This window comes from Amphiura filiformis, chromosome 15 (assembly GCF_039555335.1).
Source record: "Amphiura filiformis chromosome 15, Afil_fr2py, whole genome shotgun sequence".
In the NCBI taxonomy this organism is placed as follows: domain Eukaryota; kingdom Metazoa; phylum Echinodermata; class Ophiuroidea; order Amphilepidida; family Amphiuridae; genus Amphiura; species Amphiura filiformis.
In genome coordinates, this window is record NC_092642.1 from 32,305,330 (window position 1) to 32,377,418 (window position 72,089).

Genomic DNA, 72,089 nt, shown 5'->3' on the forward strand with positions numbered 1-72,089 from the left:
ACAAAAGAGAGCTGGTTTCAATCTTGCAAAGGCTAGAGAAAGAGGAAAAAATCAAGAAAGCGGACAAACAATTTCTATATCCCACCTCGGAAAATGTTCCTCGAATTTATGGGAGTCCCAAAATTCATAAGGACGGTACGCCGCTTCGCCCTATAGTGGACTTTACAGGTTCCATAGGTTATAACGTGGCCAAATCTCTTGCGGATATTTTAAGCCCTATCGTTGGCCAATCTGAACACCATGTTCTAAACTCTAAAAGTCTTGCGGAAGACCTGAAAGATGTCACCCTGGAGGATGATGAGATCCTTAATTCACATGATGTGGTGGCGCTTTTTACCAGTACCCCATTGATCTCACCCTTCACATACTCAAAGAAAGACTTAACGAGGACAAACATCTCAAAAATAGAACTCTCCCTACTACTGATGACATAATAGAACTTACTAAATTTTGTCTCGCTACGGTTGCGTACTTCAGCTATTCAGGTCAAATTTATCGACAATGTTTCGGCATGGCCATGGGTAGCCCCTCAGCCCCTTGCTTGCAATATCTTCATGGAGTGGCTTGAGCAGAAAGCTATCTCTACAGCCCCGGAAAGCTGTCGCCCACGTCTCTGGAAGAGATACGTCGATGACGTGTTAGAGATCATACGCAAAGGACAAGTTGACAATCTAACTGATCATTTAAACACCATTGATCCTACCGGCAGCGTCAAATTTACTTATGAGCAAGAGCAAGATGGTTCTATTCCCTTCCTTGACACTCTGATCACAAGAAAACCTGACGGGTCAGTGAAACTCAGTATATACAGGAAGAAAACGCACACTGATCAGTACCTTCAGTTCTCCTCCCACCACCCCCTCCATCAAAAAATAGGTGTCGTCAGAACCCTACTTGACAGGAGTGAGGCGTTAGTCACTGAGGAAGTGGACAGACAGAAAGAGGAGTCCAATATCCGCGAAGCGTTATCTGGCTGCGGTTATCCAGATTGGTCAATTAAAAAAGTCAAACAAAATAGAGCCACTCCAAAAACAAAGTCTAACTCAAAGAATAACGATGACAGTGAAAAGTCGAAAGGCATGGTGGTAGTTCCTATATAGAGGGACTATCTGAGCGAGTTTCTAGAGTTTTCAAAAACATGGTTTTTCTACTGCTATGAAACCCCACCGTACCATCCGCAGTATGCTTGTTCACCCGAAGGACAAACTCCTCCCGCAACAAAAAGCAGAGGCGATCTATGAAATCCCCTGCGGGGACTGTGGTGGCACTTACATCGGAGAAACCGGCCGTCCTTTCGGTGTTCGCCTCAAAGAACACCAAAAAGAGGTGGAGAAATTTGAAACTAAGCCCTACACACGAGCCAGCCGCAAGTCATCAATTACAGACATTCACAAGTCAGCTATCACCGATCACGTTGCCTCGACAAACCATACCATCAATTGGGAGGACTCAAAAGTCATCGATAGAGAAGCTGACAAGACCACCAGATGGCTGAAAGAAGCCATCTGGATTCGCCGAAAAGGAAAAGACACTCTAAACAAGGACGAGGACAGTGAAATCTAACAATCCAAATGAACTTGTTCAAAGACCTTATACTAATGTTGTAACCAAGAATAGCTCCGTAATTCCTGAATGAGAACAAGTTTTGAATGTATACCAAAAACTTTAAAAGACGACACGTACTGCTCATGTTTATTAAATATTCAAAAAGCAGATTCTCAATCAAGGCTAAATTAATAGGAACGAACCCTTTGCTTTTTTTCTCGGGTATTCAATTGAGTCTAGTTGCATAGTAAATTTCAGAACTCTCCCGAAAGTATAAGGTGATTCTTAGAGGTGTGGGATCATTACAACCGATGTTTATATTCCGTTGAGTTTGGTGATACATCTATTGAATTACTTCCCAGCACCGAAGAAAGTATCAGCACTGTCCATCACATCGACATCCTCTGAGTTCTTACAAGTCATCTGGACACAACCATCAGATTGTGTGGTCACTGACTACATCATCTCACATCGACTCACACTTCGTGATCAATGCCTTCCAGAGCAAGGTCAGCCGATAGATGAAAGGACAGTGGCTATGATCGTTGATATAGATGGACTAGAAGCATATTCTACATATGAAGTAGCTGCATCTGCTGTCATTAAATGGGATTTCAGGAGAACAAGAGATTGTCAATGGGATAACCTTGGAGACAGGTAGTAAAATACTTTCGAATCACTTTCACTTACTTCACTTAAAGCTTTCCTCCCATGACACAGGTAGGTCCTGGAGATAGCTGCCTAGCCACTATGCTTCGCTACTCAGCTCTGTTGTTTGCCATCCGACCGGCTTCTACTACGGATTGGATTCCCACTGCACTGCAGTTTGCTTTGATGTTGTCCATCCAGCGCATTGGGGTCTTCCTTTAGGTCGTTTCCTGGGATTCTTCCTTCTAATACGATTTTTGGATATCTGGATGGAGGCATTCTTTTCACATGGCCATAGTAGGACAGCTGTTTTGCACGGATCTTGTTCATTACAGTGCACTGGTAATCAAGGGTGTCTCTGATTGAGGTGTTCCTAATCCTGTCCCTTCTAGTAACACCCAGGATTTTTCTGAGACAAGCCATTTCAAATACCAGAAGTCGCTGCTCATCACGTTTTTTGATTGTCCAGGCTTCAGAGGCATAGGTTGCTATAGAAAGCACCAGTACTTTGTACAATTCCAATTTTGTTATGGTGGATATTTCTTTGGATTTCCAAATGGGGTTGAGTTTTTGCATGATGCCCATGGCCAAGCCAATTCTCCTTTTGATGTCTTTCTCGCTGCTTGCCTTTTCAGTGATCACTCCACCTAGATAGATGAATGATTCCACCTGCTCAAGGGTGGAATTTCCAATGGATATGGTGGCTTTTGCTGTTTCTCTACCAATCACCTGGACTTCGGTTTTAGCGATGTTTATTGTCAGACCAAACCTCATGCTTTCATTGTGTACTTTGTCGACTAGAGTTTGGAGGTTAATTTCAGAGTCGGCCAGTAAAACAATATCATCGGCAAATCCAAGGTTGTTGATGAGCTGTCCTTGAATTGTAATTCCAATGCCGACATCTTCAATAGCTAGGCGTAGGACCAGTTCCAGCAAGATGTTAAACAGCTGGGGGAGAGAATGCATCCCTGTCTGACTCCTGTTTGAGTGGTGAACCAGTTTGTCAGCTCTTCATTCACTCTTACTGCACTTTTAGAGGTGTTATATAAGGCTTGGAGAAGTCTAACCATTTTTCTAGAGTAGCCTAGGTGGTCCATAGCCTTCCAAAGACCTTCTTGCCAAACAGTATCAAAAGCTTTTTGATAGTCGATGTAGCAGCAGTATAGTGGTTTCCCTATCTCCGTGCATTTTTCAGCCAGTTGTCGTAGCGAAAACAATTGGTCCACTGTACTCCTGCCTGCTCTAAATCCTGCCTGAGATTCTGAGAGGATCTCTTCAGTTTTCTTCTGGATTCTAGATTGGATGATCGAGCAAAATACTTTCCCTGCCAAGCTCAGGAGGCTGATACCTCTGTAATTTCCACAGTCCATTTTATCCTTTTTCTTAAATATGGGGACAATGATTGCCTTCCCCCAGTCCTCAGGAATTACTTCAGACTCCCATATCTTGTTGCAGAGTTTTAGAAGAGCATTACATCCAGCTTCTCCTGCTGCCTTGATTTCTTCCGCTGATATATCATCTTCTCCTGCTGCTTTATTTCCCTTGAGGCGTTTGATGGCCAGTTCCACTTCAGATTTGAGAATGTGGGGCTCTATGTCTTCAGTTGAAGTACTTGGTAGAGACTGTAAGATACTTGTATCGGATGGGATGGGTTGATTATACAGCTCTTCATAGTTTTCTTTCCATCTGTCCTTTATTTTCTTGTCATCGGTGAGCACTTTCGAATATACTGCTTTAAACGTGTGAAATGATATTCTGCTTAGTTTTAAACAATGTCTTAATCAAATTTGTAATACTGTTATTATATGTTTAGCTCCTAAAGGACCGCCGAGCAACATCACCCATGACTTACCAGAGGAAATGACGCTGACATATATCTGGGAGCAACCTTTGTGTGGTTTACGTGGAGGAATGATAACCAAATATGAATACGCCTTTGGAAACGATATAGAAGGTGGGGAGGCAACATATGGATGGACAGAGCCAGACAGCAAGGTGGCTCTTTTTATGAATCTTGATTACTACACAGAATATCAATTTCAAATACGAGGAAATACGTCTGTGGGAGCTGGTCCTTATTCTGAAGTAACAAAAGTTACTACGCCTGAATCATGTAAGTGCGTTCCCTGACGCTGTATATTTGCGGCAAATTATCTGCCGTGCCAATATTTCAAAGAAGTTGAATTTGCCGTTGTTATACATTTTTCACTGTTTATACCCACTATGTTGAAGACGTTTTTAATTATTCTTGATACAAAGATCCTGATGCACCCCCAGAAAAGATTGAACCTGACCATGGAAATATCAAAGGACAGCTGAGCTTCAGCTGGCAGCCACCTCCTGAGGATGATCGCAATGGTGTCATTATCTTCTATGATTATCAATTTGATATTTACATAGCAGCTGAATCGAAACAGTGGGCTCGTAATGGTTCTACGTCCGATACATCAGTCATCTTCGGACACTTACCACACTATACAAAGTTTCAGAGCTCTTACATCCGTTGGACCTGGACCATTTAGTGAATTTGTAATTGCCAGAACACTCCCATCAGGTATTGTGGATACATCGTACTCTTATCATTAATTTGCCATGTTTGCTAATAAGACGTTTCGATATCATTTAGATCAGCCGGCTGGACTGTTGTATTTCAGCAATTTCGTTTTTCTTCTTATATAATTTGCTCTTGCTCCTTCATTATTTGACCGATTATGACTAAACTTGGGCAAAAGCTCCAATACCCCAGCTTTTACATTTTACATAATCCACTTAATGTCTACTTCACGCATGAATAATTATGGCTAAAAATTAAAGTAATGAGATTTGGACATTGACCTTGCTTATATCCGGGGTCTATTGGGTCCCCACAGATTTGGGGTCAAAAGTCATTAAGGGTGTATTTCTGGCACATAACCAAATACCATCAAAATGCTTCTTTTCCTTCAGATGACATGGTTAACTTCTGAAAATCACTTAAAAATTCACTACTCACTGAATATTAAGTGCTGTGATCATTAGAATAATATCAAAAAGGCTCTAGCATTACGCGCATTATAGGGTAATCGTAATAGGGTTATATCCGATTTGGATTTAACATGGAGAGGGGTCTGTTTTGGGGTAAAAAGAGATCAAATTCTAAAGTTTGCCCAATTTGAATGAAATTTAGTATATGCGATCCTGGCATTATTTTATTTTGCCCACCTTGATCACACACTATAGACAGCGTCAGGAAACCGATATATCAAAACCAAAGATAGACATAACACATATTGCAGGTTACTTTCAAGCAGGACATGTTACTTTTTGGAGCAGCCTGACCTGCTGACTAGTTGCATTTTTGATGAATTTTACTCACTGCCATAATATCCATTTTCCACATAGAATGTTTTGAAAACAGATGTTTCAAGTTCGCAGGTATAATTCACATTGAGGTTTTCCTTCTCAATGACGATATTTATCCACCAACATGATCTAATAATTGATTTCAGATGATGACGGCGTGATCATCGGTCTCGGCATAGCCATTGGTTTTCTGGTGATTATTTTCATCATGTTTGCTTTATTTTGTTGGAAAAGACAGTAAGTAAAATGGTGTGAATACAGTATTTTCTATTTCTGGCCAATACAGTTTGACATTTTTTTTGTTCTGTTTTTTTACAGAATGTCTACTTTTTATTTCTCTCGTTTTTTGCGTAGAACATATCTGTTTTTTGACAGCTTTCTTGCTGTTATAGAACAAAAAAGGCAAGAAATGTGAAAAACGGCCGTCCATAAATAAATAAATAAATAAATAAATAAATAAACAAATACATTGCTGGCACCTTACCTCCAGTAGTTAGGACCGTCACTTCCGGGTCAAAGTTCACTTTTTGAAAAAAAAAATGTTGTGGAAAAATTGTTTGTTTTTTTTAAATTTCCAAAAATTGTTTTGCATTTTTTTTTGTGTGTGTGAAATTTTTTTTGGATTGTTTTTTATTTAATTTTCTTTTGATTTTTTTTTAATTTGAATTTTACAACGTCCCTAAAGGCGTATCTCAAAATGTATTTTAGGTATGGACTTCAACTTTGAACTGAGTGATGCTGACTTTCAGGGCTATAAACTGAACTAAAGTCTTAATTTAATCTCAATCTTGAAAACTATGTTGGTGATATGGCAGCAACAAAACAGCATAAAACAATAATTATTAAATTTTGAATTTGACTTTTGACCTCCGGTGAGACCCCAAGACAAATGATTATCATAATTCTAGTTCAGGTTCGAGTCCTGTCGATAACGAATACATTCCCAAAATTTAATTGCTATTGATAAAATATTTTTTGATATATCATGTTCCAAAGGTCTCTACCTTTGAAATTCACCAAATTTGGATTTGAATAAAAATTTAAGGTATGCATATCACATAGTTATAGTTCATTCATTAAGTTTACCTATACAAGCTTTAGATTCAAGATTCCACCTTAAACATGAAACGATGAATTGACCACTGTCAATTTTAAATTTATGTAATATTTGTCATATTTTGCAGAAATAGTACTAAAACAATTGAGGAAAACGATTTTGAAACAGCCGTAAAGAATCCAAATACACCAGTTGCGTTATCTACCGACGGTTATGCCAAATACATCGCACCATCTCCCGCCATCGAGTCAGATGGTCAATACCAAGAATTGAGCAAGCCACCTGCTTCAGATGATCTTTATCCTCTAATGAGACACACTTATGTTAATGATGTTGTGATTAATGAGGTACGGGACGAAAACAATTACGAAGAGATGGCAATTGATGGCAAAAATAATGACAATGAGCCATATGCAACGGTCCACTAGTGGCTTTTTGTACCGCCGGTACTTATTAATTGGTTCAAGTGTGTTGTTGTTTCTAACTTTCTATTAGATAGTTTATGAATAAAACAGAAAATATTGTCAAAAAATTATCAAGTTGTCATAGCAAATAGAAATACCAAAATTGGTGTGTGAAGAAAGCAGAAGGTTTGTGTTGATTTTGCATGACTAAGGTAAAATCAGTATATATTTTAGGAACTTTCTTTCTAAATTGAAAATTGGGCAAATTCGCTGGTCCTCTTACCATGCACATTGACCTTATTAGAGTATAAAGCGCAGGGGACAATAAAAAACTCAGTGTCAGTGTGTGGTCATCATGGTCATAGTGCTTTTCAAGCAGGGTCAAGGTTATCTAGCAGCGATCTTGCTATAGGTTAATGAAAATGTGTTGATGTCATTACACATCTATTCCAGAAAACTTACACATGAAAATTAATTGGCAGTTGGTGGGAGATAGAGAATAATTGGCAGGACAATTGGTTCTACATTTAGGAGTTTGACATGATAATAATGTTAGGATTGAAGGGGGTGTATGTTATGCCCTTAATCAAAAGTCTGGTATCAAAAGCTATTTGCACACATGATAAACAATTTGGATAAGTTGATTAACTTCATATATTTTTGTCTATAATATTATGATGATATACAGAAAAATGGAGCTTTGGTGCAGATGTAACGAATTATGTTCCTACGTATATCACTAGTCTTTAACCATGCTATAAACAAAATTAATACAATAGCATTGGGTTTCAGTATGTGTAGGCCTATAATATAATTTGTTGTTTATATACGTATATCACTAGTCTTTAACCATGCTATAAACAAAATTAATACATAGCATTGGGTTTCGGTATGTGTATCATATACATTTGTTGTTTATATATTCCAAAAATAACTATTCTTGATATAGTGTTTAACATTCTGTGTGTTTAAATTTTCAAACCAGATTGTTATGAATTAATCTATACTAAAAGATGCGAATGTTGTTTGCTTTTACAAATTTCATTTGTGCAATCACAATTATACTAAATTTATATAGACAGTTTTGACGTAAGTATAGTGTGAGAGAGAATACAAAACAGGGTGTAACATAAACTATTGGGCAAAATCGCCAATGAATTAGCTTCCGAAATTCTTGAGGATGTAGAAGGGATCACATTTGGTACCAAATGTTTGGAATTTATTCTTATTTCAAATTTATATAACAACGTAAAGACTGATTTTGAAAGAATAGCAACAAATGGAACTTGGCTCAAAATGTTCAAACAACCATAATCTTTACACTTAAAAATTATTTTTACTGTATATTTATATTTTTAAAAAGAAAATGGTTGTTACTCAATGTAATTCATCCTTTTGCCGGTACATCCCTTTTAAAGGGATTTTCATTGTTATCTCTTTGAAGTTGATATTGCCTTTAGTTGCTTCTAAACTTCATCCTGCTAAAGGCGAATAATCGTGTTTTTTCTTGTTTAAACTATACTATAATATCAATATGCATTATGTTTATTGACACTTGCACAATGAATTTGTGAACAATCGCTGTGAACAATGGGTACATTGTTTATTTATAAACATTCATCCCTGGCGTAAATACAAACATTTGAATACATATATTGTAAGGCATCAGTAATGATACAAACATAATTAAGATAACCAGATCAAAACACTAATAAAATGGCTGTAATGAGCAGGCACAAAATCACCTTTACATGGCCATCACGCCACATTAGAATTATAAAAACAAATAATAATAAACGTTATTGAACTCCACGTGCATACGAAATTGCCTTACATCCTGGACACATACAGATATAAAGTAAGCGGAACTTTTTGCTTCTGAATCGGAAGCAAATTTGAATATTAAAAATCGACCACTAATAAACAAATAAAAATACTTAAAACAATGATTTAGCCTGCCTGACACCAGGAGACAGTTATATGCATACAATTTGTAGTATATCACGAATTAAAAAAAAAAAAAAATTGATATGAGAAGGACATTACCCGTATTCAGGTTGCAATTTGGTGTGTCTGATGTGCTCTCAGATCCGACAAAAAATACTGTTTAAACGTTGCCATCCGATTCAATAAATGAAGCTCTTGTTATTCCTTGCATTTTTTCTAATTTTCTTTATATGTAGTACTTATCGTATTGCTAAAGTACTTAATAAAATGTTGTTGTTTTAAGTTGTCTTTATTATTTGAATGTTGTTGATTAATCTTTATAAGATAACTGTATTGTGTGTATAAAATTAAGACTGAAATAAAAGCAGATTAACAACGTATTTGTAACATATCGCGTGTTTTTATGCTTGGAATGCTCATAATACAACCCCTGAAAAGTACAAATTGTTGTTTTCAAAATGTACGGGAGCCCTATTCTTTAGCCCCCAGATTGAAATCATACAAAGATATATTGAGAGTGAATAAAATACATAAAATGTCATCTGGTCATAGTTTGGGTTCTTAATTATCGCAAATCGAGGCAAAAAAAATGCAATAATTGTACGAAAACAAATGTAAATGGGAGTTCCCTTTATTATATTAAGTTGGGTACCTTGCGGTCGATACAAATTTCTACCAGATCACACACACATAAAAATCTAGGTGACTGTTAATAGCCATTTTTATTTCCGTATTAGAAGGACAGTGTTCTGAAACTAAACACGGCACTGTTATCAAAATGCACACATAGATTAGTTTTAGAAATGTAAATATAACGATACGAGCTTCCAGTTAAAATTAGAGTCACGCGGTAGCTTGACCAGCAAGTTTAAAAAAAAAAACGACTGATAAAGAAGAATAAACAGATGCACCGCGAGACTATATTTACACGGAACAAAACGCTATTGTTCTATGATATTTTTCGCTGGGTACAAAATATATCTAAAACCATGCTAAATCGTATTTACTGTCCAAAGTGTCATATTTTAATAACTCTTTATTTCAAAAAGTTACACGAATCTTACAGTCAATCCGATTGTTTGATAATAAACAAACATTCTTGCTTTATTTCACGCGGTATTTCATAGCCAAAATTAGTGGCAAATCATAGCTAATCATACTGATATCCACAATCTTTCGACACTGCTACAGCCATACATGGCTGTCACTGTCGCACTAATTTTTCAGATTCACTTTCAAATATACCCAGGCATTTTCCTGGATACCCTACATACAATTTCTGGACCCCATTCGCCAAAAAATCAAGTTTTCACAATTCTTTTATTCTTTCCGGACCACAGCATATATTCATATTAATAAATACTCCACTTTCACACATCGTAATAACGGACGTCCCCGTGGCGAAGTGGTTAAGGCCGTGGACTTCTAATCCATTTATGAATTTTTGCTCAAGTTCGAAACTTCCCACCACTTTTTTTTTTTTTTTTTTATTAATCAATTTATTGTCGTAAATCAAGAATAACACCATTTCGAACATCCATTGCTATTGTGATATTATTATTTTTTTTCATCAAACAAACATGTTTGATTTTTTATTCACATTTAGGCCTAGGCCTTGGGCCTACTTTCACCATCCAGATGCTATCACCATGCCTGACTATCATGGCATCTTCGTCATTTAAAACACCGAAATTTATTTATTATTTATTATTTATTTATCAGTGGCTCTGTTCACAGCTCAGACTGAAATTATATTTGATATAAATATTATAAATGAAAATCACAAACCGCGAAAGATCGCCAACAACTGCCGCTGAATATTGATATCCAACTAGATTTCCCCACAGGGCTAAAGGGCAGGACTTAATTAGGGGAATTAAAATCACAAACCGCGAAAGATCGCCGACAACCGCGGCTTAATAGGGGTATCCAACTAGATTGCCCCGCAGGGCTATAAAGAACTACAAACCGCGAAATTTGGATATCCAACCAGATTGCCCGCAGGCATATCGATTATATGGATATCCAACAAATTAAGACCACAAACCGCGAAAAATCGCCAACAACTGCCGCTCAATATTGATATCCAAGTAGATTGCCCCCCAGGGCTATAAAGAACCACAAACCGCGAAATTTGGATATGGAACTATTGCCCCACAGGGCTTCAAAGAACCACAAACCACGAAATATGGATATCCAACAAGCTTAAACTACAAATTAGCTCCCGATAGAGAGCAGGACTTGATGAGGGAAATTAAAACCACAAAACACGAAAGATTACAAAGAACCACAAACCGCGAAAGACTAGATTGCCCGCAGGCCTATCGATTATAAAGAATCACAAACCACGAAATGCGGATATCCAACAAGCTTAGACTATAAACTAGCTCCCGATAGAGGGCAGGGCTTGATAAGGGAAATTAAAACCACAAACCACGATATTCAACTATATTGCCCCGCTGGGCTACAAAGAGCCACAAACCCCGAAATTGGGATATCCAATTAGATTGCCCGCAGGCCTATCGATTATAAAGAACCACAAACCGCGAAAGATCAACAACAACTGCCGCTTATTATTGATACCAACTAGATTGCCCCGCAAATATAAAGAACCACAAACCGCGAAATTTGGATATGCAACTAGATTGCCCCACAGGGCTACAAAGATCCACAAACCACGAAATATGGATATTCAACAAGCTTAAACTATAAATTAGCTCCCGATAGAGTGCAGGGCTTGATGAAAACCACAAACCACGAAAGATCGCCGACAACCGCCGCTTAATAGGAATATTCAACTAGGTTGCCCCGAAGGGCTACAAAGAACCACAAACCGCGAAATTCGGATTGCCAAGTAGATTGCCCCGCAGGGCTACAAAGAACCACCAACATTAAAACACGATTATCTGGGGCATTTAGACGCTTCCGTAGTATAGGCTTAAATATATGCGCATTTACCAGTTCCGACATGAAGTAGGCCTAAATCGGATTTACTCTATGTGTGTCTCTCTGGCATTGTCAACATTGGGTGTGTGTTGTTCATATTTACATTTTATTTACATATTTACGTAGCCTTGAATAATTAAAGTATATTAAAATGTTTATTGATCATTGTGTACGCCTCTGAACATTACAGTCACGCGTGACGAGCAAGTTTTAAAATAAACGACTGATAAAGTTTTGTTTAATTATTTATTGTCATGAATCAAGAATGGCAACTTCAAACATCCATTTTTCGTTTTATTCGTTTTATGGTGCACTTCATAACCTGACTTTCCAATCTTGGAGCTGCTTGGCTACATTCATAAAAAGAAAAGAAATCTACCAAAAAATCGTTGACAACGTAAAGAAATCAGCAAGTTTAAAAAAACCCACCTCGGCTCACTTTTTGAAACTTGGTCCCATTTGAACACCAACAGCAAATCAGTGTTTTTATTTTATTTCAACAGAATACAGCGTTTCCAACAAGATTACAAACAAGCCTACTTGTTATTCGTTTAATTCAATCATTAATCATGATATTATAAAACAAAACACAAAAAGATATTGGTTTATCATGCAAGAACAAGATAATAACCGTTCAGGTCGTTCCAGAAAGCTTACAAATTAATATCGCATCTGCACATTAAAGATACATAACACTTCTGGAAATGTTTTAAATTGATGTAAATATGATAAAGTTTAAATCAGTACCTTTTACAAATGGGACCAAGTTTCAAAAAGTGAGCCGAGGTGGGTTTTTTAAACTTGCTGATTTCTTTACGTTGTCAACGTTTTTTGGTAGATTACATCCTACATCGATGAATCACTTTTAAGTGTACAATATGAACAGCACAACGGGTATAGGCACACGCGCTAAGGAATAACAGTTTCAAAAACAAAACAAAATTAATAACTTACAAAACCGATTTTATCAAGATATAATCAAAACCGAGCTTTAAAAATTCTTATATGATTCACCACATTAAAGCCATAATACACGATCTTATTATATGAAATTGCTTTTTTTTCAAACCTGTTAGAAATGTAAATAGAACGATACGAGCTTCCCGTTAAAATTACATCCTACATCGAAGAATCACTTTTAAGTGTACAATTTGTACAGCACAACGGGTATAGGAATAACACGCGCTAAGGAATAACAGTTTCATACAAATAATAATTAATAACTTACAAAACCGATTTTATCAAGATATGATCAAAACCGAGCTTTAAAAATTCTTATATGATTCACCACATTAAGGGATCTAAAATGAGCGTTTATTGCGTTTCGACAGTATTTTTTGTGGGACATGAGAGCACCTCAGACCTATCGAATTGCATTCTGAATACGAAGCATGTCTTTCTGATATCAAATAATTTTCATTTTTTGAAAATCACAATATAATACAAATTTTATGACAAATTATAAAAAATTGATATTTGTCAAATTTTTGATATATAACAGTCCTCCAAGTACGAGTAAATTATATAAATCTAATGACATATTCTTAAAGTGTATGTAGCAGGGAGGAAAAGCCGACGGTCAATTGAAAATTTTGACCTTTCATATTGAAGATATGGATTTTTTCCAAAAGACCTAATTTTTTTTGGTGTTTTGGGAAAAAAAATCCATATCTTCAATACGAAAGGTCAAAATTTTCAATTGATCGTCGGCTTTTCATCCCACCTACATACACTTTAAGTATAAATCATCAGATTTATAGATAGATAGATAGATTTATTTGGAATCTTCACTTTTACAACAGTGGCACTCATCTACCCGATGGTGCGTCCACATCAATATTACAGTACATAAAAAGTTTAAACATATAAAAGATAATAACCATCACAAAATAAGTGGAAGTACGAGGTCTCCATCAAAAACATAATTATTTACAGATATTAAATTAAACATGTCATATTTATGTACATTTAGGCCATGAATAAGTGTCAACTTCATAATGATTACTTGCTTGAGTTGATTATTTCTGTTCTTAATCTCCAAGCGCGCTTGATATAACTTTTACTGAATTTATCAAAATGTAACCTAACGTTCTATCAACAATATATATGTTTTCCATCATTAGAAAATATTTAACATCGTAATTATCATTACTTTGAAAGTAGAACCATTGCCAGAAAGAAGAAAAGTTGTGCGTGCTCAATTCATTTTTAAGTTTATCATATTCTTTGTTTCTTATGTGATTTAATTTCTGACATGTGAAGAGGAAATGATTGGTACTTTCAAGATCGATATTACATAATTTACATATACCCGTGTTATGTTCATGCCAAGACTTAATGTTATATTCAAGTGGAAGCGTATTAGTACGAGCTTTAAACTTAAGCGAACTTCCATAAAAATCTGTGGAATCAAGAAGATAATCTTCTAAGCTTGGTTTTTCCCTTTACAGTAATTTACCAGAGTTTTCTTCGTTGAAGCCATCTCTAACCATAATTTATCATCTAGTTCTTTTTAATATAATTAAACGAGTTCACCCAGTTACTGTTAAAAGGTTCTCTGTTTGAGAACATATGATCTAGACCACAGTAAGTAAGTGCCTCTTGGATATGTGTAAACCATTTCCATTGAGTAGTTTTACCTGTAGTATCATACATCGAGAAGAGAGTGTTAAACATTACTTTTGGAAATCTATCGTTACTCATGTTCAGAAGTCGATCAAAATACTTAATTCTATAATTAGTCTGTATTGATGAAATTGAGTCCCAGCCTAATTCACCATATAACGCCTCTTTTGCGGTATTTCTGCTTGCGCGTAGTATCGATCTTGCCATCTGTAGTTGGAGGCTTTCAATCTTTTTAAGATCAGAGGCACTAGCACAGGTCCAGACTGAGCATGCGTAATTGATGGTTGGTAGCGCAATAGTTTTCCATAAGAGATCGCCATAATACACCCGATTAAAGTCGTCTTGGTTATTGATTATTGATTTTATGTAACCTATAAGTCTATTTCCTTTACGAATAACATCATCAATGTGTACATGATCTGATAGATTTCTACTTAAGTACATTCCAAGATATTTATATTCATTTGTTTCTTTAATATAACTATCACCCAGCTTCCAATTTTTGTTGTGATCGATTCTCTTACCAGTTATTAAAACATTTGATTTCTCATAATTAAACCTTAGTTTGTACTTCTCAGAAAAGTCACTAGCCACCTCCAGTAACTTGTTTAGGTCTTTTTCATTATCACCCATTAATACAACATCATCAGCCCAAAATAAGCATCCAATTTGGAGGTCCTTTATCTTAATACCAATATTCTTTTCCCTTATCATTCGTGCGAGTTCATTAATATAGATGCAGAAGAGGACCGGAGATAGCCCACAACCCTGTTTTAAGCCTTCATCGATATCGAACATATCAGTTTCAATATTTGCGAATCTTACTTTACTTTGTACATTCTCATAGATATTTTTAATTACATTAAATACATTTCCTCTTATTCCAATTTCCCATGCAGTGATTAATAACTTATCGCGCCATACACTGTCAAAAGCTTTTTTGAAATCTAAAAACGCCAAGTATGTCTGCTTACCTTCCATTTTTCTAATTGAAGTAATACTTTTATTGTGAAAATATGATCATCGCAGCGCCTATCTGATCGAAAGCCACCTTGAATTTCAGATAGAATATCATTGCATTCAGAAAATTTGAGATGTTTTAGTAATCAATTTTGTGTACATTTTTGAGATGCATGAGTTAAGAGTGATACCCCTATAATTATTTAGGTCTGTCTTGTCACCTTTTTTATAAAGTTTACTTCAAGTACTGTTAAATATCAAAAATATCACTTTTTAATGATTTGCCATAAAATGTGTATTAAATTGCGAATTTCAAAAATCAAAATTATTTGATATCAGAATGACATTCTTCGTATTCAGAATGCAATTCGATATGTCTGATGTGCTCTAATGTCCCACAATAAATACTGTCCAAACGTTCATACCCCAGCCTTTAAAGCCATAATACACGATCTTATTATATGAAATTGCTTCTTGTTTTTTCAAACCTGTTTTCTTTTTTTTTTTCTTTTTTTTTTTTTTTTTTGGGGGGGCTATGTAATGTTTACACATGCCCCAACTTACACCTAAAATGAATCAGCACATTTAGTATACAAATCTCAACTTTTTGGGGATGAGGTTATGGATAAAGAAGTGCCCTTTAATACGAAGCCCACATTGCCTTGTAGTTCCGTGTTCCAAAGTCCAAATTGATTTTAAGTTGCTATAAACCATGGAGTTATACTTGTACCATATGTTCCTATTTCTTTTTGCTGGGATCTTCTTTTTATTTTCAGCTGAGTCAGCAGGTAGTGAGACTATACATAGTTTGCAACATTTTAGAATGGCTTTACAATTAATATATTTTGAAGCAGTTTAAGTCATCAAAGTATGAATACTTTCAATAAGCATCGCAGGCACCGTACAAACTTGTCTGTGAGTACATGTATAATATGTACTGTATAATACTGTATACATGCATATTCATGTTTATATCTCATTTATACTTATAATTATATGCTGATACCTACATTTAACGTATAAAATGTAAAATTTATTGTAGGCCTCCACCTATATCCTCATATAATTACGGTATTATGTTATATTGACTTAATCTATTGATGATACTAGTTGTATGATCTTATTTATAATGTGTTTTAATCTTCACCCATTATGTTTGTATTACATCCTTATGGTGATGCATACCACGAATTTACTTCGCTTGATCTGCGTACACATGCGTAGATCATGTCATAAATTCATATTGTACTTTCCAGCAATACTGGATATTGAGATATTATTATATAGTACATTGCTTCTTCTATACAACTTGTATTAAATTTTGCATTAATAATTGCTATTATACATTTAAAATAGACTTGGTGATTTATTAAAGCATTATTTACAATATTGTTTCATGCAGGCCAGCCGAAGCCGACCTACACTCATCAGAATTATGCTTATAATTGCTATTCTAAATAGTCTTGCTATTTACTGTTACTACAATTGTTTTGTAATATATATATTTATGTTTATGTTTTATAATGTATTTGATGATATTTGTACATTTTGATGATATTGTTTGATGAATAAAATATGAATGAATGAATGAATGAATATGTCAAAAATGTAATACTTAATGAATATTTTTCTTCTTATTTCAGTGCACAAAATAGATATCACAGTAGTCTTGCAAACATCTCAGTTGCTGGTAGATTTAGATTCTAATACAACTGCAGTTTACAAGGGGTTCCGATCACATGCAGACAGGAGTGGAACCTTCAACATATGCCTGTTTTAAAGGGCTATTTCGTGATTTTAACATCCTTTTTTATGGTATGCAAAATATATCCCCGAAAAAAAAAAATTGAATTTGCAAGTTACACATAATTACATGTATATATTACAGCGCCACATAAGCCGCTGCAAAATACAAATTGGACGATATCTTTGTCAAACTACCGAATCTACAAGAAAGTGAATGCACAATGTCCATTGCCATTATACATTTTGTAGTCCTAAGTTTCTGACGGTATAAAAAATATTGATGTTGTGGATCACGAAGTGCCCCTTTAATACGAAGTCCACATTGCCTTGTATTTCCGTGTTGCAAAGTTCAAATCATTCGAAGTTTTTATAAATCATGGAGCTCTACGTGTATCGAGTGTTCCCGTTTATTTTTGCTGGGATTTTCTCCCCATTGTCAGTTGAACCAGCAGGTAGGAAGACTTTATATAATTTGAAGTATTTTAGAATAGTTACGATGTAAAAGTATAATATTTTCAATAAGCATCGTAGACACCGTATGTAGAAACTCGACAACAATAAATGTAAAACATGTAATATTTTCCTTCTTATTTTAGTGCACAAAATAGATATCACAGTCTTGCAAACATCTCCGTTGCTGGTAGATTTGGATTCTAATACAACTGCAGTGTACAAGGGGTTCCTATCAGATGCAGACAGGAGTGGAACCTTCAACATTGGAAGGACTAGTGATACAGGACCTGGTGAACGTGGTACGGAAGTGTCCGATCCCTATGGTACTATACGCAACGTAGGATTTCCATTAGGGAGTAGAGTCACATACGACAACCCAACTGAATTCAAACGAATCAGCGTGATACTTGAAGGCGCTTATGAAGGGAATGAACGAACAGGAGCCTTTTATGTAAAAGCAGTGCTATCTGGTGGTGGTGATACTGTCAAAATTACAACTATAAAACGACCCACTCAAGGTAAATATATATTAATTGAAATGTGGTTGGCAATTTGAGGCTAACATACTGCAGTTACTGTCCGTTTTCCTATACACAATACACAGTGCTCTCACCATTGACGCGCGACCTTTACAAATAGTCTATGTTAGAAGTATATTGCATTTGCCTAGTTAACATCACTGTGTGAAAAATAACCGGCCAATATTTAAACTATTCTCCAAACTTCTAACAAATATATTTCTCTAACACGACCTAAAATTACAGCTAGGTTAGATGTTCAGAAGGGGTCGCACTTTCGTAGAATATGAGTGAGGGCAAAGCATAGCTAGCTCATAGCTAGCCAACTCCCCGTGTTAATTGAATGGAGATTTGACCGAAAATATTGAGCTATATTGGTAACGGACCGCTCCGTTCTGAAGGATGCCACAAAAAAACGGTACAAGCTACATTTAAACTATTCTATGAAATTCTAGAAAATATAGCTTTGTAACATGTCCTAAATTTTTAGCTAATTTAGGTGTTTGGAGAGGGTCGCACTTTTGTGTTTTAGGAAGGGTATGTAAACGACAGGTAACACCAAAAATATGAAGAAATTATTTCCAAACCGTGTTAAGTCAACAGTCATTATGTTGCTCATTTTCAAGAATGCTGGTTAACAAAAAGCAGCCCATTGTCTCATTTCGTGAACAAAGGTCCACATACCATTGTTTCCTTTCGTTCCCTTTATAATCGGTTACCCAACTGAAGCTATAATACCAGCTTTATTGCGATATCGCACATGAAAACAGACACATGTGCACAACCAGAGAAGATCCGATTTAATCAGTTGAGCTGTTTCAATGAGTGTTATCTTGGTTTAATAGCTTTTAATGGGGTTTAAGTCCTGCAAAGGTCGAGATGAATTCTACTGTAGACATGACTGCATCATGACTGTAGTGAATCATTTCATGCTTACATGAACGTGTGAAAAATGTTGTTAGTTGCAATATAATACAAAAGAAAATCGGAAAGATCCAAACATTTACATGATTTATGACTGAATTAAATTGGGGTGATCTGAAAACACTTTTGTGAACACTTTAGCAAAACCCCTATAAACGTGTCATAGTGTTGTAGTGTTAAGGTGGTAATACACCCCTTCATAAATTTGTGACTATTTTTGCATTTTTCTCAAAGAAAAAACACACTGGCAACAAAAGTTATGTATATTATAGGGGCAAGGAATTTCAGTGACTCAAGACAAGCGGTACGTTATTTATGATAAGAAAAGAGGTATCGGAAAATTGTACCTCATTTCTTGACATATATAATGAACCACTTGTCTTGAATCACTGAAATTTCAGTGAAATAATTGGATTCCATGCCACCATAATATAAATAACTTTTGTTACCAAGGGTGTGTTATTATTTTTTGAGAAAAATGTCACAAATTTATCAAGGGATGTAGTACCACCTTAATCGTATGCAACCCCTCCCGTAATTGTACTCCATTGTACATCAAACATAACGTGGTGCTATATTCTTATTAGGGATCTCCATTCAATAGCAAGGGCTCAAAGGACTAACATGATGCACTTATGGTCCATGGCAAGCCCGATTCGACCTTTGTGGCATTAAACCCAGTTAACAGGAAATTAATCCAGTAAATCGATTCAGTAAAGCAAATGCATTCGATCACTAACGGCAACCAGCTTCGATCGATTACCCCAGCTAGCTGCAGCGTGTGTAAACTCTAATTTGCATAGAGGCTGTACGTGAAATTACTGATTGGCTCCAATCAAATGTTGTCATCAACCTATTTGATCGCAGTACATTGTTATGTGTGTGAGGCGAACTGTCGCGGTTGATTGCAATCAAACAAACGATGTCTTATGTATTACTTTGTTCCGTGATGAAAATCGTGATGTTTTATTTAATCACTCTCGAAAAATGTATTTCTTTTGTAGGCCTATTACTTTGTTTTGTGATGAAAATCGTGATGTTTTATTTCATCACGCTCTAAAACAAACGATTTCTTATGTATTACTTTGTTTCGTGATGAAAATCGTGATGTTTTATTTCATCACTCACGAAAAATTGATTTCTTATGTATTACTTTGTTTCGTGATGAAAACCGTGATGTTTTATTTCATCATCACGCTCTAAAACAAACGATTTCTTATGCATTATATTTGTTTTGTGATGAAAATCGTGATGTTTTATTTCATCACGCTCTAAACAATAATTATGATGATGATGATGATGATGATGATGATGATGATGATGATGATGATGATGATGATGATGTCTCCAAAAGTGTCCCGGCTTTTTTTCTTGCCCTAAATCGTGCGTATCTATTAATAAGGCACTTCAATAATCAATAATCAGTCCCACGACGGCCTCCACTAACTAGCTACTAACTTGGGTTATGGGCGCTGATTTTCATGTTCACTGTCACTTACTCACCATTGAAGTACCACCCTTTGTCAATTACCTACAGTACTCAATTTCGTCACACTATATAAGAAACACATCATGATGATCGAACAGAGAATACTTTAATTGTAGCTTGTACCGTTTTCGTGTGGCATTCTTCAGAAGTGAGCGGCCCGTTTACCAAAATTTTCGGTCAAATCTCCATTCAATTAACACGGGAGTTGGCTAGCTAGTGCCTTTGCCCTCACTCACTATTTTACCAAAGTACCAAATTTCTGAACATCTAACCTAGCTGTAATTTTAGGTCATGTTAGAGAAATATATTTGCTAGCAGTTTTTGAGAGTACTTTTAATATTAGCCGGTTATTTTTCACACATTGACGTTAACTAGGCAAATGCCTATACTTCTAACATGGCACGATTTGTACAGGTCACCATGAGCTCAATGGTGAGAGCACTGTGTATTGTGTATAGGAAAACGGACAGTAACTGCAGTATGAAGAGCCCAAAATAGTACCAACATTTCTATAATCAGTGAAATTTTCAGCACCTATTGTTTTTCTTGCTGTATAATTATATTTATGCAGCAACTATCAAATCATCAACCGACACGAAAACTGCCAGCATAGGGGACTCCGTTGATCTTGAAGTATCTACAAATATCCCTATCGATGAGTTGAGATGGATACACAACGAGCAGCCTATAATAGCATGGAACGCACAGAAAATAGTGACTATAACTAATGTGAGAAAAGCAGATGCGGGAATCTACGAGTGTCATCAAAATGGTAGACATGAGGATGGTGTGCATGCTATTATGAGGCTAATAGTGAGAGGTAGGTTTGACAGCCGAGATTTGGCACTGGACGGGGTAGATGTTTGGTCTTTTTTTTTTTTTTTTTTTTTAATATGACTGTTGCTGTAACAAAAGGTACAGGATAATCCGTATACAGAAATATCATATTGCCATATCACAGAATAACGAAAACGTAAACGACTGGCATGTTAGTCTGATGACATTTCACCGACAAATGCATGACGGAATTTAGACTATACTGTATGACCTAACCTAGATGTCTTTCGAAGACAGGTTACATTAAAACGAACGTAAATTAAACATGTTTGAATTAACGCATACAGAATATATTTTAGTAAACAAATAATTTAACATTTTCCCTTTTATAAGGAGATGTATCATGTACCTGAAATGGAACATAGAATATTACGCTGATAAGACAAGTGTATAATTATGAGGAGAGTGCTACAAATTTGCGTTTAAAACCAAAGAAAAAATCTTATTTATCCAATTGAGATTTGTGTCCAGCCGTAAGAAATCTTTCACAAGACAGATCTTTGCAAGATTCGGAAGGTATCAGATGAGCGCTTAACTTTTGCTGTAATTCTGCATAAAATGAAACTATGTGCACACATTCCTTCTTGTTGCATGCCATGTTGATGTTATATGCCTATTATTATGGAATGGTCACTTCTTTTATAAGTTGATGAAGTGGGTTGCTGATTCTAAGAATTACGTTGAATTGCATCCAATATCATAACGCAACTTTTGGACGTGTAAATACAACACTTTTACTTTTAAGTTTACTTTTAACTGTCTGTGTATAAAAAACAAAATACCAATACATATTTTTTTATTCAACAACAGCTTGCCCAAATGGAAAATATGGTACAGATTGCCTCAGCGACTGCAGAACATGTTACAACGGCGGAATATGCGAAGAGTATAGTGGTGTTTGTGTCTGTCGTCCTGGCTTCCAAGGAGAACAATGTGAAGCACGTAAGTTTATTAATACTGTCCACCGATATCAGAGATGCAAATGATATAACGAATCATTCTATTATCAACTCTCTCTTACCCGGGGTTAGGGTATATGTTATCAAACTGAGAGGGTAAGGAGTGGTTGCCTCCCAGAGATTTTACAAAGTGGGCTAATGAAAAGTATATTGTTGGTGTGGGCTTTCAACTCCCGGTCTATGTTAACATAGTCATATCCTTCTATTGTAACCAACACCCATTAAATCTATTGTTAAAAAATTTGGGGCGAGTGCGATAACAAACTGATGTACGATTGAAGCTGCAAGCCGGCTCCTGTCCAGCATTCCATATCGTGTAGCTAGACAGGGTGGTCATTTTAATGTGTTCCTTTATTTTATATATGTTGACAAAAGATAATATCTTGTCAATGTGTCCAACAATGAGCCCACGAGATCTGACTTCAAAACAAGTCAAATCACAAGTAAGCCCATTATCTGAAATGTCGGACACAATGTCAAGGTACTTCCTTTATTTTAGCTCATGGGTAGTAGCAGTGGTAGTGGTAACATGCAGTTAGTAGTACTACCTAGTAGTAGGCATGTCCACTAAAAATTAAAGTACTTTTAAATTGATTCATTGAACGTTATTCGGACGTTTCATTCCAGAGATATGACCTTTTGAGTGTCACGTTTTATTTAGGGCTGCTAGAACATGTTAAAAAGTTTAAGTCCAAAAAGGAATACTAACAGAAAGTGCAATTTTAAGGTGCTTTTTCTTAATGTATTTATTAACTAGCGTTATCTGGAACATTATTCGACGTATTTGCTTATAACAACATGAAATAAGATCATCCTGAAAATGTAAGCAATTTTGTTGACATATAACAAAAAATATAAGACCTCAAAACCCATGGTTTGTTTGGTGGAACCTCAAGTATGATCAGAGATGGCTGCCATGGAAAATATCTCCATAGAGGAGCTGAACAATAAGTGCATTATTTCAAATGAATAGCGGTAGTCTTAAACATTGTTCAATCTTTTAAGGTCAGCACATTTTATTTTCAAAAATGAATATATTTCATCATGACATAAGTTTAGTAACATTAATCACTACCAATTTCGAGAAATTTGCTCCAACTCAAAGGTTATCTTTACTACATTGAGCCATATACTGTGTGTGCATGGAAGCCTAGACTATGCCATAGTCGATTTTTGTTAAATACACATATGTTATTAATCATAGACCAGTGAACGCATTCAGTTGAACTAGAAATTATACTGATATTTATTACATCAAAATACTAGTATAAAATGGTTATGAAAAAATTTATATAATTATATTTGTGACAGTAAAAGTAAAGTATACGTAGGCTTATATTATTGAATGCAACATATCATAATGGCATAACTATTATAACGGCACTTCAATACTGAACAATTCTAATTTTAGAATCTGCCAGTTTATTATCCGAGTTAAAAATCGACTATGGACTTTCACTTTTACCCCGGGACATCGTTCTCTAAAACACACTGTCAATCATACTTGTTTATCAATCAAATCTAACCCGGGATCTAACCACAAGACTAAGCATGGTGGTACAATACGCGCTAGATGCGTATGTTCATCCACTAACTTTCGCGCCAGCACAAAAGCGCCGCATTTCATAGATAATTGTGTACCATGTATAGTTAATGGTAATGGTACGTGTCGGGAGGATTTAAACAATAACGAGATCTGGACGACCAATCACAAGCCATATCCATTTAAAGATGCATTACACCATGGCCAATTTTAGTAGGCCAGGAATCCGACCATCTCATCCATAGAAGCTCATAGACAGCCGTGTTAAGCATATAAACCGCAAGGCAAAGTCAATAGTCCACTTGGGAAGCTAACAAACAGAGGGAGTAGGGTGACTAAAAAGATTAGATGTGAAAATCTATCAATTGTGTACAAATACTTGAATCAGAGTTTTAAGCTTAAATGCAGAGGATGATTTAAGCACTTCCCAGCAAGTCTTGCGGTTAGCACAGCTGTGTGAGTGAACATGACACCACTGCCCGCCCACTGCATACACACGTGCATGGTTAAATTTGAATTTGGACAGATATATTTACCATAAAAACACCTTCAAAAAGCTGGTCGATTTCACATTTTATGTTATCTACAGAAGGTGTGAATTATCCTTCATGCATACATCACTTTAGATCTGAAATCGACCAAGTAATAATGACACACGGGCAATTCTAAAACAAAATCTTTTGCACAGAGTTCAATGGGATTTGAAAAGTAATGTGGCAGTTGAAACTCTAGCGATAACACTTTTACAGTGCATGATGGGGCTTCCTTAAATCATCCTCTGGCTTAAATGTAATAGCCAGAGTATGCACAATTGGCAAGTGGACTACGGAGTAGTCTAATGGAAGCCATGATGGGTAGCATATCTAAAATGGACATGGTGGTCAGAAGTGCATAATTTGAGATGGGTTTTGGAAGGCTTAAACATTCTTTAATGTCTTAACACCCTGCACATTTTGTCTTCAAAAATAGTTTAATATTATGATTATGCAAGTTTGCTTGTCTGAATCAATCCAAATTCGGAGATAACACTTTCAACAACTGATGCACAAAATGGTGTCACTTTAACCTGTTGTAGTTCTCATCTCACCATTTGTTTCTTTAAAAAGTTGATCCCTTGATAAAGGAAGGTCTTCTCTATTTACTGACCAATCAAAAAGAGTTTGGTTAATGTTTTCTGGTGGAATTAGAAATTTCTTGAAACAACCTGTTTTAGGTATAAATTGGGCCAATGAAAATACTGCATGCCATTTATAAGATCTGGGACTTATACAGTAAATGGGTAACTGTTCTAGCAGCAAATGCATTGACAATGGACGTCCCTACTAGTAGTAGTTACATGTATTATTTCTTTGAATTTACTAATTGTCTTATTGTTTCAAAAAGCATGTGGTAACAACCTATTTGGAGGAACATGTTCAATACAATGTTCAAAACAAGTCGGCTATAATTGTAAGGACAGAGTATTTTGCGTACCTGACCCTGTTGGATGTTCCTGTACCACTGGATATATGGGCGAGATATGTGATGCAGGTAATGTATACTGTATGGATGACCCGTACACAAATGTCCACTTTGAAATGTGTTGGCATCAATTGATGTGATTATATCATAATTTAATGACATTCTTACGAGGGTTCTTGAATTCTGCTAGTGTACAATAACTATCACGAACCAAAATACATGTATGCGTAGAACTGATGATGGTACACTATTTGAGTTTCTTGAATATCTTATTTTCTGAGGACCAGTATAAACACATCATTTGTGAATCATATAATATAATAAATTACACGACATCAAGAAAGCAAGTGAGATGCCTAGGTTCAATGTTATCTTGTAAGCTTGCAACATTTATACATATAAAGCATTTTCCTATGCATAGCCAATCCTATCAGGTGGTTTTAAAACGTTCCCCTTTGAAGTTATATGACAATAATTAATTACTTGACCTTCTATTTGACATGCCACAATTTTAAAGTCCACTTTAATGAGAAATGGATGACCAGAAAGATATAAAATAAATAAAAGCTTTCCGTTTTTCTTATCATGATTTTTCAAAACAGAATGTCCTGAGAAATCTTATGGGGCTAACTGTGAACTGACATGTAATTGTGGAAATAGTGACTGCGACAACGCAGAAGGTTGTGGTGTTACTGCTACATGCGACGATGGATATGGCGGTGATCGTTGTCAAGGTATTCTATAAGCATTATTATTTCTAATGTATCGAATTCTTTTTTTTTTTTGTACAAACCGTAAGGTCATATGAAAAACCATATTTTCTGGACATTTCCGTTTAATAAAGACCTAAAGCAAGCGCACCCATTTCAAACTTTACACGATCGAATCAAATTTTACGCGAACGAATAAAGATAAGATGTTAAAGAAATTGTATGAAAAACTACTCTACCTTCCAAATATATTTTTGTTTTCCCCAGGGGTTGCTTTTAATTTAATAATATTGCCACATATTTGCCGTTTCTTCGATTCAATCATGTTTCACCGTAGTTGAACACCGTTTAACAACGATGCGGCCGCGTCGTCTGCGTGGATTACTTCGCGAGGGCAAACAAAAGAGCAAAGTAAACCACACAGACGCGCTGGGCGCTAGTTGTTAACGGTAATGAACAACGGTGAAACGACGAAAACAATCTAAAGATCATCTTATTTACAGGATTATTACATGAGAAATGTCACTTAGTCATTGCCACTCAACCTTACAAGAATATCGGCAATTTCTCTGTTGCTATCGGCAATAAATATATAGGATAAAACGGTAATATTTAGCCGCTACATCCAGCTGAATTCAACATGTAAACACACAAGTTCTAGACATGACAATTTTTACGTGCATGTGCGCTTCCATTATTACTTTCGCGTATACGCCATTGGAAAAGAGTGGATTCATCACCGATTATCAACGTTTGGATCCTGTACAAAGGTATAGGAAGAGTTTGTGGAACACTCGTCCAACCAAGGTATTTTTGGTTACATGCTTAACAATGGGTGTATGGATTAATATGCCTATACGTCTAACCTTACTTAGACGTCTAAGATACCATCTTAGGCGTCTAAGAGTTTCCTAAAGCAACGAATCACAGGGCCGGATACCCCAAACAGCCAATTATCTTAAGCGTATTAAATTATTGACCAATGAAATCTTAGATGCGTACGATTTTACACGCCTACGTCAGCTTTCTTACACGCTTAAGCATGTTAAGAGTGACCATTTACCATAACTAGTGATGAACGGTATCTCAAATTCGATCAAAACGTACTGACGGACGTTCTTTTAATAGGCGGGTGCTACTTGAAAAATCAGTGGTGGTCACACAATCAGATCAATTTCTGGCTGATATCAGGCGTACTAACATGATGCCTCTACTGACGTGAGCATAGCTAGCTTGAGATACTACATTTACATTATAATCTGACATTTTCTTACCTTACTGTATTTCATCTACAATCTACGAAATAAGTCCTTGGAACGCTTTGTACACTCTGTCGAAAATCCGTGCAGAAGTTCATATGATCATGGAAATGACGTATATTTTGCCTGGGAACAAGCATGACATCTACAACAATGATTTCCCCTTCCCCTCTCCCCATCAATCAATGTTGGAACACATTGGGAAACCGCTGAAGACATTGGCATAAAATAAAATGGATAATATAGATGTAGAGCTGGCATTTGCACAGTAAGTGGCATTCGGTGAGAGCAAAATATGAAAATATAGGGTCATTAGGGGAAGACGAACAGTTTTAGATAAAAATTATGGGGCATAGGGTGAGAATATGACCTTTTTAAAATGGGGTCTTTGGGTGAGAGCCAAAATAAGCCTAAACTAAATTTCTAGTTTTAAGTGGCAATGTTATTTCAAAAGAAGTAACAAAAACAGTGATAGATGCATGACGACTCGTTGCTGGTGACAAATGGTTGAAATTGACAAATGAAAAGGAAAAAGGGGGCCTTTCTTCGAGTGACAGAACAAGTGATCATAAAAATATGGGGGGGTCTTAACAGCCCTACATACGCGTCACCTCCAAAGTGGGAGTGCCCCCAGGACACTGCACGGGGGGTGCTCCTTCCAAATCTTTTGTACGGGGATGTGGCACGCAAACCTCTATACCTACATTTTGCTGTTTTGATACCCATCAATTAATATGATCAAAACCGGTGGTACCTTTTTAATTATCAATTATTTTATATCTTATTTCATTCACTTATTTCATTCACTTATTTCATTCATCCCTTATTTGATACTATTCAATTCTCCAATACAATAAAAATTACTTACCAATTCTAACAAAATCTAATCTATGAATCATTTTGAACTGTTCGCCTTCATCTATGACTTCTTTGTCTTATTAATTCATATAATTTTAGCGTCTCTAAATGAAGGGTCTGAATCCACCCCATTATGATTTGCCATAATTTTGCCGGCTATAATAGTGATTATTATTATGATTTTCAGTATGATTTTCTTCGTATCTTATAACTGAATTGAACTGATTATCGTGCCATACTTTATGATCGATCACTGCGCATGGTATCTAGAGTACGAGCTTCTTCAAGGTGTTATTGCGAGCTATCACATTGATGATACCGTCCATCACTACAATTATCAATCTTAGACGTGTAAGAAGTCTTAGGCGTGTAAAATCTTACGCGTCTAAAATTTCATTGGTCAATAATTGAATACGCTTGAGATGATTGGCTGTTTGGGATTTCTGGTCCTATGATTCGTTAATTCTCGCTATTCACAATAAGGGCGCCGCCAGCGGTTTGCAATGTAATCGTGATGTATCATGGGAAAAGGTCGACATCCAAGTCCGCGCAATACGAATATTACCATGCTATTACATAGGAACACGTGACCATATTTTTTAGTTTGTCAAATTGTGCACATTTCAAATCACATTATTAAGTAGGCCTATTATTGAGTATCGATTCGCGTGTAACACCTTTATTTTGACAAACTAAAAAATATTGTCACGTGTTCCTATGTAATAGCATGGTAATATTCGTATTGCGCGGACTTGGATGTCGACCTTTTCCCATGATACATCACGATTACATCGCAAACCGCTGGCGGCGCCCTTATTGTGAATAGCGAGAATTTAAGTCTACCGTGAAATTCTTAGGTGTTTAAGATTGCATCTTAGACGTCTAAAATTAGGCGTGTTATCATAGGCGTATTTAGAAGGCATCCGCCATCTATGGACGTTGATACAACGCCCATACCACCATGCTGATTTGTTGTTGTTTGTTTTGTTTGTTTGTTTGTTGGGGCGGGGTGTTTTTTGTTTTGTTTTGGGGTTGTTTTATTTTTGTGGAAAATGGATAGCTATCATGAATTTCCTATATTCAGTGACTGGGACATTCTTGGCTATGCACAAAGTACAGACCAACACAGATATCGTACACAAAATCTAAATACCATGTTTGATGTCATTGTAAGAGCAAAATGAAGTGTCGCTGGGCTTTATTAGCCTGAACCTTTGACCGACCAGAATAAAGGATGGTCTTTTAAGACTAGTTAGGATTACTTAGGTTATTTGACCTCTTATTTTAGCTTTTTAGTGCAATTAGGGTTCATTTTATAATCGGAAATGACATATAACGTGTTACTTTTTGGTTTTTACTCGACAATTTTCTTCATGTTTTCAGTTCCAGCAGCATGTCCAGATGGCTTTTCTGGCGACTTATGTGATGTCCAATGTCACTGCAAGAATTATAACACTTGCAACAAGGCGACAGGTGCATGTGTCGATTACGAATGCGCTGATGGTTGGGGAGGCAACGGTTGTCGACAAGGTACGTACAAATTAAAATAAATATCAAAGAGACCAATTTTTCATATTAACTATTCAAATGGCTGTACGCGTATTATTTTAAATTAAATCATATTTTAATTTAAATCATTTACTTGATTGAATCATATTTCGTTCAGCATTACCAGCCCATTACGAATTCATACCGCGGATTGTTAGAGTCAGTGATGCTTCATTGACAATACAATGGAATGCTTGGGATGCAAGCATTGACTACGGCACTGGACCAGCTGAGAAATATCAAATATATCTTGCACAACAAGGGCAAACGTTAGTGCCGGTTGCAGAAAGTACGGATACTGTAGAAGAAATAACTGGTCTTTTGCATGACACTACTTATGACTTTGCTGTGAGTGTGTTTCGGGTCATTAATACAAGATCATATGAAGGAAGTAGGGGACCTATTACCAGTGCTACAACATCTTGTGGAGGTTAGTGGTGCATAATAGAGAGATTGCGATTATCCATACGCCATATGCAGCCCTTTCGTTTATAAAGCGTTCATACATATATGTCTACATATCGCTAGCTTCGCCTCCAAGTTTCATTGTCACAGTACTGGATAAAGAAGGGTGACAAGGAAGATATTTAGTGGCCTCTATAACCATTCTGGTTATAGAGGTTATATAGATAACATTATTTTAATTCAGCCTGATTTTGAGTTTAGATTTTTTATTTATTTTAGTGACATTTTTGCCAAAATCAACCAAAAAAGTAACATTTTATTAGGTTTCCTGTCGCTGCGGCGCTATTCAAACAACAGGGTATTTTTACTAATACAGTGTTTTTGTGAGGAATTTACTAACGGGCCTTTCAGAAAGGCTAGGTAAAAAGCGAAAATAGATCGATCTTTTGGTGATTTTTTCCCCGACAAATCCAGTGTTTTGTGATCACTTTTTGAGCTTTCGATGACCGGTTATTTCACCTTGATCATGTTGATCACAGATGTCCAGGTTCACTGCACTTCCCGTCGTGGGACTTTCCCACAAGTTCTTGATTGGTTTAGCAGAGAGTCGTAGACGTGATCTAGAGAATACAATCCTATGTCTCGATTCATGGTTTTGTCGCCCCTCCTTCTGATCCACATGGCTTCGCAGACTTTTCTGGTAAATTAACTAGAGTTTTTGTCTATTATCTTTGCCCCCTCCCAGTTGATAACATGGTTTTCTGTCGCGATATGGTCTGCTATGGTGGAGATTTGTTCTGTTATAGATTCTTTTCGCTGGGCTCTGGTGTAACTTCTGCTCTTTACTTTTTCTGCGTCCTTCTGGTGTTCTTTTTTAATCTGGTTCCTCTAGTGAGCCTGGACATTTGTGATCAAGATGACATAACCGGTCATCGAAAGCTCAGAAAGTGAGTACAAAACACTGGATTTGTCGGTCAAAAATTACTAATCGTATGAAACAATCCTACAAATGAAACTCTTTAATAAATCGTTGTTGTTGCAAGATACATCACATTACTCGTATGATCGCATGGATTAAGAATGTATAGTTTGTGCTATCTACGGCCTATCGTATTGAGTAATTCCACAAAAACCATGGGGTGTATGTATTTGAACTGGAATAGCCCATTTGTACGCTTCGAATACATTTTTTCGAAAGTATGGCACAATGTTTTTCACATAGGCAGAAACAAACAGATTATGTTCATGCATCCACATTTGTCTTGTAATAAACCAAATTAAAAACACCGCCTCTACCACTAAATATGTCATGAAGATACATAACCCTGCGCAATTATTGTAATTAAAGAAAAGTAATAATATAGTCACCAAGAAAAGTAAACATCGCAAAGATCCATTGAAGGGGGTTTACTGTATAGATAATTACCAAAATTATATACATTCCTGTTTTACCATAATTATATAGTATTTCAATAATTTCAACAAAAAAAATGTGTAAAACCCATCTCAAATTATGCACTTCTGACCACCATGTCCATTCTAGATATGCTACCCATCATGGCTTACCGGTAAAAAGTGGTTCTTAAGTTAAAATTCTAACAGTTATTTGTTAAACTTCGATGTTTACCTTTTAAGAAATAAATTATTATGTCGGACAACTGTCCCCTCAGCATAGACTTAGAATAATCCCCTTCATAAGACTGGAATAGCATGAATCAGCATAAACCCAGACACAATAATAAATTGATTCAATATAAATTCAACTGGAATAGTATGAACCAGTATAAACCAAGACACAGTGGATTCGATATGAATACTTTCCACGTCGTTTTATTTTCTAGTGCCATCTCAAGCACCGACCATAACTCAAATAAGTCAAGATATAGGACCACATGCTGTTCAATTGGAGTGGACGGTATGTTAAGCCTCTCTGTGCTAGTCTTTCTAGACGGACTACTCTGTACCTGTAGCATATCCCAGCAAACACAAAAACGTTTTTAAAACGTTTTAAATAAGTTATATTTTAGGTTTTGGTTTAGGTAAAAACGTTTTAATAACATTAAAATGTCGGGTTATATCAAGGTCATGAAATCGTTTTAAACGTTTTGTATGAAAACACACTACAACAATATTTTTAAAATGTTTTCGAAATGTCATTGTAAACTATTTTTGCAAATATTTTTGGCCAAATATTTTGTCAACACTTAAATAACATAATGTTAAAATATTTTCACCCATCAAACACAGAAATGTTCTTAAAATGTTTTTAAAACGTTTTAATAACATTTAAATGTCGGGTTATATAAAGGTAGTGAAACCATTTTAAAAACGTTATTGTAAATATTTTGGGCAAACACTTTTTGCAAAATATTTTTTGTACCAAGTTTTCAAAAATGCTTTTGGAATGTTATTAAAACGTTTTTATACCCTTTATATAACCCGACAATTAAATGTTTTCTGTAAAACATTTATGTTTGCTGTGCAGTAAATTACCAACAAATGCTATGAAAACGTTTTATAACATTAATGTACCATTTATATAACCCGACATTTAAACGTTTTCTGACAACCTTTTATAACCTTTTGCGAATGATGTCGAAAACGTTTTGTGTTTGCTGGGATATGGAGCTGAAAACACTGTATGGTGATGTGCCTTTTGAATGTGCGGGTAGGATAAATGTCATGATATAGGACATAAAAAAATCCCGATCTCTATTTACAATCAGTGGGTATTTTCAAGAGGGTTCTAAAGTCACACTTGTTTCCATAGATTTTGTAGCCTTCACAGGCAGTTCTCATTTATTTATTTTTCTTCATGTTCTTCTTTTGCTTTGTTTTGTGTTTTTTGTTTTGAGCGCTACGTTCTAAATGTAGCAGCGCTATATAAATATTTATAATGTATGTATGTATGTATGTATGTAAAGTATCTATATAAGTAGTTGAAATGAAGAAGCCCACAAAATCCAATCAGCCATGAAAATATTTTGACTCAATTGGAATAGGATTTGTCATGGAAATCAGCAGCTGAAATATAAGAAATGTCGTGAAATGAATTGTTATAAACCAACTGATTGACAAATTACAATTAACTGATATTTCAAAATCGTCACTTTTTGAAGTGTTCCACACCTTTTCTCCTACTAATACTAATAACAATGTACCGTTCGCTCTTTCAAAATCGACACTTTTTGATGTTTTAACCCTGGAATTATGGAAACCTTTGGGCCTCATAACTGCTATTTGTTGGTTGGTCTAAAGTATTTAAAAGTTTACATATTTAGAATAGCACAGACTAAATGAATCCATCTGTGAGGTCAAATTTGGGTTTTTCTTGACCCAAATTTGGGGCGAAAATCAGGCTTTTTTTTTTATGATTTTTTGAAAATTTAGCATTTCCAACCATTTGCGGAGAATGTTTGCACTCAAGAGTTTGTTTTGTTACGTGGTCCGAAAAACTTTAGGCCAAAAAAAAAACCCGTTTGTTTTTTGGATTTTCTCCAAAAGAACAGTTTTGCCCAAATTTGACCCAATATGTATACTTTTATATACCAGTTATGAGGCCCAAAAGTTTCCATATAAATTCCAGGGTTAAGACCACCCTTAATGTACTACTTCGCAAATTAAATTCGTAATTTCTAAAAACGACACTTTTTCAACATATTTTCTCTTATACATGTACTACATTCACACATTATAATTCGCTTTTTCAAAATTGACACATTTTAATATTTTTAACACTCTTAAACTACTTCACAAATTACATTCGTAATTTCAAAAACAACACTTTTTCAAGCATGAAAGTTCATCTGTGTTGGGAGACATCATAATTTATGATTTTAAACTTTTGATCTCAACACAAGATTAGACATACCTCAAGTTTTCGGTCGTAACTTCGACCTTCATCGGAAGACTGGCAACCCAAGTTTGGGATCAGTGACCTTTTGGACACTTGACCCCAACACTTGGTCGTAGACTCTTGGTAGCTGAAGAGTCTACGACCAAGTAGTTTACTGAATGAGCCAGTCCGCCCACCACACATAAACACATCCCCATCGTCCTCGTTGTAATTATGTGATCAAGCGCAAAGCAGGAAAATGTGTACTAACATTCGCTTCCCTTCCTATTCGACCCTCCAAAATTACATGCCCTTTTGGGGGGCTTGTCAATGATTGCTTGCACTCCCCTTTAGTATTCCACGGTTCATGTTATTACTGATTTACCCTAGCCAACATAGGTGTACTTATATATTTACATTATTCACTGTGTGTTTATTCTGTGAACCAAAATAATAATAAAGTATTTCGAATATTATTTGGGTAAACAAAGTTATTTGGCACTTTTGTCATGGTTGTAGGTTCCTGCAGGTAGCGACTGGATTAAATGTTCATCGGGGATATCTGCATTCATCGTTTTTTATGCAGATGGACTTGAAAAAAGAGTTGAAGGTAGTACCACCAGAAAAACAGTGATAGACAATTTATATACATGCGAAGAGTACTATTTCTCTATGCAAGTAGCGAATAAAGACAATATTGGACCTAGAAGTAATGGTAAAACGATAATTACCGGTAAGTTGGTTGATAATCGGAATTTGCATTAAAATCAGACAATTCAACATGTTAAAAAAGAGGCAATTTACTTAACCGCACGCGGAGTTTGCTGTGGGTATGGGTGGGGTGTTTTGGGGGAGATGAGCGGATGAAATAGTTCAGTGTTATTCAATAACATATAGGCGACGGGTTTATAAGGGCGCGAACTGACAACGAACTCATCTTCATTTTAGACTTACTGTAGACAAATCTGCTTTTCATTTGACTTTTATTGTGGGGAGAAATATACGGAGTCCATCTAAATTTAAAAATTAAATACTTGTTTACCCTATTATACGAATATTGTCGTGGGTTTCAACCCTAAATAGCTCCGTAATTCCTGAATGAGATCAAGTTTTTAATTTTTTTTTTTATCTTTTCCCGAGTATTCAATTGAGACTATTTGGGCAGTAAATTTTGAACCACTGATTTTTACCTCCCGAAAGTAGCAAAACGTATTGCACACAATAAGCCCGAAAGCAATTTCTTAAAGTAAATTGCAAAATAGAGTAGTCGATGGAGAATTTTGTTCTGCTTATGTTAATACCATTTTCGGCACAATAGACTTTATTGCCCCCAACTTATAGCAATTTGAATAAAAAACACAGATCTTTTCCAAAGTGACAAAAATTTACATTGACTTTTCCCTCCAAGCATGCAGATATTGAACACAGTGGAGTTTAGCATTCATATATCAGACTGAATGAGCCCGTAACAAACGGCAACGGAAATCGTATTGAAGGAGGAAATATCCAAATGTGTCACATTTGAAACTGCACCTTTTGTCATTCAAATGCGTATAGCTTAGTAGAATAAAGTCGAATTGTGCCGAATTAGGCATCAAAGCACGCAGAATAAAATTAATTTTTTATTGACCACTTTATTTTGTAATTTAGTTTTAGTGTTTTTAAAAAATTTGTTCACGGATACTTTTTGTGTGCAGTACGTGCGATGATAATAACCGATAATTAAGCTGTAGTATTGGGAAGCCAATTCGTAACTGATTGCTGCTCAGAATGATGGGTTATTCTGCTGTTGTATGCAGATACTGCACAACTGCCAGTTTCCAATTTTGTTTTTTCGTACAATTATTATCATGTCTATTGGATTTTGTTTCCAGCACCGGAGAAAGTATCAGCTTTATCAATCACATCTACATCCTCTGAAATCTTACAAGTCACCTGGACAGAACCTTCCGGTTGTATATTCACTGAATACGTTGTCTCACATCGACTCACACATCGTGATCAATGTCATCCAGAGCAAGGTCAGCCGATGGATGAGAGGACATTGGAAACAAGTGTTAATATAGATGGGCTGGACGCATATTCTACATATGAAATAGCTGTATATGCTACATCTGGCGGAAATTCGGCAGAACCAGAGATTGACAATGGGATAACCGCTGACACAGGTAGCAAAATACGAAGTAGAGGAAGGGTGAGAAACAGACCATTACCATAGATAATCGGTGTATTGTTGAGATATTTGATTTGATTTGATTTGACTTTATTCGGTATCTCCATATTCACATACAACAATACAAGGTAAATAGATATAAAATGATATAAAATGCATTAAGATAAATAACATATAATACACATAAAAACAATGCAAGGCCCAAAGGCTTATTTCCGAAGGGGTCCTTTATACATAGAAGGGCAAAAGGCATAAATAAACACAAAAGCATACAAAACAAGTGAATATTAAAAGTATTTAAACATGATTAAAATCATTAGAAACTAAATTTGGTTAAAAAGATGAGTTTTTATAGACTTTTTGAAACTTGGTTTATCAGAAATTTATTTGATTGCACATGGTAAGTTGGCCCAATCCTGAATGGCATTATAATAAAAAGAGCCAGAAGTGATGGTAGTGGATTTGGGAATATGAAAATTTTGCGCACTGTTTCTGGTACTATATTGGTGCACGTTTGAAACTCTGTTAAAATTTGAACTAAGGTAGTCTGGGCCAACTTTATTAAAAATGTCAAAAACATGGTTCAACCTGAGTTGTTTTGTCCTATTTTGTATGTTAAGGAAATTAAGATCTTTAAAATCATCTTCTGTAATATGATACATGCAATTCTTATTTAAAATGAATCTGATAACTTTGTTTTGAGCAATTTTTAGGCTTTTATTAATCTGCTTATGTGTGCCAGCATGCCAAGAAGAAATAGAATAATCAAACAAACAAAGTACAAGAGCAAATTTGAGTCTAGAATTTACTTTTTTATGACACCAAGACCCTTTTCTTCACCATTCAAGCACTGGTCAATAGTAAGACCTAAGTATTTAACTGAGGGGGGTAGCATGAATTGTTTGCCCTTCACACTCAATGGTATAATTTTGCCAATTCTTCAATTTACGTTTTGTTCCAAAAAGAATAAGTTCTGTTTTACCCATGTGGAGAGACAGTTTATTATCAATGAGCCATTTGTTACAGTTTTCAAGATTTTTGCTAAGCTGCTGCCCAATTCTTAAGGAGCATACAATCAACACAGCTGGGCATGTCGTTCACGTAACAACGTAACAAAATGGGACACAAGATATTCCCCTGTGGAACTCCGCACGTTAAAGCCATAGAGTTGGAGTCTGAGCCATTAACATTAACAATCTGAGATCTGCAATTCCGATATGACTCAAACCATTTAGTGGAGTTCATTCCCAGAGCAGTTAGCTTTTGACATAAAATAGAGTGATTAACACTGTCGAATGCTTTCTGGATGTCAAGAAGCACCATCCCAGTAAACAGACCAGCACTGATTTGGTTTCTGATATGATCTTGAAGATAGATAAGACATGTGTCTGTGGAATATTTACCTCTAAAACCTGACTGGAATTTAATTAAGATGTTATTTTCCGTGAGATACCTGTTAAATTGTACAAACACTGCTTTCTCCAAAATTTTGGAGGCCATAGACAAAATACTAACAGGTCTGTATTTGCCTACTTCCAACCTGCTCTTCTGTTGTACTGTTGTTTAGCAGATCTTATCTCTCTTTGGACTTTATTACGTAACTTACAGTACTCTTTATAATACTCAGATATATGTTTGTTTTTATTAAACTTTGCAAGCAAACAGTCTCTTTCTCTGATGTCATCAATAATCTCACTTGTCATCCATGGTTCAGAGCGTTGTTTAATCCGAACTTCCCTTAGAGGAGCAACAGAGTCAAGAGTGTTCAAGAATATGTTACAAAACATGGACCAAGCTCTATCAACATCGTTACATAACAATATTTCAGACCAGTCAGTTTCAGACCACTTATCAATGAAATATTCCTTGCTGTAATTCTTTAAAGATCTTACTTTAACCCTTTTATGCTCGTTAAATGTTGGTTTGGATGACTTCCTTGAACAGTATGTGAAAAAGTGATCACTTAACCCAGTTGTTACCACACCATATTACTGATCACATTATCATAATTACATTATAATGTGATCAAGAGCAGACTTTGTGGTAGGGGTGATTCTAGTTGGGGTATGAATAAGTTGTTCATGTCCAAATAAGTGGAGCATGTTAGCATATTTGGTGTATACTCGGTCTTTACGTAAAGCACACATGTTCATATCACCCAAAATAATCACTTCAGAATCAGCAGTCAATTTTGAAAGGACATTCTCAAGATTGTTGATAAACTGTGAATGCTTTTCAGGCCTGTAACAGGAACCAACAATAAAAGGTTTGCATCTTGGTAGCAAAATCTCAGTCCAAATAGCTTCCATTTTGGGAATGTCTAAATCAGGCCTGGGATTAAATGCCAAATCAGAATGAATGTAGATGCAGGTACCGCTGCCATTTCTTTTACGGTCCTTACGGATAACAGAGAAATTAGGAATATGGTGAGCATGTTAGTATGCGAACCATACCTCAACAAGACACCGATTATCCATGGTAATGGTCTGTTTTGAACCGTTTATCTTACATATACGGCGAGTCAAAATAAACGAATTTGTTGTAATGGTTTATTCATTTTTCAAAAGACAAAATGGAAAAGCTGATGCATTGTACAATCAAGGTATACAACGAATATGATTGGTTACATGTCAATGACATCTATATATTTATTTGGTTAGTATGACATTGTCCGTGCTTTTCTATTACCATGATTACGTAGGATCTTTACCCAAAAGCATGTGCCCGGGGCATGTGCCAATATTGCGTAACGCCAGAGGTGAATATATTTCTTTGACACCAAGTAGGATGTAATGGTTCGGTGGCCGAGCGATCTGAGGCGTTGTGATTTCTTCGATGCTGTTGTGATCGCTTGTTCGAAACCTTGTTATTATTCCATCTTTTTTCTTATGCTGCTTTATTTTCCAGAGTATAGAAACTGATTTATATTTCTTTTTGTATTATTTATTTATTCATGTATTTATTTATTTATTTATTTATTTATTTATTTATTTATTTATTTATTTATTTATTTATTTATTTATTTAATTCCATATTTATTTCCATATTTATTTCCATATTTATTTACTTAATGACGTTTTGGGGCTCGAGAAAACCTTGTTATTATTCCATCTTTTTTCTTATGCTGCTTTATTTTTTCAGCGTATAGAAACTGATTTATATTTAATTTTGTATTATTTATTTATTCATGTATTTATTTATTTATTTATTTATTTATTTATTTATTTATTTATTTATTTATTTATTTATTTATTTATTTATTTTATTTGTCGATTGATTATTTGAATTACGTGATGATTGAGTGAGCAGATTGATCAACTGCAGTTTAAACCCCCAGGAGTATTTCGGAGGTTTATTCATTTATGATCCTAGATAAAAGATTGCTACTTTAGTTGTGTGACTTCTATTTGAATGACATAGTATATTATTATTGGTTTATTCTGTTAAGCATTATCAAGGATTATCACAGGTTTTAGTGCAGATAGGTAGTTGGTTTAGTGGTACTATCCGGTGCCTCAGAACCAAGAGGTACAGGGTTCGATTCCCATCTATGCCTAGTTTATTTGGCGCGCGATCTCATTTATTCATTTTCTGATGGCTATGCCTCTTACAGACACCCTGCCTCTGGAATCCAAACCACGGTTCGCTCTCTTCACTTCACCCTTAATCAAATCAATACAAAATTGATTCAATCGATTCTATGGGGGATTCTATTTAATTCACTAGTGGTCTTATTCCACTCGAGAGACTTATTTATTCCTTAAATAGTTCAAAGGTCAAATTACCATAGTGGGTACGTCTTACACAGACAAGAAGGTAATTCGTTCAACACCATAGAATATAAAGTCTGCACAAAAAGTTACTCAGCTGTTATAAATACGCCTATAGATTCAGAACTAATAATTGTTCAATATTGAACAAAGTTGGACAAATGGGGTATCAAAATGCGCGTAAATAAATTATCCTTCTTTTTTATTGAAATATTGTGAAAACAATTATTAGTTCTGAATCTATAGGTGTATTTATAACAGCTGAGTTACTTTTTGTGCAGACTTTATATCTATCTTTAATATACTTTTGAAACAAATGTCCTAAACCAAATCAACGCAATTTCCTTGGTACCCTCCTCGACCTATTTTGGTTGGGGTTAGGCCGCGGATTATTGTAGGTTTCCTACAAACTAGTCTTGGGGCCTGTAATGTACTGCATTTTAGATGCAAAATATCCTTGGTTGAACTGATGTAAGACCGCATGACTCTTGTTTTGTAATCTAATCTGTCGGAATCTTTGCGTTTTTTTGGGAGAAGGGGGACAAATGTAGATTGACATCCTCGTCCTAATTATTCATTTATGCAGGCTTATTTTAAGAGACATGATACAAACTAATATGGATTGTTCAATAAGAGTTCGTTAATAAGTTCGTTGTAATGTCCAAAGAGTCAGGTAATGTGGGCAGTGTTTCTAAATACGAACATGTATTATTGGCCTGTCCAAGATTATTTTGACCTGACCGCGATTATCTTTACCTGACCATGATTATCTTGACCTGACCACAACTATCTTTACCTGTCCACATTACTTGATATAATCGACAGTTGACCATACTTTGAACAAAAGATATACAATTGATAGTGGAACAAAAGAAGAGGGCTAAACGTATATTTCCAAATAAACTGCTTTAAACGTGCTAAATGATATTCATTTAATTTTTTAAAGAAGTTCCTTAAAAGTTTTGTAATATCGTTATTATATGTTTAGCTCCTAAAGGACCGCCGAGCAACATCTTGTATGACTTATCAGAGGAAATGACGCTGACTTATACCTGGGAGCAACCCGTGTGTGGCTCACGAGGAGGGGTGATAATCAAATATGAATATATGTTTGGATTAGACATAAAAGGTGGAGAGGCAACATTTGGATCAACAGAACCAGACAGCATGGTTGCCTCTTTTGCTAATCTTGATTATTACAAAGAATACCAATTTCAAATACGAGCAAATACGTCTGTGGGGGCTGGTCCTTACTCCGAAGTAACAATAGCTAGTACGCCTGAATCATGTAAGTCACACTGGTTTTGTATATAGGTAAGAAGTGCTATTTCCGTAGTTCCTGATAAGTTAACCAAATATTAAAGGGCCCTGCGTAAAACAAATCAGGGTTATGAATGACCAAAAGAATCTGATTACTTTGCACGAAAGCTAATTAGAACTATTTAAGCATTTAAGTGTATGTATAGAGATGCTGAAGTTTGATGAACTTGGTAAAAGATTAATGGAGTTTTCTGTGCGATTTGTTGGTGATTGTTATACCTGTATTTAGCCTTCTCATGATGCCATGAACAAGAAGGAAGTATTTTTAACGCGTTAAAAACAGTGCAGTATAGAGACCTGCTCCTGACTACGATAACATTGGTGGTTTATCAGATGTTTGTGGTGTTTTCTAGAATAAGATGATGTCGTAATTAAATAAAAATTCCTTTAAAAAAGGAATGTGGCGCCCAATGTGAACTTGGACGTGATATGGTGAAATCCATGGTGTGTAGATTTGGTATTATAATGATTTTTCTAGGGAAGAGTAGAAGATGATCCAAATATAAACTTAGTCCACCTCAAATGACCTGTAACAATTTGTGATTGACATTACTTAATTCACCTCGGATGACTTTGATCTGACATTCAACATTTTTGCGCTTACACCAATCATATCCATAACAATTGAACTCTTACAACTTCCTGTCAACTCTCTAATTTAAAACTCTAAATTTCTGTCTCCCAAAAAATAAAAGAGGCCCCTCATTGTGCCCTCTTTTTCTCCTATTTTAGAAAAGTTGATCAAGTATATGTTGGTATGTAAAGAAGCCTTATCCCGTTAGCTTTAATAAACCGAAACAATTATTTCAATCGGCTCATGACTTTTGAAGATATGCCCTTTTAAAGAAATGTATCTGTTTTTTACTCTGTCCGCGGAGGAGGTTTGGCTACTTTAAAGATTGAAAAGTGCATATGTTACTCCTCGCCACAACTGAGCCCGGATGTCGCCAGTGCCACTATTGAGATATGCTCCATCGAACTTAACAATAAACAATAGGAAAGAAAGGATTTATTGACTGTTTTATTGATTTTTCACTACTTAAATGTCAAGTACTATAGACATGATATACATCATTTTAAAGCTAATTTCAAGCAGAATATTTTGGTTGAATATCTCAAAAATGATGATTGGCGACATCCGGGCTCAGTTGTGGCGAGGAGTCACATATACCATGCATGAATATAAAACATTCCTCGATGATAACTTTATAACATTACTTTGATGCGGGATGGGACTTCTTTTGCTATACTTGCAATTACTTATGTTTGTCTCTGTTATTTTATGCATTTTTGTTTTATTATGTGTCTTACTTTCTTACTTTATTGTTTCTTGCTTTCTTTTTATTGACAACATAAGTCATTTATCTTTTTTGGAATAATAGGTAGCCCTGAAAAGGGCTGTTTAGTTTGTCTTTGGTTATTTTGAAGTGAGTTTACTGTGCTGCTCTGCCCTCTACCTGGTTGCCTCCTTGACGAATACAGGTTTCAGCCCTAGTCCTCATTGCATCAATTGCGTTGCGTACCAACCTTGTGCGCCGGATACTTGCGAATATAGCAGTAATAAGTTTGCAAAGATCTTGGATTTTGCCACAAATGAAGAAATCGAGTGGTGTGAGGTCTGGTGATCTTGCAGGCCACTCCACAGCATGACCCATCCAAACCTCTCTGTTTGCTATCCGTGGACAGAGTGAAAACGGGTACTTGTCTTTAAAATGGCATATCTTCAGAAGTTGTGAGCCGATTGAAATAATTGTTTTGGTTTATTAAAGTTTATTAATTTCTTTACATACCAAAATATATTTGATCAACTTGTCAGAAATAGGCGAAAAAGAGACGCAATGAGGGTCCTCCTTTTTTTGGGACACCCTGTATTTCAAAGAAATTGCATTACACGTTGTTGAGAATATGCATAGTCCATTTATATGCCCCATCCCCAGAATTAATTAAAACGTACTATCGCTCCTTCTTTTGTACAATGTTGAATAAATGTTTGAAATAATTTTTATACAAAGATCCTGATGCACCACCAGAAAAGATTAAACCTGGCGAAGGAAATAGCAAAGGACAGCTGCGCTTTAGTTGGCAACCCCCTCCTGAGGACAATCGCAATGGTGTCATCATCCTCTATGAATATCAGTTTGATATACACTCAGAAGCCATGCTGACAGAATGGGCTGTTAATGATACAACAGATGGCACATCTGCCGTCTTCACCAACTTACCACACGACACACAGTTTCAGTTCCGGATCAGGGCTCTAACATCAGTTGGTCATGGACCATTTAGTCCATTTGTAATCGCCAGAACACCTTCAGGTAGATTTACCTTATTAATTTGTCATGTTTGTTAATAAGACTCTCCGATATTCTCTTTTCAGACCAATGTCATGTATCGTGTAAATAGACTTATTTAAATAAAAATCACAATTATATTGAAATTTCCTTTACCTGGTACAATGATTCGTACCTTAACTCAAATTGATTGCACTGCTTCATTAAAATGAAAAATAAAATAATATAAGTTGCAATTATTGGTCAGTGGACAAATGTGTGCAATCGAAACAGTACATCACATTGTACGTAATGGTCCTCTGAGGAAGCCAAATTTAAAACAAAAAAATGAAAGGTTTAATGGAAATCAGGGGCACTTGAGCTGTGATTTTAAACTAAAAAAGTATCAAAGCCGGCGACGTAAGTGTTAAAAGACAGCTGAAATTCAGTGGGCAACCCAATCCTGAGGACGATCGCAATAGTATCATTATCCTCTATGAATATCAGTTTGATATTTACTTCGAAACGAAAGAATGGGCTCGTAATGGTTCTACGTCCGATACATCAGTCATCTTTGGACACTTACCACACCATACAGAGTTTCAGTTCCGGGGCAGAGCTGTAACATCAGTTGTTCCTTAACCATTTTTCTAATTTGTAATTTTTTTTTTTTTTTTTTTTTTTTTATTCATTTTGCTTTTATATTAAACAGGACATAAAATAAATGAAAGATAGGAAGAATAAAAACAACACACACAACACAAATACAAAAGCATCTCTTATATTATAATACATGACTAGTACAATACAATATTATGCATATTTTTAAATTCGTTTAAATACTTTGTTTGTCCGTGGGCACATGAGAAAGACAATAATTTGTAATTGCCAGAACACTCCCGTCAGGTATTCTGGATACACCGTACTCTTATCATTAGTTTTTCATGTTTGTTAAAGACGTTTTGGTAATTTTTGTTGTTGTGACGTATGTCATTAATTGTCTAAACAAATTGAATTTAAATGTAATGGCATACACTGTAGTGTACATTTTTGTCTAAATTAAATATCTAATTATTGTAAAAGGATTAATTTTGCTTGTTGTGTCGATGAAATTGAAGAATAATTATAATAGAGGTTCGAGTGCTTCACCTGTAGGTGGTTGAAATGCCTATAAGTGGTTGGAAATATCTTTGGATGTTGGACTGCTTCGCAAGCGGTTGGAATGCCATTTAGCGGTTCGAGGGCCTAGCTCATTTACATAATTTGCCTCTGAGGAGGGCTAATGAACCACTTATGGACCACTAAGAGACGGTTGAAGGCTAATAAGTGGTTTGAGTGCTAACATGTTGGTGGTTGGAATGCTTGCTTCTGAGGCGGTTGGTACGCTTCCAAGGTTGTTTGAATGCTTCCTAGGCGCTTTGAATGCTCAGCTCATTTACATATTTCGCCTCTGAGGAGGGCTTATGAACCACTTATGAACCACTAACTGGCGGCCGAGGGCTAGCAACAGGCGGTTGAGTTCTAATAAACGCATATTAACTCACTGTTATATATAGCATTGGAGGCATTTTTCATTAGGCATTTATTACCGGTTATTTACCATTCAATGGAATGCCTAGCGAGTGCTAGGGAATGCTAGTTTTTTAAGTAAGGGTACGTATTAATATTTTAGTTGCATGATTTTGATACTATATCCAGTTTTCCAAGATTTTGAAAATGACCCACTTTGCACAGAGGTTTAATTTCAAAGGTATAATTCACTTGTTTGAATTTATTTCAGATGACGCCATGATTATCGGGTTCAGCGTCACCATTGGTATTTTGGTTATTATTTCCATCATTTTCGCATTACTTTGTTGGAAAAGACGGTAAGTAAAATACCGTAAACGTTCGCCTCTAAATATCCTTACAAGAATTAAGGGTATGTGCCCTTATTTGCTGATGGGATTTCTATGAGAGGGCACTTTTAGTTTGTATCTACAATTCCAGTTATGTCAAGGGACCCCATAGCGCCATTAGGCGAACGTTTATGGTAGTGTGGTAGTGTGGATAGAGTATTTTCAGCTTGACAACATTTTTTTTACTGAATTTTCCGGTTTTTACAACATTATTCGTTTTAACAGAACACTCTTTTTTATAGCTTTTTGGCTGTTATAAAACAAAAAACAGACAGCTGTGAAAAATAGACAGTCCGCAAAAACAACAAATAAATTGCCTTTTCTCCAGACAAAACTTTCAAGGCTATTAGCATTTCAAAACATATTTTCCTTAAATCTCTACAAGATGATGTAAAGGACATTATATATCCTTTCGTAATGCCTTTTATATACAAAATTATATGTCATGAGTTAAAAAAAATGTTGGCTGCAGAATGTAAAAATCTGACTCTGTAAAAATAGTAATTTTCAAAAGTACTAATAATTAATCATTTCAAAACATCTTAAAAATCTATATAGTTTTTGGCAATAGACTCATTATTTCCTGGCTAATACATTGGAAAGTGGCATCATGCATCGGAGATTGAAATAGAGTCACGATTATTTGTTTGAGCATAATTTAGATTGAGTGATATATCATAAAACGATTTCAAATTTATGTTTACATCTATTGCATTCTGTATTATGCTGTGTACTTTTTTTTTCAGAAATAGTTCTAAAACACCAAAGGAAACCGATTTTGTAACAGCTGTAAATACTTCACCAGTTGCGCTAACCACCGACGGTTTTGCCAAATACAATGCGCCATCTCCAGCCAATACTAAGAATTGAACAAGCCACCTGCTTCTGATAATGTTTATCCTCCAATGAGACACACTTATGTTAATGGTGTTGTGATTAATGAGGTACGGGACGAAAACAATTACGAAAAGATGGCAATTGATGGCAAAAATAATGACAATGAGCCATATTCAACGGTCCACTAGTGGCTTTTTTTTTCTCTCTTTGAAGTTGGTTTTGCCTTGAGTTGCTTCTAAACTTCATACTGCTAAAGGCGAATAATCGTGTTTTTTCTTGTTTAAGGTTATTAATTATTTTAAACTGTTGTGATTTGGTAGTTCACATCATCTTACGAATGGTAGTGAGCTTTGGCAAAAACTACATTGCTCAATTCATAGCGAGCGTGTAGAAGAATTAAAATATCACAGATACACTTTTATAGGTGCTGCGGTTCTTGAGTTACGTTGTAAAGAGGGCTGAAACAACAACACTTTTGTAACTGTACATAACTCATTAACAACAATAAATTAAGCAAGTTTGCAAAGTATATGATTTGTAGAATGGACTTTTGCAAAACATCAAGGCGTTAATTTTCAATAATATATTGATATAGATAATGAAAATCGATTTTTAGGTTGCTTCGACCAACAATACCTCGTCTACCCTTAAACTATACTATAATATCAATGTGCATCATGTTTATTGACACTTGCACAATGAATTTGTGAACAATCGCTGTGAACAACGGGTACATGGTCTATTCGTTTATTTATAAACATTCATCCCTGGCGTAAATACAAACATTTGAATAAATATATTGTAAGGCATCAGTAGTGATACAAACATAATTAAGATAACCAGATCAAAACACTAATAAAATGGCTGTAATGAGCAGGCACAAAATCACCTTTACATAGCCATCACGCAACATTAGAATTAAAAAATAAATAATAATAAACAACTCACACTTAAGTGACCTAAAACCATTGATGACCATGACACCTACATTATTGAACTCCACGTACATATAACAAATTGGCCTACATCCTGGACACATACAGATACAAAGTAAACCGAATCGGAACTTTTGCTTCTGAATCGGAAGCAAACTTGGATTTTAAAAATGACCACTAATAAACAAATAAAAATACTTAAAAAGAAAGATTTGGTAATTCACGAAAATATGTATGCGTGTGTTTCAGATTAGTTGTTTAAATAAAAGTAGAAAATTGTAGGTCTTTTGGTGGAAAATGTTTATCTGCAATAGAAAAGGTAAAACTTTTCAAATGTTTCAAACTTTTCAGTTTAAGTACATCATTACATTTTTAAATAATTAAAAAAAATATGCATATCACTTGTAGTATATCACGAATTTTTAAAAAAAAATGACATCAGAAGGACATTACTCATATTCAGTTTGCAATTTGGTGTGTCTGATGTGCTCTCAGGTCCCACAAAAATACTGTTAAAACGTTGCAATCCGATTCAATAAATAAGTTCTTGTTATTCCTTGCATTTTCCTAAGTTTCTTTCTATGTAGTACTTATCGTATTGCTAAAGTACTTAATAAAATGTTGTTGTTTTAAGTTGTCTTTATTATTTGAATATTGTTGATTAATCTTTATAAGATAACTGTATTGTGTGCATAAAATTAAGACTGAAATAAAAGCAGATTAACAACGTATTTGTAACATATCGCGTGGTTTTTTTGCTTGGAATGCTCATAATACAACCCCTGAAAAGTACAAATTGTTGTTTTCAAAATGTACGGGAGCCCTATTCTTTAGCCCCCCCGATTGAAATCATACACAGATATATTGGGAGTGAATAAAATACCTAAATGTCATCTGGTCATAGTTTGGGTTCTTTATTATCGCAAATCGAGGCAAAAATGCAATAAGTGTACGAAAATGTAAATTGGAATTCCCTTTATTATATAAGTTGGGTACCTTGCGGTCGATACAAATTTCTACCAGACTGAATTTTGTATGCATGAAAACATTTTTACGTGGACATAAGGTGGCAAATTGTACAAGCAAACATGTGTTTTTACAACCAGCATAATGTACCAGCATAATGGAATGAGGAAACCGGGACGGCCGCGGACACTGTACTTACAGTATGTACAGCACCTCCTGGGAGATACTGAAGGGATGCTGCAGCCAAACAAAATTGTTTCGCTTGCCCAAGATCGCAACAGTTGGAGAAAGCTTGTAGTCGCCTGCTCCGCAGCCGACTGATGATGATGATGATGATAATGTATCAATAAGTTTATAACGTTTATTAATTATACTGTCATTGATGTAAATGAGGTTTTAAATCTTCGCATATTTCATACAATGTGTAACATTAACATTAAGGTTACATCATAACAATTATTGCTATTAATCATCGTTAGACCCATAATATTCAAATTTATATAATTATTAATCACACACACACCAAAAATCTACTGCTAATAACCATTTTTATTTCCGTATTAGAAGAACAGTGTTCTGAAAATAGAAACGGCACAGTTATCAAAATGCACACATAGATTAGTTTTAGAAATGTAAATAGAACGATACTAATGCATTTTTTTTCCATCAGTTGATCATTTATATCCATTGGTATTGAAGTTCTACGATACAACCACATCAACATCATACATAAACATTATCCAGCCATACCTCTGCCAAATTGAAGGGAAATGGCCTTTTAGTGTGCAAGTACCCTGTCGTCTGGTATACAGGGTGCTTCTTGTTATTGCAAGCAGCCAGCAGATGTTTCCCAGGGCAGACAAACCCTCATGCCATGGTAACTCTTTGCTGTTAAACCCAGCATGCTCAATCCATGGACAGAATGACATCCAGGAATGACATGAAAATACTATTCAATATTTATACTTCAGATAAAACATTGCTCACAAACATATAGGCCTATTACATGAAGCCACAGCATTTATAGTCAATTGGGTTTTGTGTTCAACGTCAACAAGCAAAAGTCTCCTCTCATTTCCCTGGGTGAAAGTGATTTTTAAAAAAAGGAAGGATGAAGAAAAAAAGCCTTGAATCAATTCTAAGTCATTTCCGACATAATGTCATAAAAACTATTCATACATTAAACGATGAATAATAATAATACAATATTTCGCTAACACAACTGTTGTTGATAGGCCACGAAATCAGTTTAATTTAAAAACTTATATCGGTTAATATATTTGCCTAAACAACAGTCATTGGATAGTATTCCATATTCTGTCGGTCCGTGCCACGTCACTTCCGGTTGATGATGCGACTCAAATTTGATTGAAAACAAGTCCTTGGTTCGATTTTGTGTTGATGATTTCTGTCATTGGTGTTGTGTATATTTCGATCCCAAAATGGAATCAAACAAGTTTTCAGAGTGGAAGTTACTTGTACTTGATTTATCGTTTTATATAATGACAAACCGACAATTAAATTCCATGGTCGAGTGTTGCTTTTTGAAATTGAATTTGGACTGGAGTGACAGCATCGATAGTCTCCTTCACAGCCGGTTTCTGTCGTTGGTTACAAACCGTGAGCCACGTGAAGTTTGGGCCCAAGACTTGAAGCTAGACCGACAGAATATTTCATGTGTATCACCGCGGCAGTGACATACGAAGTCAACATTGACTTTAATATATTTCCGCGTTCCGAAGTTCAAATAATTAAGTAAGTTGTTATAAAGCCATGGAGATCTACGTATATCACCTGTTCCCGTTTCTTTTTGCTGGGATTTTCTCTCCATTGTCAGTTCAAGCAGCAGGTAGGAAGACTAGTTTGAAGTATTTTAGTATAAGTTATAATGAATACTTAATATATTTAATACTTTCAATAAGCATCGTAGACACCGTACCTACTTGTTAACTCGTACATGCATATATTAAAGACTGCACAAAAAGTAACGCATCTGTTATAAATACGCCCATAGCGTCAGAACTATTAATTGTACTCACAACATTTCAAGAAAGGAAGAAAATGTATTTATTTACGCGCATTTTGATACCCCATTTGTCCAATTTTGTTCATTATTATGTTTTGATAGATCCAAGTTGTGATAATATTGGATCCAAAACATAATAATGATAAAATTGATGCTTTACCTTAATATTTATTGGTCTCGCTATGAGTTGTAAAATATTGGACTCGACTACGTCTCGTCCAATATTTTAAAACTCATAGCTCGACCAATAAATATGGGCCTAACCGATCCAATTTTATATCAATATTAACAATACAGCAGTATTTTCGAAAAAATGTCCGAAATTAAAAGTTGCAACTATTTGTAATGATTTGAAGTCAGCGTGAAGATAATGGCGGGTTTTACGTGCCACAATCCTTGCGTAATAACCATTGATCGCTGTTAACTGCAACTTTTAAATGTTTCTTTAAAAGCACTACTGTGTTACAGGGGAAAGAAGAATTACGCATCGCACACTAGCACATTTAAACATGAATTTACAAATGGAAACATAACATGCATAGGCAGATATACCAGAGAAAAACTCCGGACATACCTGCCTGTGCAGGGACTTGAACCCCAGACCTCTCGCTTGTCGGGCGAGCGCTCTAACCACTGAGCTACACAGACTGTCCCTGATAAACAGGACTCAAGTCTGGTACTTATGGATAAGAGCAGTCAAGGGTGAACAGTACAAACAACACATTACACACCAGTGTACGAGATCAATTAATGATGCTTACCCGCCAGCCTAATATAATCATACAAACAGAGGAAGAGGCTTACGCATCATACACTGGAACATGGAAACATTCAAACATTACAACTAGCACACGAGATCAAATTAATGATGCTTAATCGTTATTCTTAATAAATCAATATACAGGGGACAGAAGAATTACGCATCGCACACTAGCACATTTAAACATGAATTTACAAATGGAAACATAACATGCATAGGCAGATATACCAGAGAAAAAACTCCGGACATACCTGCCTGTGCGGGGACTTGAACCCCAGACCTCTCGCTTGTCGGGCGAGCGCTCTAACCACTGAGCTACACAGACTGTCCCTGATAAACAGGACTCAAGTCTGGTACTTATGGATAAGAGCAGTCAAGGGTGAACAGTACAAACAACACATTACACACCAGTGTACGAGATCAATTAATGATGCTTACCCGCCAGCCTAATATAATCATACAAACAGAGGAAGAGGCTTACGCATCATACACTGGAACATGGAAACATTCAAACATTACAACTAGCACACGAGATCAAATTAATGATGCTTAATCGTTATTCTTAATAAATCAATATACAGGGGAAAGAAGAATTACGCATCGCACACTAGCACATTTAAACATGAATTTACAAATGGAAACATAACATGCATAGGCAGATATACCAGAGAAAAAACTCCGGACATACCTGCCTGTGCGGGGACTTGAACCCCAGACCTCTCGCTTGTCGGGCGAGCGCTCTAACCACTGAGCTACACAGACTGTCCCTGATAAACAGGACTCAAGTCTGGTACTTATGGATAAGAGCAGTCAAGGGTAAACAGTACAAACAACACATTACACACCAGTGTACGAGCTCAATTAATGATGCTTACCCGCCAGCCTAATATAATCATACAAACAGAGGAAGAGGCTTACGCATCATACACTGGAACATGGAAACATTCAAACATTACAACTAGCACACGAGATCAAATTAATGATGCTTAATCGGTATGATAGGCGTATTTATAACAGCTGCGTTACTTTTTGGGCAGACTTTATAACGTTTGTTTTAAATGATCGTCCCGTAGGAACTCGATAACCATTCATTATGTAAAACATGTAATACCTTATGAATAATTTCCTTCTTATTTAGTGCACAAAATAGATGTCACAGTTTTACAAACATCTCCGTTGCTGGTAGATTTGGATTCTAATACAGATGCAGTGTACAAGGGTTTCCTATCTGATGCAGACAGGAGTGGAACCTTCAACATTGGGAGGACTAGTGATACAGGACCCGGTGATCGTGGTACTGAAGTCATCAGTCCTAGTGGTACTATAGGCAACGACGGGTTTCCATTAGGAAGTACAGTGACATACGACAACCCAGCTGAATTCAAACGAATCAATGTGATACTTGATGGTGGTCGTGCGGGGGAAGGGAATGAACGAATAGGAGCATTTTATGTAAAAGCGGTGCCATCTGGTGGTGGTGATACTGTCAAAATTACTACTATAAAACGACCCGCTCACGGTAAATAAATACTTACTGAATTGTCCCTTTCCTGTTTACATGAGCATGTGGAAATTGTTGTTTAGTTGCAATATAATACCAAAGGAAATTGGAATGATCCAAACTTAATTAATTGGATGCGATCTGAAAAGTCATAGTATTACTTTGTAAAAAGATACACATTTATGAACACTGTAACAAAACACCTATAAACATGTCATAGTACGTATTATACATGTATTGTTAATCGTATGCAACTCCTCCTATAAATGTACTCCTCGTATCCTATTTAGGTCCAGAATAGAGCAAAGGAAGATATAATATACAAATTTATGTCAATTTTGTAGCGCTATTTAGTGAATATAGGTGCCGCGCGGGGAGAGAGGCAGCCCACACATTTTTGCCATCTTGAATTTGTTAAATATATTTTGCAAGATGGCAAAATGTGTAAATTCATTGTTTATTGTATACAATCAAGAAAATGGATTCACCTATGCATGGCCGTCAATAAGATCATTATGGTGAACAACTAATAATGTTAATGTGATTCAATTACGCAGTTTTACCTCACCGGTCCTATCATTTTCCAGGCTGTCATCAACGACGCTTCTCAAGGTTGCAGTTCTCACTACTGGAAATATGTCGACGATCTCACATTTGTTGAGAACCGTACATGTAGTGAGAAAGGCAACCTTCAGTCTGATCTTGATGACTTACTAGACTGGTCTGTAAGTAACCACCTGAAACTCAACCCTGACAAAATGTCAAGCCATTCAAATATGTTTCATGAGAAACCCACCTTCTCATCCCATTCTGAAGATAGGCAATTCATTGCTTTCTTTTGTTTCATCTGCCAAAGTCCTGGGCATCTTCATACAGCAAGATCTTAAATGGGATGCCCAGGTGGATTACATGTGCAAGTGTGCTAACAAACGCCTCTTCATGCTCCGTTCTCTGAAACGTTTTGGTTTCAACGTTTCAGAGCTGACCACAGTTTACGTCCCCTTTGGAATACTCTGATGCCTTTTGGCATTCATCGCTCACTGTTAAACAATCAAGTACACTTGAGCGTGTCCAAAAAAGGGCATGCAGAATCATTTTGGGTGCTAATTATATTTCGTATGATAATGCAGTTAGTGTATGTAAGCTAACCGCTCTCTCTCTCTCTGCCAGGAGGGAACTCGCTTAAGTTCGCGCAATCGCTTGCTCAATCAGAGCGTACCAACATGTCCATATCTCCAAATTGCGTGCACGCACAAGCAGATTTGCTGAAAGCCCCATTCCCTACTACATTAATCTGCTGAATAAGCAGTAGTAGCTTGCACATTGTGCCCCTTTGCATCCCTCTGCTCTTTTCCATGTCAAGTTGCATTTTTTCTTTTTCTTTTTTCTTTTTTTTTTTTGTTTGCTTTATAATTATATTTAACTAGATTTCGCGGTTCTCGGGTTGGGTGGTTCTCATTATAGGCATATCTCTAATTACCAAACACCCGTTACCCATATACCCGCCCTGACCTTTTTAACTACTATGATATAGGCATGCGTCTCTTAGTGATCAATATAATGGGCTATAGGCCTTACCTGGTTCTGTTCCGATGAGATACACCTGTAAATTAGTCACATGCACACTGTAATGCTTTGCGATACCCGCACTGCGCCCATCTGTACTACGCGCACACGCCCGTTGATAATCCGCGTACGCGCTCTGCGAGCACACGATAGGTCCGCGCGCACGCGATAGCGCGGGGACAGAGGGACAAACTCTCTATAATTAGTAGGCCTATTGGTTTCTTTCATAACATTTGTTTCTTGTTTCTTGTATAGTGCAATTCGGCCGTTTGGCCGCGATGTTGTGCAGGTTAATAAAATTAAAAAAAATCATATCATATCACCGTTATCTTATTGTTCGTCAAAAAAGAAAACATGATGCGTTTTTCTAATTAGGAATCTCAATTCAAAAGCCCAAATATTCCTGATAGCCCAAAACAGTACCACAATCTCTATATTCAGGCAGATTTTCCCCAATTTTTTTCTGCTGTATTAATTCAGCCACTATCAAATCAACCAACACGAAAACTGTCAGCATAGGGGACTCCGTTGATCTAGAAGTGTCCACGAATATCCCTAACGATGATTTGAGATGGAAACACAACGAGCAGCCTATAACAGCATGGAACGCCAAGAAAACAGTGACTATAACTAATGTGAGAAAAGCAGATGCTGGAATATACGAGTGTTATCAAAATGGTAGACACGAGGATGGTCTACATGCTATCATGAGACTGATAGTGAGAGGTAGGTTTACCTGCTGGGCTGATATCTGCCACGGGCCGGAGTTGGTGTATATTATACAGTGGACTTCGGTTATATATATAAATGCGCTTTTATAAATGCACACGTGACCAGATGGCCAGCGCCATATTTACATTACATCACTGTCAATCACCTGAAATGGCGACCATTGAGGGAGTGGCTACAGTTGTGACCTTGTTTCGTGGCTGGCACTGGCAAGGAACATTGGCTGGAGGTTCGATGCTAAAGATAAACAATAGATTACGTAACGCATTTTCCCTCTGATACCGATTTGATTTACCCCCGGGCTCATGATTATTGCACAGCACCCCCCGTACAAACATAACTATTTTTATTTATTTATTTATTTATTTATTTATTTATTTATTTATTTATTTATTTATTTATTTATTTATTTATTTATTTATTTATTTATTTATTTATTTATTTATTTATTTATTCTAAGGCCATCAGGGAGTCTCCATCAATTCCAGTTTTCAGAAAGAAACTGAAAACTCACCTTTTCAGTTACCTTCTTTCTTGATCCTTCTGTGTTTCTTTTTTTTTTCTCCATCCTTTCTCTCCTTGTTCAGCGGCTTTGATTAAAGCCCCCCTTCCGTGTAAAGTAAAACTTTATAAGCCGTTTGAACCTAACTGAACAAAATTGACGTATACAATTACAATATATAATACCACGACAATAATGTGTATGGAGATCTAACTTGTCACACTGGCCGAATAAACCATGCATTACATACGTAAATTGTACGTCAAAGTGTCATATAACGTATGAGCGTAATATATTGTAGACATCTTCCTTAACATCTTCCAGCCGGGATGATTAGATCACGTACAGTCATCTACGTGTTTATACTCTAAGTTGTACGTCAAAGGGTGTACAGATTACCTATTTAGCATGCTGCGACACAAAAATGTGCTTAAAAACACATTTTGAATTGTGTTTTGTCCATTTTGATACTTTAATTGAATGTGAGCGAGCGATTGAGTAAGTTAGGATTGAGGGTGTCGGGTGGGGACATCTAGCCTATTAGTTCGAGAGGGTCATTATTCCGAAAAGGGCTAAAGTTATAGTCTCGTCAATTTACGTTCAAATTAAGAGTTAAAATTAGGGTCAGAGTTATGTTCATTGGTGGCACTACCGGGGAGGGGGGGGGCGGGTTTCTAAGTTCCCTTTTAGATATGTCTGAATAATAGGTTATATGGCTTTAGGGGTAAATATACCAAATGTTTACAATTATTTCTGTAGAATCAAAGAATTATAGGTGTTCAAACTATATCGTAACGTGACTTTGGTCATGTACATATACCACGTTAGATTTTTGGGAATGACCGTGATACAATTTACTGTTAAGTGCCAGAGGTAAAAAGCCTGGTTTTTTTTTAACAACAGCTTGTCCAAAAGGAAAATATGGTTCAGATTGCCTCAGTGACTGCAAAACATGTTACAACGGTGGAAAATGTGAAGATTCAAGTGGTATATGTGTCTGTCGTCCCGGCTTCCAAGGAGAACAATGTGAAATACGTAGGTAGAGTATGATTGTCCACCGAAATCAGATATCCAAATGATATAACGAATCATTCTATTCATATAATTTAAAATTATCAATCGTCAATTAAGTTTACAGGAAGTGACCAAAGGCTCCTATGTAATAATTGTAAAACCACCTCATGACAACTCTCCCTTATCCGGGGGTAGGGTATGTTATCGAACTGAAAGGGTAAGGAGCGTTTGCCAGCCACCCAAATATTTTACGCTGTGGGCTAATGAAACTTGCAGGATTGTCATTTTAATGTGTTCCTTCATAAATTCCTCGAATATAATTGTATGTGTTGACAAAATAGAATACCTTATCAACGTGTCCAATATTTTCTGGGGTAATGAGCCCATGAGATCCGAGATCAAAACATGTCAAATCAAAAGAACGCCCATTATTTGTTTTCACTCATGTGTAGTAGCAGTGGTAGTGGTAACATGCAGTTCGTAGTATTATATAGTATAAGAAGCAGTAGTTATATATATTTATTATGTTTTTGAATATACTAAATTTCTTATTGTTTCAAAGCATGTGGTAACAACTTATTTGGAGGAACATGCTCAATAGAATGTTCACACAATGTCGGCAGAAATTGTAAGGACAGAATATTTTGTGTACCCGACCCTGTTGGATGTTCCTGTACTACTGGATATATGGGAGATATATGTGATGCAGGTAATGAATACTGTATGGATGAACTGTACACAAATTTCCAGTTTTAAATGTGTAAATTGGCAATTGATGTGATTATATCATATTTTAATGCCATTATTACGAATCATGGTTCTTGAATTCTGCTAGTGTACAATAACTATCAGGAACCAATTATATGTAGAACTGATGTTGGTACACTGTTTGAAGTTTCTGGAACATCTTATTTTCTGAGGACCAGTATAACATTCCTAAATCGTATAGAATAAATGACTCGACATCAGCAAAGCAAGTGAGATTCCTAGCTTCAATGTTATTCTGTAAGCTTTCAACATTTATGGAGCACACCACTAAATAATCGTCCCATTGAAATACACGTGAAAACACAAGAAAGTAAATTCGTTTTTCTACCCTTTTGCCTAAAGATGAGAAAATGTCGTATGGATTTTCTAAAAGTATAAAGTCTGAAATTTAATAAAAATATATTTTTTTTTTTTTTTTTGGGGGGGTCCTTTTAGTCGAATTTTTTGAGCTACGGGCACCTGAACAGCGCCCTCACGAATTTCAGCCGACAATTTTTCGCCTCCTTACCAGATCCGGCCTTGATATCATTCCGACAACCTGTCACTAATTCACAATCGAGTTGAAACATTTCTTGAATAGATTTTTAATGCTGAGGTTCAACTCTACAGTGTGGGCCAAAAACAACTTTACCCAATTTAAAAGGTTCATATCTCAAAATTGAAAAGTCTGCTGCAAATTGTTTTTACATATTCGTAAAGAACATCTTTTTTAGAGTATTTGGTGAAATAACTATTCAAAAATGTATTAAATTAAAAACGTGACGCTAGTTTTAAATCAAAGAGTCAAAATTAACTTTGTCCACGCGAAGGCCTACTAGCTGTCGCGTCGCATCACTTGCAATGGCGAGTTCGATAAAGAATGAGAACCACTCAGTATACGCACAAATTTGTTCAACAATTTTATATAACACAATCAAATAAATCAAGCATGAACAATTTGAATGTCAAGCTATGATATTTCGTCATGATATGCAGCTTTCACGCTGCAAAGATAAACACAATTCTCTTCAAATATGCGCAATCAGTAACCTCAGACCTGATTTTTTGTCATTACGAAATGTTATCTACAAGAAAGTTTGAAGTTATTGAACTTATTGCGTTCGTGGTATGTTCGGCAAATTGTTGCTTCGACAACTGACTCTGGGATTAGCTGCAAGTTTCCTTTGAACCGCTGCAATATTTGCAGCTGAACGACCAGTTCGTGGACGTCCGCTCTGCTATGCATATTCATCACACTTCCGAGGTTGTGAAAGTTGTTCGTATGTAGAGTTATGGTAGGTTTCGGTGGGATCTTACGTTCGGGAAACGAATCCGAAATTGACGCTGCACTACCAAAAAGCTTTCTGTTCTTAATTAAGTATACCTCTGCCATAAAAGTCATCTCTTGTGTTGTGAATTGCCTGATCTTGACACCTTGCAAACAAGGAATAAGCCACGCAGTCACAAAATGCACGAAGGCCTTTAAAATTCAAAAATTGCTCCAGATAAAACCGTTGTAATTGTGTAATTTTTATGCTAATTGTTGGTCAATGACAGGAGTGAAGTTCGAGTACATGACAAGTAAATGGGGGTTAAAATCGATTGTATTTCTTTCATACATGTAAAACAATCATCACTTTTCAAAGACAAGCCAAACGTGTTTACCAATTACATGTATGCCTAACGCATATGTATGCCGTACTCTTAGCGATCGGACACATACCATTGAATTACGTGTGGACAAAGTGATTTTTGACCCTCGGACGTAAAACTAGCACCATTTTGTTAATTTAGCTTCTTTTGCTTTCATTTCTTCATCACATACTTTTAGAAATATATACAATTAGAATATGTAACAATATTATGAATAGCTCTTCTACAATTCGAGCAACCACCTTCTGAAATTGGGTAAAGTTGTTTTTGGCCCACACTGTATTGTTTTCGTCAAAAACAAGCACGCTTCACTTAAATTTAGTACCCTCGAGAGGCTGATATATTTCGCTCAGGCGCTATTTTAACCGGAACTATACAAGGTTACACCAAATGCGGAAGGATTTAGTGTTGTGCCCCCTTATAAATAAAAAAAAATTCCTATGCCTTTATATCAAGTGATTTTAAAACGTTTTCCCTTACATGACAATACATTACTCGACTTTAATGAGAAATGTATGACCAGAAAGATATTCAAAATAAAAGCTTTCCATTTTTCATATCATGATTTTTCAAAAAAGAATGCCCTGCGAAATTTTATGGGGCTAATTGTGAACTGACATGCCATTGTGGGAATAATGACTGTGACAACGCAGAAGGTTGTGGTGATAGTGCTATATGCGACAATGGATATGGCGGTGATCGTTGTCAAGGTATGTACGACGTATAACCATTACTCAAAATGTATCAATTTCTTTATTTGGGAAACAGTGTGATGTGGCAGTCTTGCCCATGCTCATTGGATATTGATGGGTACCAATCATTCTGATACACCCTGTAAAGACCTGAAGCAAGCACACCCATTTCAAACTTTACACGATTGAATTAAATGTTACACACGAAAATTTAAATAAAAAAGTCTATAAGTCAATTTTTTTTATTTTCCGTAGAAGTTGAATAATTTTACTTTATTGTATTGCCACGATATTTGCCGTTTCTTCAATTAGGGATTCATTCCTGTTTCACTGTAGTTCATCACCGTTTATTAACGATGCAGCCGCGTCGCCTGCGTGGTCTACTTCGCGAGACAGCAAATGAGCGAAGTAAACCACCCAGACGCGCCGGACGCTAGTTGTTAAACGATGTTGAACAACGGTGAAAAATGACAACGAAAACAAGATCAGATCGTATAATTCACATGATTATTTCATTAGAAATGTTACTTAGTCATTGCCACTCAACCTTACAAGAAGATCGATGATTTCCCTGTTGACATCAGCAATAAAACTACAGTATAAAACGGCAATGTTTAGCCGCTACCTCCAACTGAATTTTACATGTAAACTTTTTACGCGTAACGTGTATTCTCGCTTCCATTAATTTGCGTTCGCGTATACGCTACTGGAAAAGTGTGGATTCATCACCGATTATTAACGTCTGTCTCCTGTACAAAGGTATAAGAAGAGTTATTGAAGGTATTTTTTTGGTTACAATGCTTTACCAAGTTGATATAACGCCTATCTAAATTATGTTAAACCCCCATGCTGATTCGTAGTTGTTGTTGTTGTTGTTGTTGTTGTTTGTTTTTGTTTTGTTTTGTTTTTTTTCTTGGAAAAAAGGATAGCTATCATGAATCTGTTCTATTCAGTGATACAAAATTGGGACATTCTTGACTATGCGCAAAGTACAGATGTCTATATCACTTAAAATATTATCGCTGGGCTTCATTACTCTGGACCTTTGACCAGAATAAAGAATGGACTTGTAAGACTATTTAGGTTTACTTAGGTAATTTGACCTCTTATATTCCCGGTTTAGTGCACATTTGGTTGAATTAGGGTTCATTTTAACATCGGAAATGACATATCATGTGTTACCGTTTTTGTTCATAATTGAAAGCTTTGTTGGCGAGAATAGTCAACAATATCTTTCGTATTTGCAGTTCCAGATTCATGTCCAGATGGCTATTCTGGCGACTTATGTGATATTCAATGTCACTGTAAAAATTATAACATTTGCACCAAGACGACAGGCACGTGTGCCGATTACCGATGCGCTGATAGTTGGGGAGGCAACGATTGCCGACAAGGTATGTCGAATGTTACGTATAATTGTCATAGCTTATCCAATATCAGAAATTTCCCTATAATGGTCTAGAAAGACCAAGGCCAAAAACATATTTACCCAAGTTCCATTAGGATGCACAACAAAGCCCAATGTGTGTCAAGAAAGGTTAAATCTGTAATGAACGAGTGGACAATGTGTGTACGAGCGTACATAATCAATCATACTGCAACCGCATATCTTGCTACAACATATCAATATTACCAGTTTTTTTGTGCTTGTTACAATGGTCTTCGACTAGAAGTTCCAGACGACTCTCTGAAGTAATGTTCAACTCCAAACTGGTGTCGGACATAGTTCATTGCAGACTGCAAAACAATGTTTTTCTTTTGCAATGATGACACAATGATACATTCGCCATTCACTTATGTCTTCAGTTTATCCGATTTGTTCAACATGACAGAGTAATAATCTTCCAAACCAGACGACGACGAACACCAACTATTATAATACTCTCCCTATTGGAATAACTGCGCACGTTGATGAAACATCAAATTCCTACTTCAGTGGCCGAATTTGTAGCACCGTTCTTGCAAATATCTCTGGTTGACTAGATCGCTACTTGGTAGATTTAGTAACTGCTTTTTTTTTTAAAGAAACTCTTCAGTTTATTTTAAGCACATTAACTATAATAGTTTGCTGTAATATTTTGACGAGAGCGTACTTCCGCGATGTACTTCCACTTCAAAGTAGTTCATCGGGGTTCCGTAAAGATTCACTTAAATTCGTCGGCTGTATAATAGTGGCGTATAGTGATTTGTGGTCGTTTTTTTTTTTTTAATTGGCACATATGTTTTTAATGATGTTCTCTTTCATTTTTCTAATCTCATCAGTCATAATTAGCTAATTAATTAGTAAATTAATTAATTAAATGTGGCGTATAGTTACAAAGTGACATTTTGTATTTTCCATAGTGGCGTATTGACCATACGCCACTTTGTATACACATTTTATAATAATTAAGAAATATCGGCAAAAATAAAAAACATTGTATGTCATAGTGGCGTACACTTCGCCACATGTCATAGTGACGTATCGTGACCTATACGCCACTATGGAATGAAGCCGACGAAAAGTAACCCCATAGGAATTACACGGCGATTGAGGTGGCGTAAGGTTAACATTAGGTTAGGGTATTGCGTTTTGCGTGTTTTCCATAGTAACGTATAGTTTTGTACTTATTGTTTTCAGTTTGCCAACAATATTATGTATTTATTTACTTTGAAATATATATAAAAAATAAAATCTATTAAGTTAAACTACCGAAATTTCATATCATTTACAAAATATGATGAATGTCTGATTTACACAACTCGATTTTAAATTGGTATTTCTTCAAACCCGATTTTCTCGAAAAATTGTTTATTCGCGGTGCCTCACTATTTATAATACGCCACTATAGTCCGGTGGCAGAGCAAGGTTAGTGGTTTTGCCAGTTAAAGTAGTTTTCTTTGCTGATTATTACTCTTTGAGGGGTACAAAATACGATTTTGGGTGATGTAAAATGGTAACCCTTGGGCAACTAGAAATATTCAAGATGGCCGCTATGGATAATAAAAAAGAGCTCGGTTATTCACTAGTGGTACTAAATTTAATAATAACTTAAAAGTATTTTGTGTAAATTATTTGCCTTTTGGATGCTTTAAATATAAATTATGTACAGTTTTAAATGTGACACACTCACAATTCAAGAAATTTAAAATGGCCGCTGTGTAACGTCATAGTCCGACGAATATGACCTGTTTTTTTCTCAGTTACCAACTATCACTGCTCAGGCTCTGATTGCTCAAGAAAGATTGACCGCGAAAGTCCAGTGACCGCGCCGCCCGAAAAAAAAGTTCGGGCGGCGCGGTCACTGGACTTTCGCGATTCGTCTTAACGATGTTGCCAATCAGTAAAGCTGACAAGAACTTCTTCAACTTTGGCGAGGAAATTTTGATTATGCAACCAGATCCTTGTCGATAGGGATATTGTAGTGTGACTTATCAATGCGAATATCTTTGCACTCTCGTACTACCTGTTGGCTACTCTTCGAATGCTTCTGCCTATAGCAGTTTCATTAAACTTCACCTTTTACTTGCGTTAAGTTGCAACGGAATATAATAATACTAGAATAACCTTGTGATAAAAAAAAACTAGATGCTCTCCGGCAAAGTTTCTTTGGAGTTCTTCATTGAGTGGCCTACAATCAGTACGAGTTAATGTGATTTCTAAATGTGTGCAGCATTCCTGATACAATTCAGCAGGATTCCAAATGTGACTCTTATCACCAAATAGGACATCTACATAGTCCGACGAATAGGACCTGTTTTTTTCTCAGTTACCAACTATCACTGCTCAGGCTCTGATTGCTCAAGAAAGATTGACCGCGAAAGTCCAGTGACCGCGCCGCCCGAAATAAATTTTTTTCGGGCGGCGCGGTCACTGGACTTTCGCGGTCAATCTTTCTTGCGCCATAGATATGAGATAGTGGTCATAGTCTGAGGTGAATATTGTCTGGTAAATAAGAAAAAAAGGTCCTACACGTCGGACTACATCTACATCATGTTTTAGGACTTCATCCGTTGCATCTTCTTCAGATGCTACAACATCACAGCGTGTATTGTTTTTGTCACTAAGAAACCTAGTCGTACAGTTTGTTTGTTTTATTTCTACTTTAACCTTGGACACTCAATCAATTGAAAACACAATTAATCATCACTCACAGACGTTTCTGAACGTCCTCTGATTACATTTGCCCAGCTATTACCACGATCCGCATTTTGCTATCATACACTCTTTATAAGTTTTGCCATCACGTTCCATTTATTTGGATGCTTTGAATCTTTTGAAGTTCACACACCTCCCCACAGTAAAGACAGTGTTCCTGGAAGTCAAAGTGTGGGGAAGATCAACTTAGTCATCCATGTCAAAGGTTTTTTTCTAGCTTCTTCTTATAACTTTGTCAGATTCATGTGATGTTTAAACACTGGTGCATGTGATTTGAAGTCACTCCATAAATCGTCCAAATGACTGAAATGATCCACTTATCAATGTAGGCTACTACTCAAATTACTGCCTTGGCATAGTAATCATTGAATCTTCATACACCTTGAATGTGTATTTTCAAAGAGTATCATATTATACCTATAATTCTCAGGTATTTGTGTTGAAAGAGCAGAAGGATATACCAAGCTGACAGTATATACACATGTGATGATCTTTAATGCATTCAAATTGGTGTATTATATTGCTTAAATGTTCTGAAAGACAGGTAAAACTTTATGCAAATGGTTAAGAATCAAGTTGTGTTAACAAGAAACATACGAGTATGATATGTTATGCAAACCATTCAATATGTTAAGAAAAGACAGTTACAGTGAGCATACATTTCACGACTCACGGGACGCCATCATGGCAATTTGGGATCACTGAAGCGTGTCAGTTCATAATCCACATGCATTACATATTGACCCAAAACTACCAATAATTTGCACTAAAACACTATAATTATGTGTTTTGTCACTAAAATTCATTTGAATGGTATTTCAGAGTCGGCCATTTTGAATATATCGGATTGCCCAAGGGTGACGATTTTACACCCCCTAGAATCTTATTCTACACCACTCAAAGATCATTTATCAGCACACAAAAAATTAACTGCCTAAAACACTATATATTTGGTATGATACCCTATGTCACTTAAACACCATTTGAATGCTATTTCCGAGTTAGTTTCGTGTCGACCATTTTGAATATCTCGGATTGCCCAAGGGTGACAATTTTACACCCCCTAGAATCTTATTTCACACCACTCAAAGATCATTTATCAACCAAAAAACAAACTTTAACTGCCCAAAACACTATTTGGTATGATACCTTTTGTCACTAAAATACCATTTGAATGCTATTTCAGAGTTACGCGGCGGCCATCTTGAATATCTCGGATTGCCCAAGGGTGACGATTTTACACCCCTAGAACCTTATTCTACACCACTCAAAGATCATTTATCAGCACAAAAAAAAAAAACTTTAACTGCCCAAAGCACTATATATTTGGTATGATACCTTATGTCACTTATACACCATTTGAATGCTATTTCCGAGTTTCGTGTCGACCATTTTGAATATCTCGGATTGCCCAAGGGTAACAATTTTACACCCCCTAGAATCTTATTCTACACCACTCAAAGATCATTTATCAACCACATAAACAAACTTTAACTGCCCAAAACACTACTTGGTATGATACCTTTTGTCACTAAAACACCATTTGAATGCTATTTCAGAGTTACGCTTCGGCCATCTTGAATATCTCGGATTGCCCAAGGGTGACGATTTTACACCAATTAGAATCTTATTCTGCACCACTCAAAGATCATTTATTAGCAAAGAACCAAACTTTAACTGCCCAAAACACTATAGTTATTTAGTATGATACCCTTTATCACTAAAACACCATTTGAATGTTATTTCAGAGTTACGTGGCGGCCATCTTGAATATCTCGGATTGCCCAAGGGTGACGATTTTACATCCCACAGAATCTTTTTCTACACCACTCAAAGATCAATAATCAGCAAAAAAAAAAAAACTTTAACTGCCCAAACCATCTAAACCCCAAAATATGGTGTTTGCAGCCGAACTACTATGGAATACAGCCAACGAACTAGATATATTGCATCCTCAGAAGGCTGCGAAGTCCAGCCGTGACCTTGAAGTGACCTCTTATGACCTTGAAAAGATTTGGAACACAATTGCCTTTTCGAAAAAAATGTTGGCATGACGTTTGATAACAATCTACCTAATAAAATAATTTGACCTTTGTTGACCTCTGATGACCTTGAAATGACCTCCATTTTGTTTTAAATCATATCAATATAACATATTCTAATTTAGATTCAAATTGGACGAATTTTGAAATTTTACCCATTTTGACCTTTGGTTGACCTCTGATGACCTTGAAATGACCTCCATCATATTTTGAATCCTACCGTGATTACATATACTAATTTTCATTTAAATTGGGCACATTTCAAAATTTTACCCCTTTTGACCCCAAAACAGACCCCTCCCCATGTTCAAGCCAAATCTGATTATAACTGATTATTTTTAGCCAAATTACTCATGCGTGACATTTGACCCCAAAAGGGTAATGTCTAATGTAAAGGCTGGGGTAGTGGAGCTTTTGCCCAAGTTTGGTTAAAATCGGTCAAATAATAAATGAGCTAGAGCCAATTATGTCAAATGTTGACAGAAGAAAGAAAGAACTAGATATATTGCATCCTCAGAAGGCTACGAAGTCCAGCCATGACCTTGAAGCGACCTCTTATGACCTTGAAAAGATTTGTAAAACAATTGCCTTTTCGTGAAAAATGTTGGCATTACGTTTGATAACAATCTATCTAATAAAATAATTTGACCTTTGTTGACCTCTGGTGACCTTGAAATGGACTTCGAATTGGACAAATTTCAAAATTTTGCCATTTTTGACACCAAAACAGACCCCTCCCCATGTTCAAGCCAAATCTGATTATAAACCTATATGCACCCAATGCTATAGTCATTTTGGCATTATTCTGATGATCACAGCACTTAATATGCAGGAAAAAGTGAACTTTAAGGTGATTTTCAGTAATCAACCCTATTTTACCCCTTCATGACCTTGAACCCAAAATCCGTGTTTACCCTATAGACACCAGCTAATGTCAGTGCATATGTGTCAATCTCATCTCTGTACTATGTAATCTGTAGGAAAAGAAGCATTTTGAAAGTATTTGGTTATGTGCAGAAAAAAATCCCCTTAATGACCTTTGACCCCAAATCTGTGTTACCCCATAGACCCCAACTATAGCCAATGCCAATGATCAAGTTTCATTTCTCTACCATGTAATCCGTAGAAGAAGAAGCATTTTGGGTAAAAATCGCATTTTTAGCCAAACTTACTCATGCGTGACGTTTGACCCCAGATGGGTCATGTCAAATGTAAAGGCTGGGGTAGTGGAGCTTTTGCCCAGGTTTGGTTATAATCGGTCAAATAATGAAGGAGCTAGAGCCAATTATGTCAAGGTTGACAGAAGAAAGAAGAAGAAGAAGCAGAAACTGCCCCAAAACAAAAGTCCAGCCGCCGCTCGGCTGGAGTAAAGAAAGAAAGAAGCAGAAACTGCTTGAAAACAAGAGTCCAGCCGTTGCTCGCCTGGACTAAGAAACCGCTGAAAGACAGAAGTCCAGCCGCCGCTCTGCTGGACTAAGAAGAAGAAGAAGAAACCGCTGAAAAACAGAAGTCCAGCCGCCGCTCGGCTGGACTAAGAAGAAGAAGAAGCAGAAACTGCCCAAAAACAAAAGTCCAGCCGCCGCTCGGCTGGACTAATTATCAAATCATATTTCTTTCAGCATTACCTGCACTTTACGAATTCAAACCAAATGTTGAAATCAGCAATACTTCATTGAAAATACAATGGAATGCTTGGGATGCAAACATTGACTACGGCACTGGACCAGCTGAGAAATATCAAGTCTACCTTGCACAACAAGGGCAAACATTGGCGCCGGTTGCCGAAAGCACTGATACTGAAGAAGAAATATCTGGTCTCTTGTATGACACAACGTATGACTTTGCTGTGAGTGTCTTTCGTTACATTGCATCGCAAAAATCATATGAAGGAAGTGTAGGGCCTATTGCCAGTGCAACAACAACATGTGGAGGTTAGTGACGTATAATTTGCCCCAACTTGAGTAAATCACACCAACTAAAGGGGTAAATATGATAAAATGACAACTCCATTAATTACATCTGTTAGTTTCGAATAGTAAATTAAATTTTTGGAATTTATGGGCAGGTTGTATATTGCGCTATTTAAAACGATCAAATATGTTCCTACATACACCTTTTTTATTGTTCTTGTCATAAAAAAGCTTGCACTTAAAGATGTTTCTGATGAAACAAGTTTGTTGCAATTTTGAACTATTTACACCTCAAAAGAATGAGCTAAACGGTTGGAATGAAATATTTATGTCACAAAGGTCAATTAACAAGCCATGTTTACATTCAGGAAACTTTTTTTGATATGCCAGATATTTTAAAATAGTACAAAGTAACATAAGCTCTGACACATTATATTTAATATAAATAGTATTTTATTTTCCAGTACCTACTCAGGCTCCGACCATAACTAGTGCCACCGTTATAGAATCGTATTCTGTTCAATTGGAATGGACGGTATGTGAAGCTTATTATGTAGCGGGTTTGCTATGTGTGAGGGTGTGTGGACCTGCCGATTTTGGATCCGCTTACAATGCTTGCCTGTTCCCCTTTTCAACCAGCATTCAACCCCGGGTGCACATAATTATTGCAACACTTCTAACCGACATTTTAGTAATATATTATACAGTTACACCGACTACAATTACGTACTCTCAAATAGCAGTCAAACAAAACAAACATTTAATTAAAGACGTTTGGTATCTTGATTTAAGATTCCTGAAGGTAGTGAGTGGATAAAATGTTCATCAGGAATATCTGCATTCGTCGTTACTTATGCAGCAGGATCTGAAAGGATTGAAGATAGCACCGCCAGGAACGCAGTGATAGGCAATTTAAATCCATGCACAGAATATCAGTTTTCTCTTCAAGTAGAAAATAAAGACAATGCGGGACCTAACAGCAATGTTGAAACGGTAACTACCGGTAAGATTGTTAAGGATAGAATTTTTCATTAAAAAAACTACTCACAGAAAGGCATGTTACTTAAACGTAGGATTTGTTGGTGGTACGAGTGATATGTGATTTAGTACGCGTCGTGCACGAGTTTGTGTGTATAATTTGCAGCTAACCGCTAAGGTGACTGGAAAGGGGAATTGATTTTGACAAAAAAATGCGAGCGATGCGAGTGAAAAAATAAGTCAAATACATATTTTGTAATTTCCTTTGTTTAAAAAAACCCAAAACAACAACAACAACAACAACACTTGACCGCATGACCCTACATGAAAGGTTGCTTTTGGACAGTTATTCACCCTATAATAAATTTATGTTGTCAACCCTGAATAGCTCCAAATTTCCTGAATGAGAACAAGTCTTGAAAGTATACCAAGTACTTTAAAAAACAACACAGACTGCTCATGTTTATTAAATATTCAAAAAGCAGTTGCTCAAACAAGACTAAAATTAATAGGAACGAACTCTTTGCTTTTAATTTTTTCTCGGGTATTCAATTGAGTCTAGTTGCACAGTACATTTCAAAACTCTCATTTTTTCGCCCAAAAGTTGCAGGTGATTCTTATATGTGTGAAATCATAATAACCGATAAATAAGCTACAATATTGGGGATTGATACTGCACAACTGTCATGTTTGAATTCCGTTGATTTTGGTGATTTATCTATTGAATTATTTCCCAGCACCAAAGAAAGTATCAGCAATGTCCGTCACATCGACATCCTCTGAGATCTTACAAGTCACCTGGACACAACCTTCCGCTTGTGTGATCACTGACTACGTTGTCTCACATCGACTCACACTTCGTGATCAATGCCTACCAGAGCAAGGTCAGCCGATAGATGAGAGGACACGGGCTACGAGTGTTGATATAGATGGACTAGAAGCATATTCTTCATATGAAGTAGCTGTGTCTGCTACATTTAACGGGATTTCGGGAGAACAAGAGATTGACCATGGGATAACCGCTGAGACAGGTAGCAAAATACTCTCGAATATACTGGTTTAAAACGTCATAAATGATATTCTGTTTATTTTTAAAGAAGTTGCTTAATAATTGTGTAATACCGTTATTATATGTTAAGCTTCTAAAGGACCGCCGAGCAACATCATACAAAACTTATCAGATGAAATGACGCTGACATATACCTGGGAGCAACCTTTGTGTGGTTTACGTGGAGGAGTAATAACCAAATATGAATATGTCTTTGGATTAGACATAGAAGGCGGAAAGGCAACACATGGGTCGACAGAACCTGACAACAGGGTAACCTCCTTTGCTAATCTGGATTACTACAAAGAATATCAATTTCAAATACGCGCAAATACTTCTGTTGGAGCTGGTCCCTATTCTGAAGTAACAGAATTTACTACGCCTGAATCATGTAAGTGTCACAGGTTAGGCAAGAAGTAATATGTCAGTTTTACTCATAAAAGTTACAAAGTCAAGTTGCACTAATCGTGAAGTGTATAGCGTATACCCTGATAAGTTAAATCCCGGTTTCCCGGTTAAGTTTCCCGGTGACCACCCGATGACCATTCGGTGGTCATCAGAAACCTTTCGGGTACCTTTTCCAGAGTTATCCGAAAGTGCCCGCTAGCGGATACCTTGCGGATACCTAATTAAGTTATCCAAAAGTTTTCGGGTAGACATCCGGAAGTCTCCCGAAAACTCAAATATTTCAAATGAGTTACCCAGAAGGTTCCCAGAAACATAGATTCTTTGCAGGAGTTACCCGGTGGTTATCCGCTTTTAATTTGACCTTGAAAATAGCATAAAGCATCTTAAGAATGCATTGTGGGTGGGTATATGGTCAAAGGTCACTGAATGAATTCAAAATGGAGCAGCTAGCTGTTGGCAGTTGGAATATATTTGTGCAGAATATTCATGTTATTTGTGGTCCAAAATGTATGGATTTACATTTAGGACATTACAAGATGTTTACTAATTAATCTGGAACATGCTGTAGGAATTATAAATCATTGAATGCTTGATTTCATATGATAATGCAGGTAGGAAAATTTGTATGAAATGATTTGTATATTGATGCAGTCTTTATACATGTACCTAATATATGACATTTGAATGTTCTAGTATATCTTTTCTAGTAAATCATACATGGTTTTGACAGTAAATTAATGTCAATTAAATTACTAATCATCAGCTAATAGAGAGCTTGCGGAATGAAGTTACTTTAACTTTAACTTTAACGTCTAGAGGATTATAGAGGATTATGTATTCAAAACCACTCTGCCATTAAAGCCGCTTGAAGTTAAAGTTAACGCGAGAATCTATAGTGTGCCGTAAATTATGATGAAATACGTCATAATTTAGAACAATAGTTTGTCTATTTCCCCATAGACTACATAATTACCACTTATGTATTATCCAGTTAATAGACCAATTATTGGAAATCTAATTTGGTTGGGTAAAAAACATGCGACATGTTGCTGAAAATTATTGATTGAATTAGATCAAAATAATTTTTTGTTCCAAACGTCACACTTGATATATAATTTTGTGTGTGCTCATGGCGTACACCAAATCAGCTTGCGGAACCAAGTTTTTAGCTTGACTTCAACGCCAAGGGGATTAAGTTCCCGTAAAATGGTCTGGTTTACTTGAGCCAGCAGTATACGATACTTCTGGAAGAGTAAAGCAGGTGCATAACATTTTTATATATAACATGTCATAGGTTGTGCCTGGTAAGAGAGGGGGTAGGGAGGAGGAGAGTGAGGGCATTTTAAGTGGACAGGGAAGTACTTTGCTGGTAGCAAAGGGGGGGGGGCTCCCCCGTGGGACATCTTGTCTTCCTTCTTGACCCTTCCCTTTTGGATGCTGACCGCCGTGATATTTTACGCTTTTAGGTCCTTTTCTGCCATTTTAAGCCCATTTTTGTAAAAGCGTTTCCCTTTGAGAATCGGCCCACGCCCTCCTAACAGAAAAACCCTGACAAAATCACTGTGGAGGGGGAAACAGGAGTGCGAGTGGGTAATTATAGGGGGGTCAAGTTTGAGAGAGCGAGTACAGATAGAGGGGAGAAGGAGGGAAAATAAGGAGAATGTAGGGAAGGGGAAGCAGGAGGGGAAGGGGGAGAAAGATTCAGAAGGAGGGGAAAGAAATAAAGAATATGTATTTCATTAGGCTTTGCGAAGTAAATTGGAATATGAAATTGACAAAGCTGACGAGCCTTTATTAAATAATATTATATATATAGGCCTATAACTATCGTAAGAATATTAATTGAAACGTATAGGGCCTAGCAAGTTTCAAAATAATATGATAAGGAGATTAACGCTGGGTCCCGACATAATCCATGTTGAGTGGTATCGCGAGTTCATTCATGTTTACTCAAACGAAGCTCTTAAGGTAGAGTCTTTTGTCTTGAAGTGGGACTAATAACCAAAGAGCTTTTAAATAGAAATAGAGTCGCAATAGATTATATAATCTTTTGTTCGTTTGATGCCGATTAGAAGTTGCGACAGGCTATTCATAAAAGTGGTACCATTGTTTCGAACAAAGGGCAGTGAATGGGTTCCGCCATTAAATTGGTCACTGATCCGGCATCATATTAACGCTTTACCCAAC

At 36.2% G+C, this 72,089-nt stretch overlaps 2 protein-coding genes across 2 annotated transcripts in view; both read left to right on the forward strand.

Moving 5' to 3' along the window:
• The window catches only part of LOC140170883 (uncharacterized), a 564-nt gene extending 130 nt beyond the window's left edge, over window positions 1-434 (forward strand). The window contains exon 1 of the mRNA XM_072194087.1: window positions 1-434. This exon is cut by the window's left edge and continues 130 nt beyond it. Within this exon, the coding sequence (XP_072050188.1) occupies window positions 1-434 (434 nt within the window).
• A 28,849-nt stretch (window positions 435-29,283) lies between these two features.
• On the forward strand, window positions 29,284-46,320 carry LOC140170884 (tyrosine-protein phosphatase Lar-like). Its single transcript, XM_072194088.1, has 10 exons — window positions 29,284-29,344; window positions 29,615-29,761; window positions 29,898-30,209; window positions 32,026-32,099; window positions 34,539-34,752; window positions 35,894-36,187; window positions 40,951-41,250; window positions 43,295-43,597; window positions 45,333-45,420; window positions 46,197-46,320. The coding sequence occupies exons 1-10, from the start codon at window positions 29,284-29,286 to the stop codon at window positions 46,318-46,320; spliced, it is 1,917 nt and encodes a 638-aa protein (XP_072050189.1).
• Window positions 46,321-72,089: the final 25,769 nt, after the last annotated feature.

What these genes read in the sequence shown, in the direction of transcription:
- LOC140170884 (XM_072194088.1), top strand. Translation starts at nt 29,284, where the DNA reads ATGGATAGCTATCATGAATTTCCTATATTCAGTGACTGGGACATTCTT. An exon ending in TGGGATAACCGCTGACACAG is followed by an intron (nt 36,188 to 40,950) that starts GTAGCAAAATAC and finishes TTATATGTTTAG; the next exon opens with CTCCTAAAGGACCGCCGAGC. An exon ending in AGCTAGTACGCCTGAATCAT is followed by an intron (nt 41,251 to 43,294) that starts GTAAGTCACACT and finishes TTTTATACAAAG; the next exon opens with ATCCTGATGCACCACCAGAA.